Source organism: Urocitellus parryii, chromosome 4 (genome assembly GCF_045843805.1).
Source record: "Urocitellus parryii isolate mUroPar1 chromosome 4, mUroPar1.hap1, whole genome shotgun sequence".
Taxonomy (NCBI): Eukaryota; Metazoa; Chordata; class Mammalia; order Rodentia; family Sciuridae; genus Urocitellus; species Urocitellus parryii.
Window position 1 is genome coordinate 18,983,469 of NC_135534.1, and position 72,089 is coordinate 19,055,557.

At 36.2% G+C, this 72,089-nt stretch overlaps 3 protein-coding genes and 3 pseudogenes across 3 annotated transcripts; all 6 read right to left on the reverse strand.

Moving 5' to 3' along the window:
* Positions 1 to 8,347: 8,347 nt before the first annotated feature.
* Positions 8,348 to 9,332, reverse strand: LOC113175044 (olfactory receptor 4C15-like; annotated as a pseudogene).
* Positions 9,333 to 19,403: 10,071 nt separating this feature from the next.
* Positions 19,404 to 20,321, reverse strand: LOC113175045 (olfactory receptor 4C15-like; annotated as a pseudogene).
* A 6,216-nt stretch (positions 20,322 to 26,537) lies between these two features.
* On the reverse strand, positions 26,538 to 27,476 carry LOC113175074 (olfactory receptor 4C15-like). The gene has a single exon (XM_026379238.2). It carries the CDS (start codon positions 27,471 to 27,473, stop codon positions 26,538 to 26,540), a length of 936 nt encoding a protein of 311 aa, XP_026235023.2. The 5' UTR covers positions 27,474 to 27,476.
* A 10,136-nt stretch (positions 27,477 to 37,612) lies between these two features.
* On the reverse strand, positions 37,613 to 38,521 carry LOC113177514 (olfactory receptor 4C6-like). The gene has a single exon (XM_026382052.2). It carries the CDS (start codon positions 38,519 to 38,521, stop codon positions 37,613 to 37,615), a length of 909 nt encoding a protein of 302 aa, XP_026237837.2.
* Positions 38,522 to 61,986: 23,465 nt separating this feature from the next.
* On the reverse strand, positions 61,987 to 62,924 carry LOC113175046 (olfactory receptor 4C3D-like; annotated as a pseudogene).
* A 4,405-nt stretch (positions 62,925 to 67,329) lies between these two features.
* On the reverse strand, positions 67,330 to 68,247 carry LOC113175081 (olfactory receptor 4C46-like). Its single transcript, XM_026379245.2, has one exon. The coding sequence runs from the start codon at positions 68,245 to 68,247 to the stop codon at positions 67,330 to 67,332; it is 918 nt and encodes a 305-aa protein (XP_026235030.2).
* Between the last annotated feature and the right edge of the window lie 3,842 nt (positions 68,248 to 72,089).

Sequence of the window (72,089 nt, forward strand, 5' to 3'; positions counted from 1 at the left end):
TCCTGGATATCTAAGATATACATTATTTTTGGATAGCTGCTTCTTTCCTTTCTCCTCAGTGTAGTTGTGCTGATTTCCCTGAATGTCTCAACATTTATAATTAATGTCGGTGAGAAAATATCCATTCTCTCTGGTTTCCTTCTTAACAGATGCCTGAAACTCTTTTTCTGTTGTCTGAGTGATTTAGCTAATTTCAAGGGTGAGACCAACCTATGACAAATAGTCTTGAAGCAGTTCTGAAAATGAGCCACTTGGATTTTACTGAACAATTCTGCAACAAGAGCCCAATGCAATCTATGACATCAAGCACACTTAGCAAATTACATAGTTAAATCAGAAGCTTCCAAACGAGTCCCTTTTTCTCATTTTTAATGTCCTTCCCTGTGCCATTTGTTAGTCTGTGGTTATGGCAATAGTGAGTTTCATATTTTCTCTATCAGTATCTATGGTTGGCACAGTAGTACTTAAATTTATCATGCTCCTACATCTGTACTTTGATGCAGATTCATAATATTCACCTTATAATCTAAAGCATTAGGATGGAGGTATCACTAGAGGATAAATGAGAATGTATTTAGAAGGAACAAATAAAAGTTTATTGGAGAAGTAGTAGAAAAACATTCACTTGAAATCCTAAGTTATTCAGTTTTTACTCAAAGATCAAAAGCTGAGTATGAATTTAATTTCATAGGAGCTCAGAAAGCAAAGGAACAAAGAGGAGAAAAATAGGAGAAAGGTTTGAATTCTGTAACAACTGCTGTCTCTTGGGTTCTTTCAGATGTCCAGTGCTGTCTTCTCTCTCCACCTGCAGTGTTTCATCCCCTGCCGCATCCCTTCATCTTGGAAGAATCCCCACTAAACATGAGGGATTTGGGGGCCACAGATGTTATACAGCTAACTCAAGTGCACACAGTTATTAAGCAACAGGACAGTGCATGACATTAACCATGAGAACATGACCACAACACCTGCGCTTTGAAACACCTGCACATCACCAGTGAAAAACCTTTCTGAAAATTCAGAAGTGTGAATTAGAAATCTCACCCTGCATCAGTCCCTCAAACATTCTGGTAATGGCCAAAGAGTGATGCTCTTTTTTCCCAACTCTTCCGTCTACATTTCAGAGAGGAAGAACACCTCTGGCAGTCGAAGTGGAGAAGGTTCCCAGTGCTGCTAAAGTGCTGCCTTGAAACAAAGCAATATCTTAAAACAAAAGAAAAATGAAGTAAATTTTCTGCCTTGGCTTCTGACTGGAATTTAAAGAGACTCCCTGAGAGGCCATGAGCCTTCAGAATACCTTCTCAGTCTCCCAAGGGAATGAAATTTTCCCATTAGCCTGATTAACACAATTTTATGTGGCTTTTCACTTGCTCAAGCACTTACAAAATTTTTGTGCCCCTGCATGACAGGGTTTTTTTTCTTTCTTATTTTTTTTTAATTCTCTTGGGCTAATAAAAGCTGTTTTCATGTCCTATCTTACTCAGGAATAGAGTAGAGTGTATAAGAGGATGGGACATAGTATCTCTTTGCAGTATTCAGGCAAAGAGCTCTTATATTACTAAGTATAAGAGTTGAGTTCTGTGATAGGAAATCCTTTCTTCAGTCCATGAAGAAAATGCATACTGTTGATGGAGTAATGTAGCAAGGAGTGCTTATTAGAGAAAAGCATTTCACAAAGAATATAAAAGGTATACATTAATTCAAATTTTTTAAAGTTGATTTAGAGAATCCATAATTTTAAAACTAAAAACATGATTTCTGGAGATTAGAGGAATTTTTTCTCTTTGAATCTGGATGATGTTAAGGCAGATCTGTGTGGTGTAAGGGAATACAGCGTGGAGACTAATGCTCAAGGGAAAACTCAGAAGCAGCTCCTCAGGCCCTTTAGGAGGACCCACGACAAACCATTTGCTACTTTATACAGTTTTAATCATTGTGTCCTATTTTTATTTCTGTTCATTCCTCAAAGGAAAAAAATGTAGAATCAAAGTGATTTATGAAAAAAGAGTTAAGGCTCAGAAGCACCATTGTTAATCATTCATACAATTAATAAGCAAGTGTTATTTTCTTTTAATTGAAATTCTACATGTGAGTACTGATACGGAAGAATTTCCTGACATGGATCACACTCCTGGTCAGGGTTAAAATTTAAAAATGCCCATCAGTGATGAGATGCTACCTACACATCTGGACTTCCACATGCCACTTCCACTGTAGTCTTTTCCTGGCTTTGCTTAATCCTTTATTTCTTTCTGTTAGAAAAAAAAGAGTTGGATAAAAGGGAAATTATATCACAAAGATAGAGTAGTGCAGGTCATGAAATGAATACTATTTGCACAATTGTAAAAAAATAGGGTGATTATTTGTTTATTTTGACTCAGAAAAGAAACAGAGATAGAGGGAGGTACAGAGAATGTGAATAAAAGGAAGTGTGGGGTAGCAATTTGCTCTTCCATGATTTAGCCAATATTTCATTCTTCCCCATGCATTTTATGCTCATTGGCAATATATTTTATGAGTTAGATAATTCTGATATTCTTTTTTCTTTTTATGCTTTTGTTAGTACACTGTATTTAGATATACTAGTGGAGTTCATTCTGACATAGTCATAAATGCATATAATCTAGTTTGCTCAATTTCAATCACAGTACTGACCTTTTCCCTCCCTTCTTCCTTCCCCTTCATCCTCTTCTTCTATCCTACCGGTCTTCTTTCCATTTATTTATCATTTTTAAATTCCACCTTTAGCATAAAATTTGAAAATGATAAAAGATTTCTTCAGAAGAATTATTTGATTTGGGGAAAATCTCTTCTTAAGAATTCTTTATGACTTACTTTATAGCAGTTAAGTAAGCAGTAAACTAAGTTCTGACATTAAATAGACTCAGTCCCTCCATTTCTTCTGACAATTTTTTTCTTTAATTACCCAGGCCATTTTTCAGACACAAGCACACATCCAAACATATTTTAGGACTGCCTGATCACTTTTTGTGAAAAGATGCTTAGTCATTATGAGGGGGAGGAATGGGTGCTACCAACTCATTAGAAAATGATTGATGGTAAAATCATGGCCTCTCTTGTGATGTGTAGGGTCAGCCAAATGTTCTTATAGAAATGGTCTTTATATAATCAGCAGGATGTAAAGAATAACAAACAATTTGACTAAAGAGTGTATTTTTTAAATTCTTGAAACAGTGTCAGGTGTAGTGATTTGTAGATGAAGTGAGCAAACAGGAGGCATAAATCAGAGACTGTGAAGAATCTTCCTACTAAGTGGGCATGTCTCCATCATGTCCAGGAATCATCTCTTCTTTTTCTCTGCAGAATCTGTTTATGTTGAAATAATGACTCTGAAGCTCCTTTATTACCATTTTAAACTCAATTTTCATCACACTCAATCATCCTATCATTTATTGGGCTGCCTCCAGGGACTGTCTCCAGGGACTCTCTTACATATTCTTTTTTGATAATGATCACAGACAAAAATACAATGACCAGAGGATGGAAAAAGAGATGTGAACAATAACTCCTTTCTTGTTCATGGAAAATTGAGCATTTAGAATTTTTTAGTACAAGAATAAAACTACACATCTGGTCATATTGTTTCTTGAAATGTTTAGCCCTTTTTTCTGCAACATGGTATTTTAATCACTGCATGCCATAATGTGATATTTGGTGAATGTGTCCACAGCCCTGCAGCCACACATTGCAACTAAAGCAGGAAGAAAGATTATTCAGATAATTTAAAATCTTGAAAACTTTAATTCACATAATCAGGTTTCCAAATAGATGCTCAGACATATAAAAAAAATCATATTGAGAAGTGTGTTATCTCAATGACCAGAATGTACTCTGAAGCCACACTTCCTCCGGTCAAACCACACTCAACTGCCCACCAAAGATCTGACATTCAACCAGCCCCTTGACCTTCACCTGTGGAACATCAATGATTCTAAAACCTACCTTTAAGCAATTCTAGGAAAGCTAGACAATTCAATATGTGCAAAGTGTATAGAAGATGTGGCTGTGCACTGTGTGCAATTGGAGTAATTACCATCATTCTGACTATTAGTACTGAAATGGTGAAACAGTGTTTTCCTAGACATAATTTTTATTTCTCAAAAAGGGTAACTTCAATTATTCACTTACCAATAATACATCTACTATACTATTTTAAACCATGAAATTCTTCTCATGAGTGACATAATTTATAATGGTACCATAGATCATCCTAGTTTTTTCACAATGATTAGAAGATATGAATGACAGCTCCAAATACCTTTAGTAAATATAAAAAAATAAAATTAATTTTAAAAGATTGGCATGGGCAGAAAGAAAAATCATAATGTTTTCTTGAATAGAGAGAACAACATGAAAACTCTAATTAGGCAGACTCCATGATCATAGAAGGAAAATTTGGAAATAAGTTGTCTTCTTAGCTGTAGACCATTGAAAACAAGGTTAGGAAATTTTTATTTATGTTCATTAGTGAAGGATAAAATTCAGAAGCATAGAAATATGTTAGAGTCTTCATCAAGATATCTGAGAGCAAAAATGAGCCTGACTTATTTAATCAAAGTTTTCCTTCCTTTAAAACCTAAATTATACAAAATTGGACTTTGAGGTTACCTATAGCAAACAGCCTACCTCCTTCAGATGCCAGAGAACCACAAAGATATCCATCTTTCTGGTTCCGGCAGTTAGTAATTCAGTACAAAATAGAAGCAGACTCATGGTGGTCCCAAAATAAAGACTGGAATGTAAGGCATTCCAAACCTGATGCCTCAATGCCAATGTGTTTCTTATAGAAGACTCAAAAGAGCTTACTCTCAAGTTCTTCTCTTTAGAGTACATAAAAACTAAATATTTTCCCTCAGCTTTAAGAGAATAGTTTATATTACTAAACACAGAAATGTTTTGCACAGTGTTTGGTAATCATAAATTCTTTTAAAAATGTTCACACAACTTAGTGGCAGAAAAAAAAAAACTCTCAATCGGGGTGAGAAACCCATGTGATGTTATGGTGAAAAATCAATAGATCATAAAGACCAAATATTCAAGCCAACATATCTAAATTCCAATGTGATAATCACCAATCCTAGAATACTTTGAGTAGATTCTCAGAGGGCTTTATTGAGATGCTTATTTTATTTCTGTAAACAAAGAAAAAAATTCAGGTATTAACTATTCTCTCTTTTTCCAACCTCTCCTATTTTTTTTTTAACTTCATTCCTATCATTTGAAAAAGAAAAGTGAGCTGGCACAGTAATGCACACCTGTAATCCCAAGGACTTCGGAGGAAAAGGCAAGAGGATCACAAATTCAAAGCCAGCCTCAGCAAATTAACAAGGCCCTAAGAAACTTAGCAAGACCCTGTTTCAAAACAAAAAAGAAAAAAGAAAAGAGCTGAAGATAGGGCTGAGCGAACCTGCACCCCTGGGTTCAAACCCTGATACCAAACTAACTAAATAAGTGTGTGTGTGTGTTTGTGTGTGTGTGTGTGTGTGTGTTTGTATATATATACATATGCATTTGAAAATATGATGATTCATAAATATGATGAAATAATTACTACAGTTCTCAAATGAACTGGTTGAGATGCTTACTGTGACTTTCACAGTTCCCTGTACCATAAGCCTTTCCACTTTTTCTCCTAGAACTTGAGCTCATCCATGTTCCAAGCTAACAGTTGCTGTTCCTCCTGTGGACATAGCACCAATTTAAATACCAGCTTCTCAGAAAAGCCATTCCAGATTGCACCAAGTGGGTAACTTACTTGCTAATGTCATCAGTATTAAACTGTGTGCATATTTATTGAATCATACAATCTGTAAGATATCATTCTTTCATTTTTTACTTCAACATTACTCATCTAAACTATTTTACAATATACTAAAACCACATGCACAGGTCATGTGAAAGTGAGTGGTAGAGTTTTGTAGGGAGCAATCAGAGATCCAGGATGAGAACTTGCATTTTCAAACTCCCTGAAATGACTCTCTTAATACACCACCCCAATGTCATGCAAAGCCCACATTCTAAGCATCCAGGTGGGGCCAATATAAATCTAAGAAACCATAGAAAGATTAGAGAAGAAACCACTGGCCTTTTCATTCTGACTACACTATTGGATGCAACCGTCATGATCAGTCAAAAAGAATATCAGTTTATATGCATATTTGAAAAATAATGGTGAGAAAATATTTAAATGATTAGAGTACAAGGGGAGGAGTCAGAGCCAAAAGGAAAATGACATTTTTACTAAGAGCCACAGAAGAAAGATAATCTGGGAATCAGAAAGAATATTAACAACAGTGCAACAGTGAGCCATGATCCATAGTAGACAAAGCATAATTTAGGAGGTGAAACCTAAATAAAACAATGAATAAAGTCAAGAATGTATCTGACTTATGATTTCACAAAATGTCATTTCTGAATAATATTTTAAAATTAGGATCTTGTTCTGAATGTATTGTCTTCTCTCAGATATCTTGACACATTTTTCTTAATTCACACTTTTTACATAATCCTAATGTGTTTCTGAAAACTCTTTGAATAATTACAAAAACTATTATTACTAAAATTATAATTAGCATAACATTTTAATGGCCTAAAAGTTGAAAAGATTAAAATAAGTTTCACCATGCCAAAGTAATCAACATAGAAAACAAAATGGAAAACCAAAGCAACCATTGTTTGGGGGAGAATTTTGAATTACTGTTGTTCAATAAACTAGTGGGAATGAAAGGGTTGGGTAGATGTCTTTCAGTATTTGTTTATTCCCCTGCTGAATATTAGTGAATTTTCACCTTGTATATAACTACAAAATCCATGATGAAATAAATGTTGGGCATTAAAATAATTTTAAAATGCTTGAATTTCAGCATATGGTGGAACAGACATGAATTGGTGTTGGTCAGTGAAACTGGCCAGAATAGTGTTTTATTTTATAACTACATTTCAAATCTTGGCTTCACGGGTATATAAAGCAATGGAGCCAATCTAGCAGATCCATGATTCTTGAGCTAGTTCTTAGGGATAAATGAAGTAAAATATGAGGAACTTGGAAGGCAGAGGGCATAAAGAAGCTACTCCTACTCTGAAGACAGGCAGATGTGAAGAAAGGAAAAGGTGAAGAAGAAGCACACTTGCATGTCTGAGCCTTGTCACACTCTTAGTCTCCTGCAGGACACCCATATTGTCCAGGTGAGGTTTTAGACTAACAATGCAACACTTGAAGTACATTTTCAGGGGTGATCAATGAAATTACTAGTATCATTTGCATGTCTATTATGAGAAAGACTACTTATATGATCTTTTACTTTGAGGGTGGCATGAAAATTTAAGGAGAGGGGAAAAAAAAGAGAGGTTATTTACTGTTTTTACCCATAATACTAAACAGGCATGTCATGAGTGTTTTGTCCATTTTTTGTTTTTTGTTTTCGTTTTTGTTTTTCTGGAAAAAAATAAATAAATATTAAACTCAATAAATTTACTACCTCTTACACTTGACAACCTGAGACGAATAAACCATAGTAATAAAACCAAGTATTTTTAGAAATTGGAATGATCTCTTTATTGATAATTGCTCAAATGAATTATTTGCACTTGGGAACATGAACTCAGGAAATTGAAAATCACCAAGTAAACTGTAGTCAATCCTCTTTTGAAAATCTGCATTTACATCTGGTTCTTCTGGTTTCTATTCCTTCTGTGGGAATGTGGGGAAAATGTGCCCACTACACCTGTAGCTTTGACCTGATATACCTAGTAGTGCATTGTCTCAGAAATTAACTTTGATTGTAATGCTGACCTTCCTGTGGAATAGCTCCAACTTCTCTGCAGTAGCTGATTGGTATGAGGTGGTCACTTGACCCAAGGGACCACTACCATAGGCAGCAATGGAACAATAAGATGTTATCTCTCAAATTCAAGAAGTGTCTCAACTTTAGCATATGATGCTAATCCACATTTAAGATGAAGTGTGCCTTAAAAGAGCCTCTCTTTGATATTCTTAAATCCTGATGTTCTACATCAAAATCAATTACTTCAGTATCAGAGAATATTCTGATACTGAACATTCTATTCACTTCAAATGGTCTAATTTCTAATATTTTCTTCCACAAATATTTTTCTGTTATACAAAGCATAATATGAATGGAAATCATTTTTATAAATTAAATTCTTTCCAATTTTTATAAAATTTAAGAAAATATAAAATTGAACTATCTTTAATTTTCATATGACAGCTATTGAGTAGGCAACACTTACTCCTCCTCTCAGTATAATATCTTCTTAGAATTATGTAGTCTCTTTCCATATAAGAAATATGCCCAAATTTGTCTGACTAAATACTAACTTCTTTATACTCTACATCATACTTTTTGTACTGCAATATAAAATATTTATCAGAAACCACCAAGTCTCTTCCACAATTTCCTCATGGAACTTTTCATTTCCTTGTTTCTCAGAGTATAAACCAAAGGATTGAGCAAGGGAGTGAAGACAGTGTAAAACATTTCCACTTCTTTATCAAAAGAGAAGGTAGATGGAGGCCGTGCATATATAAATATGCATGGGACAAAGAACAAAACCACAACAGTAATGTGAGATCCACAGGTGGACAGAGCTTTCCTCCGCCCTTCAGCACTGTGTTTTCTCAGGGAGAACAAGATGATGCCATAGGAGACCAGCAACAAGGAGAAGTTGACGATGCAGATTAACCCACTGTTGGCGATCACCAGAAGGCCTAGGACATGAGTGTCAGTGCAGGCCAGCTCCAGTAATGGGTACAACTCACATATGAAATGATCGATGACATTAGAGCCACAAAAGGGAAGGTTGAATGTGAACAGAACCAGTGTGATGGCATGCAAGAAGCCACCTATCCAGGACACCCCGACCAGAATGCCACAGAGCCTCCAGTTCATGATGGCAGAGTAGTGCAAAGGCTTGCAAATGGCCACATAGCGGTCATAGGCCATGGCTGAGAGGATGATCACCTCTACCCCACCAAATAAGTGTTCAGTAAAAAGTTGAATCATGCATCCTTCAAATGTGATGACTTTCCTTTTACGAATGGAATCCACAACCATCTTTGGTGTGATGACAGAGGAGTAGCAGGCATCCAGGAAGGACAAGACTGCCAAGAAGAAGTACATGGGAGAGCCCAGCAGTGCAGGGCTACAGAGGATGGTCACTACAATCAACATATTACCTACAACAGTCGCAATGTAGACCAACAAAAACACAACAAATAATATTTTCTGAATAGTAGGATTTTGTGAAAGCCCCATGAAGAGAAATTCAGTTATGAAGCTTTGATTTTTCATGATCTTATGAAATGGTTAACATAAAACTGATGATGTGGTTCTGCAAGTAGAATAAAAATTGCATTAAACTATTTTTAATAGTAATAGCCACACCAACAAGCTGTTATTTACTTATGATTTATTTTTATACCAGTAATTGAACCTTGTGGTGTATAAGCACTAAGACACACTGCCAGCTCTTTTTTTTTTTTTAATTTTTTGAGACAAAATCTCACTAAGTGTCTTAGGGTCTTGTTAAGTTGCTAAGACCAGCTTTGAACTTGCAATCCTCCTGTCTTCACCTTCTTAGCCTCTGGGATTATAGGAGTATACCACCTGCAGACTACTTATAAGTATTTTAATATTATTGTGAGTACAGCTTATTGAGTTATTATCACTGAGAACAAAAATGTGACATTTGTTGAATGTAGTTATCAGAGGTCAGAAAAATTGAGGTGGGGATGAACTATAGAATACTTCAAAATGTCAGGCTTTTAATGAAGGGAAATGAAAGCATGCACATATGTTAAAGAAGAAGAATTTTTTTTTCAAGTGACATTGAAAATTTATCAGCGATTTCCTGGGCAAATAATTGGGAACTATTCTGAAATTAGAAAAAGACAGTTATTTATTAATCATGCTGGCCCTAGGCATGAAACAGTAGAGAACAGCATGCCAATTTTTAGTGTAGAAAGTCTTATCTACAAAAAAAAGTAGAAAAACATGCACTTTAAGAGGTACTAAAAATGAGGACTACTCCTGCTGTTTCTTTAAAAATCCAAGTTAAGTTTAATTGGCCTTTAAATGAATTAACTCATTCTTTTTTTTTTTTTTAAAAAAAGGAGAACTCATGGGAAATTTTCTAGCTCTAAAATATCCATGAAACAAATATAGATATATTGATATTGTTATTTATTATGATAACTCCTGAGGATTATCATGATCCCTGAGTGAATTTAAGGCCAGCTGTAGCTCAGAACTCATTGTCTAGAAGTCAGTCTGTGTTAGGTGTTATTATCTCATTCTACTAATTGGAAACTCAAGCTTAAAAACCTTATGTTCAAGTAAACAACAGATTCTTGAATGGGATGTCACACACAGCACCTCCGTCCTCATGTCCAAACCAAGTCCTTTCCCCTGGATCAACAGGAAATGGATGGGAATTTTTCTTTTCCAGCAAGGACTTCACTGCAGGCTGGTCTTTCTAGAATTTCTGTCCACTTATAAACTTGAACACTCTAATTCCTTGTTCATGTTAGAATGGGGCAACTTGGTGAAGGAAATCCAACAAGTGATGAGGAACAGCCATTCCCCTAGACGTGTAAATCAGCAACAACCACCTAGGTGAGGAAGAGAAGAGGTTAGCTATCGCCAAAGTCTAGAGGTTTCATTCTTCCTTTGCCAATGCTTACTACAACATGATCCATTCTCATCAGATATAACTCAAGATAAATGTTTCAAATTGATGAGGCTATCTCATCAGGCAGAGATGTTCATTTATCTCACCTCCCAGGATTATCATGAGGTCAAATTTGAAAGTGTGGAAATGTTGCTTATGATAACGGGCCTTTACCAGTTTGTAGTTACTTCTTTACGTACTTCTTACATAAAGAAGCCGGCAGCCTTGCCTGCAGAAAGCTCCTCCACAAATCCTCCAGGTAATTACCTGAATTCTTGACATCAGTCCACAAACACAACTTCAAAGAATGAATGAAAGTGTCCTCACCTGCAAGTCACTGAAATATATCAGTGAAATAGAATATGTGTGTGTCCATATACTCTATATGTATATATATACATATATATATTTCAAAAGATGAAGTATAATGAGTTTTATGCAAGAATAAAAACTCAACTGTGTTTATATCTCCCATTTAGAGTAAGCAGAAACAATTAAGTTTTTATAATGAACTAATATATATTGTGTAAATTAATACTTATTTGTTTGCTTTCGTTAATACCATTTTAATTGTGTTCTCAGGTCATTCCTGACCAACATCTGTACTTTCAACTTCATAGCCTCTCAAAAGAGAACAATTTAAATCAAAGTCTGAATGTACATTGGATCCATTGGAAACCACTTATTACACAATAAAGAATAGCAATGCCTAAACCAGGAGTGTTCATCTTACTCTAGGACCAAAGGAGGAAAGATAGAAAGGAGATGCCTAAGCACATCTGGGCCAGATTGTGTAAACCTTGGTTCAAATCCAGATCCTTCTGTTTGTTCTATGGCACAGATCAAGTTATGTAAAATCCTTAAAATTCTTTCAGGCTCAGGTTATATTTCTTCTATTTATGAGTTTTCTATTAATAGGTTTCTTATGAAAATCAGAGAAATGCATAAGCATAAAAATATGAGTGTTCATTAGTAGGAACAAATAAGATTTTGAAATGCACTGTACTTTTGAATGTCCCTAGTAGCCCCTGATTATGTTATGGTGGACTCAGACCCACCTGTATCCACGCCTCCTTCAGACTGCTTCACTGAGAAAGAAAACCAAATGGAGGAAGAAGTTGAAGAAAACAACATAAAATAAACTATGAAAGTCATCTGATGATTACAGACATCTTATCTCTCTACTTCTGTTTTCTGGGTAGTCTAAGAGCAATATTGCTGGGTAATCTAAAAGCATAATTGAGATGTTGTTTAAAGTAAACAAACCAACAATAGTGGCAAAATTAGTGAAATATGAATAAAATCTTGTTTTTATTTATAAAAATGTCTCTATGTTCATTTCATAAATTGACAAATGCATCCATAATAATGTAAGGTAACACTATTATGGCAAATTGTCTATTCTGATGGAATTTTACAGAAAATTTATGCAACTTTTTGGTTTATCTAAAATTACTCCAAATGAAAAGTTATTAGAAAGAATTTATCAATTTCTTCTATCAAATCACTACAATTCCACCCTCACTGTCTAACAGCAATGTGCCATTAAACAAAACCCTGTGCCTCCAACTACCTGACCACAGTGTCAAATACAGAGAAATTATGAACATGGGGTTCACAGTAGAAGTCAAAATGAATACAAGAAATACTGACATCACCATTTTTCAGCAGCACAAACATAGACAAAGTGAAGTAAAGGACTGAATAAATCACAAGAATATCAATTTTAATAAAAATGTTTAAAATGTAACCTTTTTGACAACAAATTGGCAAATACTTCCAGCTTCATATATGTGTTTGTATTCTTTCTCTTAATTATCCAAACCCTAAAAATATATAATGAAAGCAAAATGATATGGGCATGTTTTATAATGGAAAATGCTGCAGTAACATAAGAAACAAAAATACAGCTCAAATATTCAATGAGAAACGTCTCTGTTTACATCATACCATTGCACTAATATCACATTATGTACTGAATAAATCCGTAATTAATGATGTAAGGAAATAAAAGGTAAAACATTTTGCAACATGTTAAGGAAGAACTAAAAACATTATAATCACTCCCCTCAATTTGCATTGATAGTTTATAAATAGAATTTTACCACCTAGAAGATACAAAAATTATACTGATAGAGTCTTATTTTGCAATAAATGCTTGAGTACTAAAAATGAGAATACTTAGAATTGAACATAATTAACAAACACCACACAAGACTCTCCATCATAAGAACAGTTCAGAAAGAGGACTTGAGGTTTGAGGACAATTCATTTACAAAGGTATAAGCAACACACTTCCATAACAAGAAATCTTAAAATTAAATTTATAATGTGGTAAGGCTTACATTAATGCCCCTACCAGAGGTCCAGCATTCTCTGCCCTTTATACATTTATTGATATCAGACTTAAGTTCACATTGCTCTGTAGGCAGAAGTTTACTGTGTCTGCATTTGTCCTAGGACATTCTGTGGTCTTTCCCTTTCTCAGAAACCATATCCTCAAATATGATGGAGCTGCACCTGAGATTTCTGAGGGCCCCTCTCACATGACCTGTATGAACCATGGGCACTGCACATCTCCTGGGTAGTCACCTTGAGAAGTGTGATTCCCTTTGCACAACTATGCACACTGTCCACTATTTTCTTTCTATTCATTTTGATAGCAAAATATTTTTAGCACAATTCAGGAAGAAATAAAATTTCTTCCTTAACTGTGAATGACATTCAGACCCAAAAGAAAGATTAGTAGTACGATCGTCATTAAAGTACTATTTAGTAATTATATACAAAGCAATAAATTTTATATGCACCTACATGTACATATGTGGGCATATCAGTCACATTTGCATACATTGTTCTAAATGTTGTTATTGCAAAGTGAGAGAGAAAAATCCTGTTTGAAATTAGCCTCCCTGTTACTTCTTGAAATAAACGACAACTTTTTTTTTGGTTCTTTTAGTTATACTTAACAATTTGATTCATTTGAGATAAATATAAAAACATGAAATATAATTTGCTGTAATTTGGTCCCCAGTACCTTTCCTTCCCCTCCCTTTCTCCCTCTCCCATTCCTTTTTCTCTATTCTACTGATATTTCTGCTATTTACTTGTAGATAATTTTTATTGTATTTTTGATGCAGGTGTATTGTTAACAACAAAAGATAAATAGCCTAAGATTTTATATCTTTTTTCCCCTCAATTTTGCTCTAATGATTTTCTAAATTTTGAAACATATATATATGACATATAGATTAAAACACACACACATATGTGAGTGTGTGTGTGTGTGTGTGTGTGTGTGTGTGTATTTTCTGAGGTCATAAAGGTAGCCCAGTTTATATATATATATGAATGATATGCTTCTGGAATTTTAGAAAAATCTTTGTTTCCACTGTGCCCTTCCAGATAAACCCCTGAGACTTCTTTTCTGTTGTCTCAATGCTTTAGCTTACTTTAAGGTAGAGACAAAGACACAATAGTCAACACTAAAGCAGTTCAGAGCTTAGCCATATAGATTTTTCTGAACAATTCTGAATAAAACACCTAATGCTATTTATGACATCAAATGCACATAGGGACAATTCAGCAGATGAAGTTAAAATCTAGAGGCTGCATTCTGTGGCTTACTCACTCTTTTTTAGGCTCACTGTTTTTCCCTATACTTTATAACAGTGTGTTCTTGTAGAAATAGTGAATATTACATTCTTTATCAACAAATCTGTGACTGGTCCTGGGAGACTTAACATTTACCATATTAAAACATTAGTATTCTTTGTACAGCATCTGAAAAGACCACTTTTTATTCTAAACCATCACAATGGTGCAAACAAATAACCTGTGGTCATTTATATGTGGAAGCTAAATGAACAGATCTCACAGAAGTAGAGAGTAGAATCATGATTCCAAGTGGCTGGGAAAATTGGGGTGGGAGGACAAAGAATGCTTAATTGGTGCACTGGAGCTGTTGGATAGAAATCATAACTTCTACTTTAGGATAATCAGGGTTGAAACCAAAATGATTTTATATTTTGCTAAGTCAAATAAATGATAAATATTTGAGTGACAGGCAAAGTCAATTACTTTGATCTGATCAAATTCTTCCCATAAATATGTACAATCATCATGTGCCTTTAAAAGTAAATACCAAAATATTAATTAAAAGTTATGAAATAATCTACATATTTGAAGAGATCTTCCATATTCATTGGGTGCTGTACATCTCCTGGTGTGGTCACCTTGAGAAGTGTGCTTCCCTTTACCCAACTATGGACTCAGTGAAATAGAAATTCTCCCAACTACTCTCACAAAAAAAAAAAAAATATGTATTTGATGAGTTTCTAAGTGTTTGGATTTGCCTTGAAAATAAAAATCTGAAAATGGGTCTTATTTCGTTCATTAGAATTAATGTTATCATGCGCCAAATCTCTCCCACCAATAAAGATGCATTCTAAGAGCTGCTGCTCATTGGACATATGTTTTGTGTCAACAATCTACTGTCTGTTCCACATGTATTATTTTATTGACTTCCACATCCCTTAAACTTGCAAATATTATAATTCTTTTTCAACATGAAAATTCTGAGGTCAGAAAGGTCACTCAGTTATAACAAGGGCACAGTTGTTGAAAGACACCTTCTGTTCACAGAGCTCAGCACCCCCACACGACCCACCATTTTAAGCACTGCATCACAATTTGAAATCATCCATGAAAATTCAAAAAGTTAAACTATAAATCTCACCATGTGTCAGTTCCTTGAGATTTCTAGTAATGGCCTCTTTTGTTCTCTATGGAGAAATCTTTACTTGTGCTCCCAAAAATGTGACGTCTATATCCAATATTTGCTAAACACCTAAGACAGAGAGGAAGAACCTCTCTGACAGTCAAAGTCCCCAGTGATCCTCCAGGGCAGTCTCAAGAACAAAGAAAGAAAGAGGAGCAAAAGTTCCAGTTGGATTTCTATCTGGACTTTAAAGAGGTTTCCGTCATAGGTCATGCACTTGTAGAATTACTGTTTGATTCCCCTGAGGGAGAAATTATTCTTCAGCATGATGTGCCAAGACACAATTGTGTGTGGGTTTTCAATTGCTCAAGTATTTGCAAAGCTTATGTCCCAAGCAATTAGAGGTTTTGTTTTTCTCTTTTCGTGTCTTACAGCTCTTGGGTTTCTAACTGCACAAGCTTTCATTTCCCATGATACCCAGGAATAGAGAAGTGTGTATTTGGGCAAAGAATAGACTTTCCTTTGCAGAATTCAGACCAAATTCTTGTGTATATAGGAAATGTAAAAACAGAGTTCTGTGATAAACCATCCATCCACCAGTTCATATGGAAAACATATTTATTAAAGAAAAATAGGAGTACTTATTAAAGAAAAATATTTCACATAAAATAAGTGAAGAGGTAATGTAACAAAAATGTTACATTTTTGTCAGGAATTGATCTTAAAGAAACAATAATTTTAAAAACAAAAACAAATTTAAAGAGGAGATTGAAGGAACCTTTCTCTTTTCATTTGTTTGGAGGATATTATAGCAGACCTAATTAATGTCAAAGAATATAGGATTTAAAATGATGTTTGAGGAAAACTTCGACATAGCTACTAAAGCTCCCTCACAAGGACCCACATAAACAATTTTATATTTTTTCAGTATCTAAATATTGCATCATGTCTAATTTTATGTCTATTCACACTTCACAAAAAGTGCCAAATTTAAGTGATTCATGAGAATGGAAGAGATACTAATGGACTTTCACATTCACATTGGACTTAATTACTGAATTCCAAAATGTGATATTTGTTGACTATCCAAGTCCTGCAACCACAAAAGTGTAACACTGTAATCAGTAGGAGGAGAGAGTGGTCAGGCAATTTAAAACCTTGCAAACTTCAATTCAGATAATCAGGTTCTCAACTAGATTTTGAAACACACAGATATAACCAGACTGTGAAGTGTGTTATCTCAGTGATCAGCATCGAGTCTGAAGCCACACTGCCTCCTGTCAAACCACACCTACCCTATTACCCACCAGGGATCTGATATTCATCCAGTCCCTTGATCTTCCTCAGTAGAACATAAATGATTCTGAAACCAACCTTGAAGGAATAGTAGGATGGCTAGATAACTCATTATATGCAAAGCATGGAGAAGATGTGACTGTGATCAGTGTACAATTAGGGTAATTACATTCCTTATGATTGTCAGCTCTGGCTTTCCAAAAGGTGGAATTTCATTATTCAAAATATTGATTTAAACTGTTCACTTTCCTATAATACAGACTCTTGTACAACCGCATTAAACCACAGAGTTCCTTTGCTGAGTAACATATGTTATGTCAGTACCATAGACTGTCCTAGTTTTTTTTTTTTTCACAAAGATAAGAAGATAGGAATGACAGATCAAAATAACTTTAGTAAAGATAAAGAAACAAAATGTCTGAATATCTGAATGAAGAAAATACAGAACAAGATCCTAATTTTAAAAATTATTCAGAAATGAGATTTTGTGAAATCATAAGTCAGATAGTTTTTTACCTATTTCGCCATGTTGCAATGGTTTTCCTTCCCAAACTACTGTCTTACCATGGATCCGGCTCACTCTTATATTGTGGGTATTACCCTATCTGATTCCCAGATTATCTTTCTTTTGTGGCTCTAAGGAAAATTTCATTATTTTCCTTTTGGCTCTGACTCCTTCTCTAAACATTTAAATATTTTGTTCACTATTATTTTTAAATACACATATTCTCTTTGAGCCATCCTGAAGACTGAATCCATTTTTATTAGTCAACAAATTTCATGAACATGTACATTTTTCTCTCTTAATTGTATATGGTTTCTTGAATTTATGTTTGCTCTCCCTACATGGTTGGACTGTGGGGCTTAGTGTGGCATGTGAGATGTTGTATTAGAGAGTCATTTCATGACATTTGAAATCTCAGGTCTCATCCTGGATCTCTGACTTCTCTCTACAAAACACTTATCACCCAGTTTAGCCTTCTCTGGGCAGAGCAAGTATATTTTAAGTTGAGTCAACTTGTATATTTTCCCCACAGTTACTAAATGCAGGGAATAGAAAGATGGATATCTTCAGTGGGTGTCTGGCATCTGACAAGGTGTAGAATCTTCATTATGGATGATTTCTAAGTCCAATTGTATGTAACATAGGTAAAGAGAGAGAGAGAGAGAGAGAGAGAGAGAGAGAGAGAGAGAGAGAGAGAGAGGGAGAGAGAGAGAGATAAAATTCTATTAAATAAATCTGAGTAATGTTTGTTCTTTGGCTTTCATATATATGCATCTATTAAGATAATTGTGTGATTCTTCTGTTTATGTCTAGTGAAGTGGTGAATTACATTTATTGATTTCCATATGTTGAAACAACCTTCTATCCCTGGAATGAACCCTGTTTGAACATGGTATACTATCTTTTTACTATGTTTTTGTATACGGTTTGCCAGTATGTTATTCAGAATTTTGCATCGATGTTCATCAGGGATATTGATCTAAAGTTCTCTTCCCTTGAAGTGTCTTTGTATGGTTTTGGTATCAGGGTGATACTATCTTCATAGAATGAGTTTGGAAGTGGTCCCTCCTTTTTTCTGTTTCATGGAATAACTTGAGGCATATTGGTATAAGTTCTTCATTGATGGTCTGGTAGAACTCAACTAAGAATCTAGAGACTAGAGTGTCTTCCAAAGTAAAATAAATCAGACACAGAAAACCCAGGGTTGAGTGTTTTCTTAAATATGCAGAACCTAGTACAAAATAACAGAGAAAAAAATATAGAGAAAGAGAAAGGATAACAGTGAGGGATTCCATTAAAATAGAAGAAAGACCCAGGAATTAGATGAAGGGGACTGAGAGAAAGGGAGAAATGATGATATAAGGGAATAACAGAGGAATGAATCTTACGTAATTTTCTAATGTAGATGTATAAATATGCCACAGTGAATCTCACCACCATGTACATCCAAAAGACCCTAATTTGAAAACAAAAATAACTAAAAGTGAATGGCATAAAGATCAGTAGAATGAAAGGAACATGTGGAGGGCAGAGAGGAGAGAAAGGAGCAATACTGGAGAAAGAAATAGAGAAAATTATATTCTGTGCTTTTCTATTATGTCAAAAAGAATCTTCACATTATACATAAGTAAAACAAACCTATTGAACAAGAGAAAAGAAAAAAGTGACAAGGGGCAAAAAAGATTCCCTGTGTTCACTGGGGTCATAGTTCATCAGGAGAGTGCTTGACTAGAGTTCATGGGACCCTGGTTTGTTCAACAGCACTGCAAAAAGTAGTAATAATAATAAACAGTAATAATTTTTAATTTAGAATACACTCTGTTTGTTTCCTGAATATTTAACATTTTTGTCTATCCTCCACCTATTTTCTTGGAATTATACAATTAATGGCCAACAATCTAACAGGTAAATTTTCTATCTATTCTTTTATTGATTATTAGAGTCTATATGTGGAAAAAATTGAATTCTCCTTAATTTACCTATTGGGATATTTAATTACCAACTCAGAGTCGATATCTGCTGTGAAAGTAATAATATCTCTGACCCCATGGGGTATTGCCATTTTTATAGAATTGCTTTTTTACTTCATAGATAATAAGCTTCGCACAAAGTTTTGGTCTAATACCACATTGATTTCTTTATTTTTTACCCTTTTGGGTAAACTATAATGTTTTATTTTTCATTGGAAACCACCACTAGTCTCTTCCACACTTTGCTCATGGCACTTTTCACTTCCATATTCCTCAAAGTATAAATCAAAGGATTGAGCAAGGGAGTCGAGATGGTATAAAATATTGTCACCATTTTGTCAAAGGGGAAGGCAGAAGGAAGTCTTGCATATGTACATATGCAGGGGACAAATAACAAAAGTACAACAACAAAGTGAGATCCACAGGTAGACAGAGCTTTCCATTGCACCTCAGCACTGTCTGTTCTCAGGGAGAACAAGATGACGCCATAGGAGATCAGCAACAAGAAGAAGTTGATGATGCAGATTAACCCACTGTTGGCGATCACTAGAAGGCCTAGGACATGAGTGTCACTGCAGGCAGCTCCAGTAATGGGTGCAGGTCACACATGAAATGATCAATGACATTAGGCCCACAAAATGCTGGCTAGAATGTAATGAGAATCTGCATAATAGAATGCAAGAAGCCCCCTGTCCAGACCACCCCCATCAGAATGCCATAGAGCCTCCAGTTAATGATGGAAGATTAGCACAAGGGCTTGCATATGGCCACATAGCTGTATAGGCCATGGCTGTGAGGATAATCGTCTCTATCTTAGCAAAGAGTGCTCAGCAAATACTTGCTTCATGCATTCTTTATAAGAGATGGATTTCCTCTCATACAGGGAATCCACCATCAACTTTAGTGTGATAACAGAGGAGAAACAGGCCTTCGGGAAGGACAGGAATGCCAAGAAAAAGTACATGGGGGAGCCCAGCAGTGCAGGGCTGCAGAGGGTGGTCACTACAACCAGCATGTTTCCTACAATAGTTGCATGCTCATGACATCTCCCCTGCCTTAATTCATAAATGCAGATAGGGGTTATAATTTCAAGGCACTGGATCCTTGATAAGGACGTCATGATCTACTACTATGATATAAAGACTATTAGTAGAAAACTTCTCATTTCAATAACATACCATGTAGAGTGTTTCAACATGTTTTTAGGATGGGAGTCAATTAATTTACAAAGTATTCAACCAGCTAGAGAAGCAAAGCCCATGAGTGGCTGATAACCACCAGTTAAGCAGTTCAGAACTTCTTCACAGTTCTCCTGAACTATTCCTAGGCAGCAATCTGATGCTCTGTCTGGCATCCAGTGAACTCAAGGAAAATCAGGAGGACACAGTAAATCAGAATATTGTACTCTAAGACTTGGGTCACCCTTTCTTATGTTCAATGTCCTTCATTGTGGCACTGGTTAGTGTGTAATATAGAATACTAAATGCTATGTTCTCTACCAATAAGTACGAAAGTCAGCCTGCATATGCATTTACCATATTCCAACAATGGTATGCTTTATATAGCATCCAATTCCACTTCATAATCTAAAACATCAGGATGGGGAGAAGAATGTTAGAGGTTAAGTGATAAATGAGCATATATTTCAAAAGAATAAAAAATGCTCTTTGGAAGAAAGTTCAAAAGTACACATTTGTTCTATTTCTAATTTATTTATTTTAATTTGATATAGAATTCTAAATACAGGTCTAATTTGAGTAACTAGTACAAATATATAGTTTTGGACAGGCCTAGGCACTGCATTAAATTCGGTGTCCTGCCCACAACACCCACAGTTTTAATCACAACAATACAACTTGAAATCCACCATGCAAAACTGTGAATTATAAAACTCACTTATCAGTTCCTTAAAAATGTTAATGACAGCTGTCTTCTATTCTCCATAAAGTAATGCCCATTCAATGGTGGCCAAACTATGAATGTTGTTTCCAAATCTTCCTTGTACATCTAAGGGAGAGAGAAAAAATGCATCCTAAGCACTGGGAATTGGGATTGTTCCCATTGCATCACAAGTGCTGCCTTCAACAAGGTCAAAGGAACAAAGAAAATGAGGAAGGAATAGGTTCCTCCTTGATTTCCAACTGCAATTAAAGAGGATTCTCTGACAGGTCCTGAATCTATAGAATTGCTTCTCAGTTCCCCCCAGAGCTTGGAAATTTTCCAATAACATAATTTGCCAAGACATAATTTTGTGTGGTTTTTCACTTGCTCAAGTGTTTATAAACTTATTATATTCCCAATAATTAAATACTTGTTTCCCCTTTTCTTTTAACTTCTCCTAGGTTTCTATTTAAGGATGTGTTCATTTTCCCCATCATGTTAGAATTAGGACAATGTTGACGTGGGGCTGGAAGATAGTGTCTGCTTGCAGAAGTAGATCAAGATCCAGTGCACTTACCAAGTGTAAGAGCTGAGTTCTGCAATAAGGCAGCAGTGGTCCATAGGACAGCACATAGTATTATGAGACTGTGGCAGAAAAAAGCTCTTATTTTTAAAAATGTATGTATATTTAGGGAAAAATTTATATTAGTTAGAGTGTCATTTTTCATCTTATAAATTGATTTTAAGATTCTATGACTTTAAAAACACAATTTTTAGAGATTAATTTTTCTCTGTAAATATACTTGAATAGAAGTTATGAAAGGTCTATTTAATATAAGGAACCAGAGCACTGAGACTGAAACTGGAGGGGAAAACTGGGACATAAATGCTCAGCCCCCTGAGGAGTGTCCAAAGTCTTCTGATCCACATGGTCAGTTTAGTCACAGCAACAAACCCATTTCTCCTTTAGTTAGCTTTGTCACTGTGACCAAAGGACCTGAAAAAAAAATAATATAGAAGAAGAAAAGTTTATTTTGGCTCAGGGTTTCCAAGGTTCAGTCCCTGGTTGGTCTACTCCCTAGCACTGGGCCTAAGTTGAAACAGAGCAGCAGCATGGTGCAAGAGTGTGAAAGAGGAATTCAGCTCAGAACATCACAACCAGAAAACAGAAAGAGCCCTACTCACCAGAGACAAAGTGACCCCCAAAAGCATGCCCCCAGTGACTTACTTCTTTCAGTGACACACTGCCAGTCTAAAGAAATCACCTACTTAATCCACATCAGAGGATTAATTTGCTGATTGGGTGAAGACTCTCATAACCCAATCATTTCACCCCTAAACATTCTTGCATTGTCTCACACATGAGCCTGTGGGGGATACTTCATATCTAAATCAGAACATTGAATAAAACTACATTGAATAAAATTCAACTACATTGAATAAAACTCCTTAAAAATGATCTCTACACTTCCATTAAACAAAGAAAAGAAAGGGGGACTAATAATGTAGAAGAGGTTGAAAAACTAGGCATTAATTCAACTAAAGTTAATATTAAAATATAGAGAAAAAGTAAGTAACATAAGAGGAAGGAAAGAAAAAAGAACAAATTATAAGAGAAAGAAATAAAGGAGAGTAGGGAAGAGAATTGAAATAAGATAAAAGAGAGAAGATGGAAAATATTAATTAATGATTTTTTTGAAATATATAAATCACTTAAATGTGTGAAGAAACAATGAGGGGAAACAAAGCAAAACAACATAAACACTATACAATTAAAACAAAAGCACAAACAACAAAGGCTGAAACATCTCCTTGCCAAGATATTTAAGATGATGAGATCTCTTTGAGGATTTCTGGTCTGGAACCCACCAGGGTGGCAAATGTCCAAGCTACAATACTATATATTTTAAATGGATGTGGGTGTGGAGGTGGTGACCAAGTCAACCAGATCAGCACTGGGCTGGAAAATTATGTGTTTATTTTTTACCACATCTAGACCAGCATCTTGCTTCAAAAATTGGGACACATTCATCCTCCAGAGCCCATTCACAAAGCTCTCAGCCTGCCCAATTCTGGCACAACTGGGGTGATTCTAGCAGCTCAGTGAGCTCAGTAGCTCCCTCCTTTGCATGAGTGGCAGCTCTGTGAAACCTGCCCCTCTCTCCCCACCACATAATCATCAGTTCCCATGGAAAAGCACAATATGTCCAGATGATAGAGGATCTTGGCTCCATGGGTAGCCTAGGCTCTTCCAGCTGCCCACTGTGAGGTGGGCTTTGATGGCCTTTGCTCTCAGACATTTCAATGTACACATTACTCAGACAGATTGTGTTTTAGGCACCTTTTATATCACTGTGACCAAAATACTTGACAAGAACAACTTAGAGGAGGAAAAGTTCATTTGGAGCTGAGATTTTCAAAAGTCTCTGTCCTTAGATGGCCAATGGCATTGCTCTGGATCCAAGTGAGGCAGCACATCATATGGCAAGGTCCTAGCAGAGAAAGGCCATTTTCCTCATGGCAACAAGGAAGCAGAGAGCTGCAGAGAAGGACCACAGGGAAGATGTCGAGCCTTTCAGGGAACACCCACTGTGACCCAAATCCTCTGGGTCTATCCCACCTGCCCACAGTTACCACCTAGTCATTCAAACTAGGATGGACTGATTGTTTCAACTCTCACATTCCACTCATTTCTCATTGTTGCATTAATAACAGGAGCTTTGGGTATGGCCATCTCATATCCAAATCATAACACCTTCCTTCAGTGGCATTCAAACAGGACCATACTGTGCCACGAGGTGGATGCTGGCTGTGACATATAGCAGTATTTCCTGTAATCTCCAGGGAAAATGAAGATACAGAGACTTTGTTTGCCAAAGCCACAAGCTCAGGCATGACCCCACAGGATGGCTGCCCACAGCAGCTTTCCATTTGAAGTGCTGAAACTCAGAGCACTTCTCACACATCCACCTGCTATGCAACTCCCAAATCAGTTAAGTTCAGACTTACTTTCTGTTCTGCAAATATTTTTCTATGCCAATATTGTTCTCTGTGTCTCTTTCTCTTTCCATTTTTGTCACTAGGCTCCCCTGCCTGGCTTCAGGTCTGCCAGGACAGGATTGGTGTCAGTGAGACATTTCTCACTCTGTTCTAATAACCAGAATCTCTATCTCACTGTCCAGTACTAAAGCTCACTGCATCCCCTCAGTCACCCACCTGTCTGAGTAGCCCCTCTCCAGTTGTTTCAAGTTTGCATCATGGAGGAGCTGAGAGGGCTACCTTGTTCTACTCTGCCATCTTGACCTCCACCCAAAAGAACAGCATTGGATATGTGTGTTTAAAATATTATACTGAGGAAAGCAGAAAGGATAGAGAGAGGTGGGAGAAGTCAGAATCAAAAGGAAAAATGTCTTTTTGAGCAACAGCAAGAAATGAAGAATAGCAGGGGAAGAGATAAGGAAAAACCCACAGTCCAAAGATTGGAGAGATGCATGGTAGAAATAACCTAGAGCTGGGAGGGAGAACCATTGCAAGATTTGTAGTAGAATGGTATTTTTTATCTGATTTATGATGTAGCAAATAAAATTCCTCAATCAATTAAGTTATAAAACAGCTCTTCAATGACTTATCTCAGATATCCAACTGCACTAATTCCCACATTCTGTATTGAAATGGCATTTCTGACTAAATTAATTTCATGAGCCAACAGTCACTAACACGACAGTTACATCCAAAGATAAATACATTGAAATGAATGTCAACATGGCTAGGCAAAAATCAATATTGAAATAGAATGAAAAAGAACTAGTATAGCCAGTATTTGGCAAAATTCTGACAAGCAGACTTATAAGAATAAAAAAAAAATATTGGGTAGATGTCTTTTGATATTTGTGTAGTTCTTGACTGAATATTATATCTTCTTACCTAAGGATACAATAAGAGGTTGGGAGTTAAAATGATAAAAAGTGTTTGTACTCAAGTGCATGATGGATCAGATATGAATCTAAAGTGATCACTGCAATCTGTCCTGAATAATGTTTGAAATATTAGATTCATAGTTCCATAAGTTAATTGACCCAGTGCGTTTGCTCCTCATTTCTCAAGCTGGATCCTAGAGGTACATGAAGTTTTTGATGAAGAGAGCTGAGTGAAAGGAAAGGACATGCTATGAGAACAGACAGCTAATGGAGAAGAAAGAGAACAGTGAAGCACAGGGGCACTGGCATGCCTAAGCCTTTGTGACACACCTGGTCAGGTGCAGGCCCCAAACTTGGTCCCGATGGTGTTTTAGACCAAATTTCAATACCATGAGGACTTACCGAAAGAACAATTAAATCTTATCTGTATTGTGCCTCGTCTATTCTTAGGAAGATAACTATTATATGCACTCTTCCACTTTGGGCCTGGCCTGAATGATTAAGAAAATGAAAGAAAAATTCAGCAATTTTGCTCACAATACTCAGTGGGAAGAATGAAATGGTTTTTGTACATGCATTTATTCTAGAAGCCACATGGCAACCTTATATTAAACAACATTAACTATGGGAATGACAAATAAGATGTGTCTAAATTTGAAAGATCTCTTTATTGACAATGGTTCAAATAGAATTATTATCAATAGGCCACATAAACTCACGAAAATTTAAATTTCCAACTAAATTGAGATGTATTATTTTGAAACTTCCTCTTATTTTTTGGTACCTCGAGTTTATTCCTTCTTTAGGTCAACTTTTCAAGTCTGCAGCTGGTCTGCCTTTGCAGGTAATGAGGCATCTCAAGAGTTCCCTTTGGTAGTGCTAGAATAGGAGATACTCATGGCTGACCCCCCCCTCTCTGAAATCTGCCTCCTCTTCTCTTGAGGCTGATTGTTATCCAGGAGGACTTCCTAGTAGGCAGCACTGAGCCACACTCAGGCTTTATCTGTCCAGAAATTCATGAGGCTACATCAATTCTATAGAAATGGTAATGGACCCACCTTCAATGTGGAGTCATGCGAAGCAGAACTTCTGCAGCAGATATTCTGTTATTGCTCTTCTCTATCTTTTCCCTGAATTCAGGTTGTTTTTGACTCAGAATCACTGAGGTCACCATCCTGAATAAATCTTTTTTTTTTTTTCATGAAATAGTTTGAGCAAGCTTTGAATCTTCATGTCAAAGATGTGTATGATTTGCCTACCCAAGTTTCTGTAAAGCATAAAGTTAATGTCTAACATTCTGACAAGTGATCTTTCTCTCCATTCTTTCTTTTTATTATTACTTTCTAGGTAAGCATAAAAATCAACTGCCTTTAATGTACATACTGACTTACCAACTCAGAGTAGATGCCTGCTATAAAAATTAAAACATCATCTTTTGATGGCTCAAATATTTGATAAAAGTGTTTTACATCTTAATAGGTACTGAACATCCCATAAAGTTTGTGCAAGAACATTATACTATTTTTGAGTCTAATATCTTATTTTTCACCAGAAACTAATACCAATCTCTTCCACATTTTCTTTATAGCATTTTTCACTTCTCTATTTCTGAAAGTATAAATTAAAGGATTGAGCAAGGGGGTGAACATGGTATAAAACGTTTCTACCAGTTTGTCAAAGGGAAAGACAGAAGGAGGCCTGGCATTTATAAATATGCATGGGACAAAGAACAAAACCACAACAGTAATGTGAGATCCACAGGTGGACAGAGCTTTCCTCCGCCCCTCAGCACTGTGTTTTCTCAGGGAGAACAAGATGACACCATAGGAGACCAGCAATAAGCAGAAGATTATAATGCACATAAATCCACTAGTGCCAATCATCAAAAGGCCTAGGATGTGAGTGTCAGTGCAGGCCAGCTTCAGTAATGGGTGCAAGTCACAAATGAAATGATCAATGACATTAGGGCCACAAAAGGGCAGCTGGAAAGTGAACAGAACCACTGTAACGGCATGCAAGAAGCCCCCTGACCAGGCCACCCCCACCAGAATGCCACAGAGCCTCCAGTTCATGATGGAAGAGTAATGCAAGGGCTTGCAAATAGCCACATAGCGGTCATAGGCCATGGACATGAGGATAATCATCTCTACCCCACCAAAGAAATGTGCTGCAAAAAGTTGAATCATGCATCCATTATAAGAGATGGTTTTCTTCTCATACAGGGAGTCTGCAATCATTTTTGGTGTGATAGCAGAGGAGAAGCAGGCCTCCAGGAAGGACAGAAATGCTAAGAAGAAGTACATGGGGGAGCCCAGCAGTGCAGGGCTACAGAGGATGGTCACTACAATCAGCATGTTTCCTACAATAGTCGCAACGTAGACCAACAAAAACACAACAAATATTATTTTTTGAATACTAGGATTATGTGAAAGCCCCAGGAGGACAAATTCAGTTATGAAGCTTTGGTTTTGCATGATTTCCAAGAAAAGGACAAAGGTACAACAGTTTTCATTGAAGTTTGCAGTTATAATAAAGATTTGCTTCATATCAGTTTATCGTTTTAGAGTCACCAATTTTTTTTCCATGCACCCAAATACACTATTGTCTTTAAGGCTTCCTTTGTCATTGCAAACACAGATTTAGACATTTATTGAGGATAGGAGCTTTGGATCAGACAGAACTAAGGTGAAGATACAGTAGTCAGACGTTTGAATTGTTAGAGCTTCTATAAAGATGAATGGCAGAGAAGAATAAGAAGAGATTTTAATCTCAAAAGATGGCTTTGATGTCTTACTAGTGACTTCCTTCAGTGGATCATTGGGTCAGATTTTCACCTCATTCCCATGTGAGGAGATGAGGACTGTAGCTCTATTGTTCCTTTCTACCATTGTCATGGAACAAGGCAGGGTTGACTAATAAGCCATCTCTAATCTGGAGACCCTCATGCCTAGAAGAAAAAATGATACGGAATTTAAGCAGTCATTTTAAAGCATGGCTACCATAAAAATGTTCTTTAAGATCTAAACTGAATTTGGTCTTTTCATGATTCAATTTCTTTTTTACCAAAATGAGGGATCTATGAAAAAGTACCAAGTGACAGAAAATACATCACACCACTGCACCAAATGTTTAGGTTTTTCTCTTTTAATTACCTCATTTAGATATTAGAGAATTTCACTAAAATCATTATACCTACCTCCAAATGTTGTAATAGCAATTAAGTGAAATAGGTACAAGAGAGCAATTACACAGGACTCACTGCTCTGGGAACCTCTAGGGTTTTTATCATTATTTCTTTGTGTTTTAGTCAGCTTTTCCACTGCTGCAACTGAAAGATTTGACCAGCACAAGTAGAGAGGAGGAAAGGTTTATTTGTGAGCTCAGTTTGAGAGGTCTTAGTCCATAGAAGGGAGGCTCCATTTCTCAGGGCTCAAAGTGAGGCTGAACATCATGGCAAGAGTGTGTGGCAGAGGGAAGCAGCTCTCACAATCATGGTGATCAGGAAACAGAGAGAGTCCACTTTCCAGATACAAATATATACACCAAAGCCACTCCCCAATTTCCACCTCCTCCAGCCACACCCTACCCCTTCAGGTACCACTCAGTTAATCCCTATCAGGGGATTAAATCACTGATTGGGTTAAGACTCTCACAACCCAATCATTTCTTTCCTGAACGTTCTTGCATTGTCCCACACATGAGCTTTTCCTAAACCATGACACCTTGATAGGAAATTCATGCATCAGGAGATTAAGTTCAAGCAAACACCAGATTCTTGATCTGAGATGTTACACAGAATGTCTGTCTCCACAACCAAATCCTTTCCACTGGATCACTCTGGAAAGGAGTAGGGATTTCCCTTTTCTATCAAGGATTTCAGGCTAGGTTAACCTTTCTAGAGTTCCCACCCACCTGAATCATTAAAGCCTCTGATTCTTTGTTCATTAGTGAATGGGCATCTTAATGAAGGAAACAGGAAATGATGAGGAATCAGAAGATGATGGCCAATCACTTACATATGCAAATAGGAAACCACCCTCGTTCAGAGTCTTCAGACTATATTAATCATTTTCCCATAACTTATACTATGTGACTGCGGCTAATCAATGAAACTCCCCAATATATTCATATATAGCTTACACATTAATCTCCCAAATTCATGTTGACAGTCATTTGGAAACTAGAAGGTTTCTTATGATAATAAGCTTTTACTAAGTATAGTTATTATGTACTCCATGAAAAGCCAACTTCCTTTTCCACTGAAAGCATTTCCATGAGTCATCCTGACAATTACTCCAAAAGGTTACTTAAAATTCTTATAATTCTGTAAGTTTCACACTTCTGTGTGAATTTAGTTAGAATGTCAATCAATAGGACTCCTGCGAGGATCCAATTAGACCCCATAGGTAGAAACACTGATGCACTCAGAACACAAGGGAAGGTGATGTGTGGTGAGAACAAGCTGCCACAGCCCCTGACCCAGAGCAGAAATGATAACATGCTTATTCCTAATTCATGCTTCAGGGTAATAAGTGTATTACTCATCTTCAAATGTATAACATGTTTATTATTCTATATTTATGAAAATGAAAATGAAAAAATATATATTCTTTAGTGAGCAGCAGAGAAGAAATAGCCTATTGAACTGTATAACACATTTACTATATTTGGTAGACCTTGTGGCCCTCAGCCTCACATGCATTCATTCCTGTTTCAGATATACTCTTTGTGCAAAGGAACCAAGTGGAGCAGGAGGTTAAAAGGAAGACAGTCCCTATGTTAATCTAATAGATAAATAAATCTTGCCCTCTCACTTTCTTTTTTAAGGATGTTTTTAAAACAATGCAATTTTAATTTTTAAATTTTCATTAAATATAAAACACTTTTATTTTATCAAATAAAGGAATTTCCTAAATTTAGTGTCAGAGCATTGACAGTGGAGAACACAGTGGGCTAATGGCTTTGAGCAGAAGGCTTATCAATTTAATTTTTTTGAAAGGTAATTGTCTTAAAGGCAATGGTTTATGATGGATTGAATCCTAGAACAGAAATAAACACAGTAATAGAAACATTAGTCCAATATAATTTACTGTATAGTGAAGAGTAAGTTAGTATCCATTATTATTTCATATTCTTGATAAATATTTCTATGCTAATTTAATATGACAAAATTAGGGGAGAGTGAGTAGTACACAGGATATTTCTAAACCTTCTTAACATTTTCATTTACCTAAATTTATGCTAATAAAATGTCAATTTACATTTTTTTCATGTTTGCTATTGGAAAACTATCAAGCCCAGGGAAATCATCCAATAACCATGTGTCATTGAAGAAACCATCATGTTCCCACCTCCTGGAGTATAAAATAGAGAAACACTCATCAACTACCTAACCCAAAAGAGTCAATTGCTTATACATAATATGTTTTTCAAAATATAAATTGAAGGCATGACATAAAAAATTGGTATCAGCAGAATTTTTAAGCAATACTTATACATACAAAGTGAGATGAAATTGAATCTCTCTAAAAATTTATCTTTTTTAAATCTCACTATTTTAAATTAGTCCTTAAAATAGGAATAAAACTGGTTCTCTCATGTATTCTTTTGTAACACATATTAGTAAATATAGAATAATAAACATGTCAGTAATTTTCATATTAGCAACCTCAACCATAAACATTTATTCTGAAAGTGAAATGAGGAGAGGAAGGGAGATTTACGGTAGTAGATGGTACAGTGCCCTGTGTGATGGAGAAAAGGGAGACCTACCTAAAATATTCAGCAACAGAAAGATGTTTATGCAAATCAGATGGTTAAAAAATAATACCGTATGATGGGAACAAAAATGATTATAAAGCCAGGCATGATGGTGTACTCCCTTAACATCAGTAGCTCAGGAGGCTAAGGCAGGAGAGTTGCAAGTTCAAAGCCAGCCTCATCAAAAGCAAGGTGCTAAGCAATTCAGTGAGACCCTGTCTCTAAATAAAATAAAGAATAGGACTTGGGTTGTGGTTCAGTAGACAAGTGTCCCTGAGTTCAATCCTTGATACAAAACAAACAAACAAACAAAAAAACAAAAAAACAGGTGAAGAACTTTTACAGTATGTTAAATGAGAAAAACAAGAAAATAACTAGCTTATGCAATTAAGCAAGGCTATTAAATTAGATAAATTGATTATAATATATCTGAAAGGACAAAATGATAAAAAATAATTTAAAAACGTTTAAATTGTAATTATATCTTGTTATGGTTTTAACAATACTTAAAATTGATCATAAATTTAACACACAATACCAGAGTTCCAAACATCTAGTTCAGCCAAAGAAGGTGAAATTAAGGGAGATTGATTTGTATAGGAGGAAATTACTGGTTAACATAACAGAATTCATATCAAAAATTTTTAAATATTATTAACTTTTCATAAATGCTGTCCCATGGACAGAACCCTTCCTGTCCTATCTGCACTAACTTGATATCAATTTTGAACAGATTCTCCTACAAGTGCAGCTTGTTCTGTCCATACTTTTCCTGGAACATTCTGTGGTCTTTCCTTTTTTTATTGCTATACTATTGAATTTGCTGAAGCTGCACCTGAGATTTACTACCCACCCCGCTGAACTGTGTGGATCAGTGGATCATACTGGGCCATCTTCTGGAGGTGACCTTGGGAAGTTTGCCTCACTGTGTCCCACAACCCACATTGCCCACTATTCCCTTCACTACTCACATTGCCAACTATCTGTTTTCTACTCATTTTAGCAACAAACCTAACTCTATCACCAATTATTCTGAAAATAATAGAATTTATGTTTCAACCTAAAAGTACATATAAGATTCAAAACTAATAAAGGAGTTATTAGTAAAGTTGTCATTTTAAGTAGTGTTTTCCAAATATATTCAAGCTGTAAATTTCAGATGCAGTTACAAATACATATAAGTGCATATCAGTCACACTTGCTTCTATTTTACCCAGTAAATATTGTTATTGCAAATTAACAGACTGAATTAAAATCCTGCTTGTAATTACCTTTCATGTTAAATGACTTAACCTCTATATTCTTGATCCAGGATTATTATTCAACTATAAAAGTTTTATTGCTGGTCTATCTAGCTAAGCATATTCTTTTTTTTTTTTCTTTTTGGCCAGCTGAGACATGTTCTTTTCAGATTTTAGTGTCCTTTCTCAGTCATCATGATGTCCCTAAATATCTCATTATTTATACACTTAATATTTCTGGAATTTGTAAACATTTCTTTGTTTCTACCTTTGACCTTTCTTATGGGTGCATGCACCTTCTTATCTCAGTAATAGAGCTCATAAATTTAAAAAGAGACTCTCTTGTCAACTAGCACTGATGCGGTTTAGAAATTCAAGCACTTAGATTTCCCTGAACAATTCCGAGGAATGAAACTAAAGTGATTTTTCTTTTTTTCTTTTTTTTTTAGGTTTTAAAAAATGTTTACTGTTGGGCTGGGCTTGTGGCTTAGTGGTAAAGCACTTGCCTAGCATGTGTGAGGCACTGAGTTGGAGCCACACCACTACATAAAATTAAATAAATAAAATAAAGGTACTGTGTCCATCTACAACTAAAAACAAAATTTTAAAAGTTTACTGTTTTGCTTTCATTCAATTCACAATAAATACCAAAAATTTTAAAAGAAAAAGTAAGATTATTTGCTTTATCACAGACACATCAGGACCCTGAAACCATGTAGGAGTTGAGTTTTTGTAAATGCTTGGGAAATTCAGAATATATTGTTGCAGGAAAGTAAGAACTAACTTGCAATGCATTTGAATCAGAGCATATGCTGAGTTTAATGCGTTAATACATAATTTCTGCCTGTATTTGTTCAAAACTTTCTATGGCTGAGCAGTAAGTAAACAATACAGTTTGTGCTGACAAATAATACATTTCATTTTCCAGTAATATGTAAACAAAGATGAAAATATTGTCCTGCTTTTTCAAAGGTCAAAAACTCTATTTTAAAAACATCTCTTTAAGACTAATTCTAAGGTATTTGTACCATAGTTTAAGCCAAATTTTCTTTTTGTCATAGTTCTTTCTAGTGCTGTAGATTTATGACTTCTAACACCTTTAGGAAAAATTAAATGGGCACTATTAGAAGACTATACTCTCTCCTTCTTTCTGATTTTTTTTAAAAATATTTTTTATTTATACATGGACACAACATCTCTATTTTTATTTTTACATTAATATCCTTCCCTGTGCCTCTTGTGAGTTGGTAGTTATATAAATAATAAAGGTTATATTCTACATTAATAATTGTGAATGATTCATCTGTACTTGTATTTACCATGTTCCAGCTTCAGTATACTTTACTACAGAATCAGAAAATTTCACTTTTTGACCTTAAAACCTTCAGATGTCGAAAACATTAGAGGACAAATGATAAATAAAAATTTTTCAGAAACAAAGAAAATGCTGTAGGAAAACTAGGACACAAATATGAAGTTGTCTTTCTGAATTATTTATCATATTTGTCATTATACTTGAAGGAATATATTCTCCCTACCACCATATCCTGATAGAAAGAAATAATTGAATCATTTAAATAGCTGTTGTTATTATCAAGTGCTGTCTTATAGGATCTACATGTATTATTAATTCCCCTTCACTATCATTGAGCTTGGTAATATAATGTCTATTAAATATGAGAGTTTGACAGCCACAATGACTAAGTAATTAGTCCAAATATGCACAGTATTGATAAGCCCAGGCACTGCATTAAACTTGGTACTCTGACCACAACACACACACTTTAAAATATTACTTCACCATTTGAAATCTTTCTGAAAATGCAAAAATGTGAATTATAAAACTCACCACATATTGCTTTCTTGAAAATTCTAATAATGGTCACCACCTCCTTTCTATGGAGAAAATTTCATTTAGTGGTGTCCAGAATGTGAAGGTTTTTTCCTGTTCCTCCTTATATATGTAAGATGGGGCAGAAGAGCCACTCTAGCAGTCAAGCCGGAGAATGTTCTCAGTGGCCCACAACTGTGGTCTTGAACATGGTCTCAGGAAAAAGAGAAATGAAGAAGAAGGTATCCTCACTGATTTCCAACTGGAATTTAAACAGTTTTCCCAGAGAGCTCATGAACCTGTAAATTGCTTCTCAATTCTCCCTGGGGTTTGGGGCTTAGAAATTTTCCATTAGCATGATTTCCATGACAAAGATTGCATGGTTTTTCATTTGCTCAGGTGTTTTTAAAACTTTATGTCCAACACCATTTAAAAGACTCCCTTGCCCATTTTTAAATGCTCATGGGTTTCTTTGTGGAAATGAGTTTACTTTCCTTCCTGCTCAAGAATGGAACACTGTACACCTGGGGATGAAATGTAAGGTCTGATGGTAAAAGTAGGGCAAGATGCCAGTGTCTTATTAAATGCAAGAACTGAGACCTAGAACAAAGCAGCATCAATCCACAAGGACAATGTTTGTTGTACTGGGACCGGGGCAGCAGCATGCACTTGTTAAAGAGACACATATGGAAAGTTTTACATTAATCTAATTGGTTTTGTTTCCTCTCAGAAATTGATTTTGAGATTCTATGACTTTAAAACAAAAGCATAATTTCTGGAGATTAAAATAATTTTCTCTTTTCATTTTATTTTAAAAGAAGGTAGGATAGTTCTATTGGATGAAAAGAAACATAGCTTTTAAAACTGAAGCTTGAGGGGAAAATGGTACCTAGCTCCTCAGGTCCCTTTGAGTGGGACCACACTAAAACATTGGCTTCTTTGTAGTCTTTATATGAATATCCTTCCTTTAAGAATATCCTTCTTTCATTTTTGTTTCAACATCTTTCATTTATTTTGCCATATTTTATGACACAAGATGGTATCATTTCTCTTTATGTGTTTCAGCCTAAAATAGGAGATAGAGGCTAGTAGAGAGAAAAATTCCAGAACCAGAATCCAAGTTTTTGTACAACATGGAAATCTCTAACACTCTACCCCACACTGGCATGCAAAGTGTCACACTGTCAATTTCCAAGTGGAGCCAACCTAAACCCAAGAAACCACAGACAGACAATGAAGGGAACCACTGACCTGTTCAGTACTGCTACTGCCTACCTTAGATGCAAACTTCAGGATGAGTCAGCCTTGAATCTTCAATAACCAGATGCTCTGAGTCCTTCAAAGGTACCTCTAAAAGTGATTTCAAAGTGGTTGAATTTGGAATATATGTTTCAAGTTGATTCCGCATGATTTGCTGATGGACTGGATATTATATGTGAAACAGACAGATCAAATGTGCCATCAATTGACGGAAAATGTTATAGGTAGAATACACTTGGGGATAAAGGTAGGACCAGAAGGAGAGCCTTGGACTTGTTCATTGTGGGAAATTATCTCTTCCAGTGAGAATGCCATGGAAACAATTGGATTTCCACATCATAGCATCAAGAAATAAGTCTAGGAGGAAGATATTAATTTGAGAATCTTAGTCTTATTAAGATGGTATGTCAAAAAAACTTGGTTAAAAATTGCAAGTGGATTTATTTTATAGGTGAGAAGTGAGCAATGGCTGTTAAATTTGAGGACATAGGGGTCATTTGTTATTCTTCAGAAGAGACTTTCAGAAAGCCTTAGATAATGAAGCATGACAGACAAGGGCTTGTAGAAAAACAGAAAGAGAGAGATGAGAGACAAGCAATATAGAGATCTCTTGAGTTTTGCCGCAAGGGAGAGGACAAAAAAGCTGACTAAAACATTAACTCTTATTTGAGTTTTTAATTTGGTTTATAATTTCCTTCATTTCTAGGATTTCTGTTTGATTTTTTTTATAATCTCTATCTCCCAGTAGAGTTGTTCTTTTGCTTCTTGAATTTGTTTATGTAATTCGTTGTCGAAGTGATCTTCTCTGCATAACATTTTCTCTTCCCATGAGTATGTCTGAGGGTGGTTCTTCCAACATTCAGATTTCAGCTTAGAGATTCTTCTCAGAAATTTCCCTTGCCCACCTCCTCTGAGTTCCCCAGTCACCTTTCCACTATTCCATTACAATTATCTGAGCATATAACTTTCTATGATTTTTTATTTTCACTTTCATAAGTTGTCTGTTTTCTGCACTAGCATATAAGATCTGAGACATAAGGAACATGAGGTTTCTGATTCATTGTTGTATCCCAGCTCATAGTAAATTATCTGAACTTTATACAAACTCAGCAAATATCTTTCAATGCATCTTGAAGTTACAAATACAGTTGGGGATTAATAAAGCTACTTGTTTATTGCACATAACATATTTTATTTCAAAATAAAACTATTTGAGTTAAGTGCTGCTTTATTTGAAACCATAACTCATGCTGAAATTATTGTCTTCACATATATCATGAATATTTGTTTTAATAAGGAAACAATTTGGTAAATCATAATAGGACCTTAGTCTTCCCATATACCTCATCAAGGGAGGTGGCTTGAAACATCATAGGTGCATTTTAGTATTTTTCATATAATTTCAGAGAAAATGAACATCCATCGGATTTGGATATACACACCTTGAGGGTAAAAGCAAAATCAATTTCCCACAGTTAATAAAAATAGGTCTAGGAATATATAACTAAAAATAACCAATAAAATTAAAAAATATATAGAGTTGCTTTAGTCCCATAGAGAATGTATAACTTCAAGATAGACATTTGATTTTAAAGCACTTGACTTGGAAACTAGTGGCTAGAAGAATCTTGGCATGCTCATGGCCTCTGTATAAAAGCACTCTAACAAATAAAAAAATGTCCAAAGGGACAACTGGAAGTATGCCCAAAAAAACTGGGGGAATTCTAACCCCCTAAAGTACTTATAAGTATTTATATTCCTCACATATTTATGTTTATTTGAAAATATTTTAAACTCCTAAGTCTCTTTTGGAGTTGGAATCATCCAATAATATTTATTAAGCACATACTGGGTGACCAGGAGTGTTCTAACCCCTGGGGCTAAGCACAAAGAAACCCTGCATTGACAAGAGTTATGATTTGGGGAGGAAAAAACAGAATATGGACCTCGAGAAATATTTTCAGGTTCTAGTTATGATTGGAGATGTTGAGAGTACAACCTGGGTGGAGAAGTGGAGGACAGCTGAAAGGAAGCTCTGAGAAAAGTCATCAGGAAATACCTTTACTTTTCTTCTCAGGTAGGAGTTCATATGGAAATAGGAAAGGAAAAAAAAAAAGTCAGGGACCCAACCAAGCAAAGGCTTTGGAAAAGATAATCTCAAAAAGAAAATAAATTAATTAAAAACCCTAAACTTAGTAAGATTAGGGTTGTTCAAAATAGAATTTAATTTAAAATTGTGCCTAGTTGTTTGTGGGGAAGATGAGATAGTACAAAATGTACCAACCAGGTCCTGGAGGACCTGGTTGGACAGGACACTGTAGTATCTTGACATCTTCACTTGTTTTTTTAAGAAATGGATTCTACTGTCATGTGTAACCAAAAAGAACCAATAAACAAAATAAAACAAAGCATCTGTTTGCCTAGGCTGAACGGATTGGTGTTATGGGGACGCTAAGACTCCCCTGGCATTGTAAGGCAAATTTGTTCCTTGGTCTGTAATTCAGTGACTACCCAGGGTCCCTCATTTCACCCATAGTTTCCTCATGGCATGTTTCACCTCTGCATTCCTCAAGGTGTAGATCAAGGGATTTAACATGGGTTCAACAACGGTAAAGGACACAGCCATTGCCTTGTCTACTGGGTAAGTGACCACAGGCCTCACAAACAAGAAAATACATGGCACAAAGAATAACACCACCACAGTGAGGTGGGAGCTACACGTGGAGAGGGCTTTGCGTCTTCCTTCAGAGCTGTAAGACTTCAGGGAGCAGAGGATGACCACGTAGGAGGCCAGGAGGAGAAGGAAGATGGTCATACACATCACCCCACTGTTGAGGATGACCAAGAGACCCAAGATGTGGGTGTCCATGCAGGCCAGTTTCAACAATGGAAACAAGTCACACATAAAGTGGTCGATGATATTGGGGCCACAGAAAGGTATTTTATACATGAAAAGAAGCTGTATGGTTGCGTGCATGGACCCACCCAGCCAGGCCCCTCCTACCATCAGGCAGCACACTCGGGGACTCATGATGCTGGTGTAGTGCAGAGGCTTACAGATGGCCACGTAGCGGTCGCAGGCCATCACAGTGAGCAGGATGATCCCCACACCACCAAAGAAATGCTCTGCAAAGAGCTGGGTCAAGCAGCCTTTGAGGGAGATGGTGGTGCTCTCAGAGAGGGAGTCCACAATCAACTTGGGGGCAATGACGGAAGAGTAGGTGACATCCATGAGAGACAAGGAAGTAAGGAAAAAATACATGGGAGTCTTCAGACTCTGACTTGCACTTATGGTTACCACAATGAGGAGGTTTCCCAGTACTGTGACCACATACATGACTAGAAACAAACCAGAGAGTATTTTCTTCAGCTCTGGATTCTTTGTAATGCCCAAAAGGATGAATACAGTCACGTTGTTTTGAGTCTCCATTGAATGTGGGCTGAGGTCAGCATGTCCCTCTGCACTGGAAAGTCTGCAAAAGGAAAGCATTTTTAATTAGGAATCACTAAGTGCTTGGGACATTTTTGGCAAGTTTTCTCATTCTCTCTACTTTATCTGAGGTGCTCTAAAAGCAATACCATTTTAGAATTGAAATAATTGAAACATGAATCAGATCTAAACAAACCAACTCTTCCATTAATCAAATAAAGAAATACTTAAAATTAGTGTCAACATATTGGCAATGGAGAAAATAGTGTGCTCGTGGTTTATGATTTAAAACCTTTTAAAAGTAATTGTTTTAAATTCAGTGAGTTATGATGGATAGACTCCTAGAGCACAACAATCACAGTAGTAGAAAAATCACTTATATATATATTACATAAAGTTATTTAAGATTACTTAAAATTAAGAGTACTGTATCCTTGTTTATTTCATCATCTTGATAGATGTACCTTTCATAATATAAGAGGATAATATCAGGAGACACTGAGTGAGAGGTAGGTAGGAATTTTCTACACCCTCTGAGCAAGGTTTCTCTTGGTAGGTAGGAATTTTCTACACCCTCTGAGCAAGGTTTCTCTTGATCTGAATTTATTCCAAATAAGAATTCAATTAAAAAATTGTTCAGTTACTGCTACCAAATGGCTAGTGATTTCAACTTCATCATGTAATAGCCAAGTGTCCTTAAACCAACTACCCTGCTCCCATCTTCTCTACTGGACAACAGCAATAGTACCACTGGCCCAGCTCCCTGACCTGAAGGAATCAAGTGCATGGTCATTATGAACAGTTTTACTAAGAGTGCATCAAAAGGAAGGTAGAAAATATCAATGTTGGCCTTATTTTTAAGCTGTATCAACAAACATAAATGAGCTGGATATTGGATTGGCATAAGAATAAAATATGCATCTTAAAAATCAGGGTGTTTATTAGTTATGCCAACTAAAATTGCAATGAAACTGGCTCATTCATGTAATCCTTTTCAAAACATGTTAAAATACTTCCAGAATCATAATCTTGTGCTAGGAACCCCAATCTTAAAATTTATTCTAAAATTAAGTGACATGGAGAAGTTTTATTACAGAAGATAATGCAAGACGGGTGTGGTGGCACACACCTGTAATCCCAGTGGCTTGGGTGGCTGTAATCCCTGAGGCAGGAGGATCACAAGTTCAAAGCCAGCCTCAGCAACTATGAGGTGCTAAACAACTCAGTGAGATCCTGTCTCTAAATAAAGTACACAGTAGGACTGGGGATGTGGCTCAGTAGTCGAATGCCCCTGAGTTCAATCCCAAATACCAAAAAACAAACAAACAAACAAAAGGTAATGCATTATCATATGAAAGAGGGAATATCTAAAATACTCAATAAGAGTAAGCTGTTTTTTGCAAATCAGACTATTACACGTTAATTTCACATGATGCTATGAATAAAGAATAACATGAGGATTGAATAGGTAACATTTTGCAGTATGATGTCTGTGTGTGTGTGTGTGTGTGTGTATGTTAGTTATTGGGAATTGAACCCAGGAGCACTTTACTACTGAGCTACATCCTGTCCTATATATTTATTTGTTTGTTTGTTTGTTTCGAGACAGGGTCTTTCTAAATTGCCCAGGCTGGCCTTAATCTTGTAATCCTCCTGCCTCAATCTCCTAAATCACCGGGATTACAGGTGTGTGCCTTTGTGCTAGCACAGAACAAAATTTCTAATGACTTTTCCCATTTGTACAGATATTTCACATATAATTTTACAATCTGTAATAAAAAATATAAACATGATAGAGATTTTAAATTTATATTACAAATTGTTTATGGTTAGAAGAATATTTAACATCACACATAAATTTTAAAACACCGCACCAGATTCTTCATCTAAACAGTTCAGAAAGAAGATATGATATTTGAAGAAAATTTGTTTGCAAAAGATGAAACTAACATGCTAATGTTTAAAAGAATCTTATATTGAAATTTTCAACTATTATCAACTTTTTTTGTACATTTTTCATTAACAGCTATACCATGGCCCAGCCCTCCCCAACCTTTATGCATTTGTTTTGATATAAATTTTAAATATTCACATTCTATTATATTCTGTTCATTTTTCTCATTAAACTTTCATGAACTTTTTTTTTCTGAAAAGTCATGGCCTTGAATATGCTGGAGCTTCCTTAAATTGCTCAGGCCCCCTGTCAGCATGAACTGTGGACTCCGGGTCATCTCCTAGGGAGGTGACCTGGGGAAGTTTCCCTGCCTGTGCTGCACTGCCCACATTGTCCACTGTTTCCTACTTATTCATTTTAGTCAAAACCTATTCTACCACTCATCCTTCTGGAAATAACAGAATTTGTGTTTCAAGTTGAAGCACCTATAACATTCAAACCCAAAAGGAGGATTAGGAGTAACATCATTATTGTAAGTAGTTCTGTGTAACTCTATTCAACCAGTAACGTTCAGATGTATTTATATGTGTGTCATGTGTGTCTCAGTCACATTTTCTTTCCAACTCTAAATAAATGATTTCTAAATAAATATTATTACAAATTAAAAGAACAATTTAAAAATCTGACTCGTGATTAGCCTACCTGCAAGTTCATTCAATCCACCATATTTTTTGATTCAACATTATCATTTACCAATAAAAGTTTTATTTCTCATTTCTCTTTCTCCAAGCATATTCCTTTTCATGACTACCAGGAAAATATGTTCCTTTCACATTTCAGTATTTTTTGTCTTTCTTCAATGTAGCTCTATTCATTTTCCTAATGTCTCAATGTTTATACTTTTATTATTTCTGGATTTTGGAAAAAGAAATCCACCTTTCTGTTTCTACCTTTCTTTCCAATGAATGCACGAGCCTTCCTTTCTGTTATCTTACTGACTTAGCTCATTTTAAGGGAGAGACCAAGAAACAACAACTAGCATTAAAGTGGTTTAGAATTCTAGCCATTGCGATCTTTCCTGAACAATTCTCAGGCAGAAACCTAATGCTACTCATGACATAAAATGCACATAAAAAAAAAAGTTAAATAGACAGAGTTAAATCAGAAGACTCTACTCTGAAACTTCAGTACCTCTTTCTTACCTTAGTGTCCTTCCCCATTCCATCTACCAGTTTGTGGATGTAGAAATAATAAATAACACATTCTATATCAATAACTGTGGAAGGTATGGTAGAGAGCACTTGAATTCACCACACTCCCAAATCAGCACTCATTATACGGCCTCAGAGAATTCCATATTTTAGTCTGAAATATATGGATGGAAAAAACATTAGAAGAAAAAAGGATTAACAAAAATATATTTAAAAAGAAGAAAGAACATGCTGTTGGAAACCTAGGACAAATATGTGCACTTGAAACATTTCTAAGTCACTTGGATTTGACTTGAAGATGAAATCTAAATACACTTCTAATTTTATTAGTTTTGAAGGAATAGATTCTCCTAACCACACCATACCATCTGGACAAAGATTTGATTCTTCTAAAATAGTTGCTGTTGTGAGCTTTTGTTTTTTGTTGGGGAACTTTTGTGTATTAAGTGTTATTCTCTGGGCTCCTCCTGTATTGTTTAATTTGCATACACATTCTTTAAACTTGGAAATGAGGGGTCTTTGAGCCAGAAAAAAATAATAATCTAGCTCGAGTACACACAGTTTTTGACAGGCCCTGCACATTATTAAACACTGTACCTGGTCACAACACACACACACTTTTAAGCACTATATCATAATTTAAAATCCTCTCTGAAAATGCATATATCTGAATTAAGAATCTCACCACAATCAGTTCCTTGAGAGTTCCTGTGATGATAATTTCCCATGCTCTATGAAGAAAAGTCCCTTCAGTAATGGCAAAAATGAAAAGGTTGTTTACAACTCTTCATTCTGCTTCTAAGGGCTAGAGGAAGAGCAGTCAAAAGGGACAGAGTTGTCACTACTGTTTGATGCTAGCTTCAACATGTCTCAGGAATAAAATAAAGAAGCAAAGCTTCCTCCTTGATTTCCACTGGAATATAAAGAAGTTTCCCTGAGAGATCACAAACCTGTACAGATGCCTCTCAAAAGCCCACGGGACTTGGAACTTTTTCATCAGTATGACTTTCCATGACAAAATTTTGTGTAGTTTTTTTTTTTTTTTAAAGAGAGAGTGAGAGAGGAGAGAGAGAGAGAGAGAGAGAGAGAGAGAGAGAGAGAGAGAGAGAGAGAATTTTTTTTAATATTTATTTTTCAGTTCTTGGCGGACACAACATCTTTGTTGGTATGTGGTGCTGGGGATCGAACCCAGGCCGCACGCATGCCAGGCGAGCGCGCTACCGCTGAGCCACATCCCCAGCCCAAAATTTTGTGTAGTTTTATACTTGCTCAAGTGTTTGTAAATCTCTTATGTCTCAAATACTAGTTTTTTTCCTTTCTTTCTTTTTAAAATGTCTCTATTTTTATTTGAAGATTTTTTCATTTCCTGCCTTGTTCTAGAATAGAACACTGCAGACAATGAGACGGAGCAGTGTCCCTTTGTGTCATGCCTGTGCTCTTATTAAATTTAAGAACTGAAATTTTAAAAAAAGAGTTCTGAAAGGGGACAGCATCAATTCATAGGAAGATGAGCATTGCATTGGCACTGGGGTGATAAAGAGTGCTTACTAAAGAGAAATACATATGCATATGGAAAGATTTGTTATTTTTAATCACAAAATACTCTCCAAAGTTGATTTTGAGATTCTATCATTTTAAACCTTAAAACATAAATATTAGAGATTAATTTTGCACTTTTTATTTTTTACTTTTCTTTTGCTTCTATTGGTGTGTTATACTTGTACTTAATAATTGAGGTCATTTTGACATGATCTTGCATGAGTGAAATTTAATTTATTCCATTTCATTCCCAGTACTCGCCTTTCCCTTCCCTCCTCCTTCCCCACATTCCCCTTCTTTTACTCTATTGGTTTACCTTTCACTTATTTATATATTTTTAATTTCAGGGATTGGTATATGTAAGGGTGGGATTTACTGTGGTATTTCCATATATGGACATAATGTAATTTTGTGAAATTCATTCTCTAAATCCTTCCTTTTCCCTTCAGTCATTTCTCCCACTCAATCACCTTCTACTCCACTGATCTTCACTTTTTTATGTTATCCATCTCCCCCCACTTTTCCCCTCATGCTGCTCTAGTTTCCACATATGAGAGAAAACATCTGACCCTTGATTTTCAGAGTCAAGCTTATTTCTCTTAACATGATATTCTCCAGTTCCATCTATTTACCAACAAATGCCATAATTTCATTCTTCTTTTTGGTTGAGTAATATCAATTGTATATATAGCCCATTTTATTGATCCGATCATCTGTTGATGGTTACCTGGGTTGGTTCCATAATTCAGCTATTGTGAATTGTGCTGCTATAAACATTGATGTGGCTGTATTACTATTCTGTGTTTTTTGAAGAATCTCCGTACTGCTTTCCAGAGTAGTTGTACTAATTTGCAGTCCCACCAACAATATATGAATTAGTGTACTATTTTCCACCAGCATTTATTATTGTTTATATTCCTGATAATTGCCATTCTGATTGTTATGAGATGAAGAGATACTGAACATTTTTTTTTCATATATTATTTGGCCATTTGTGTTCTGTACCATTTATTCTTCTGTACCATTTATTGATTGGGTTGTGTTTGTGTGCGTGTGTGTGTTATATGTGTTAAGCAATTTTTTAAATTCTTTCTATAATCTTGATATTAATCTTCTATCACAGGAATAGCTGGCAAAGATATCCTCCCATTGTATAGGCTCTCTCTTTAGGCTATTTATCATTTCCTTTAGTGTGCAGAAGCTTTCTAATTTGTTGCCATCCCACAAACTGATTCTTGGTTTTATTTATTCACTTTTGGGGTCTGAGCCAATATGTTGGAGTACAGAGCCTTTTTTGTGATAGCAGAACAAAGTTTCTGGTCTAGTTCCTACTAGGTTTTTTATCTACTTAGATTTGACTTTTGTACAGGGTGATAGATAAGAATCTAGTTTCATTCTTCTACCCATGAATATCCAGTTTTCTGATGTCTATTGGTTAAAAAAGGTATATTTTCTCCAGCATAGATTTTTAGCACCTATTTCAAGTATGAGATGACTGTGTCTATGTGGGTTTGTCTCTGTGTCTTCTATTTTATTCCAGGGTCTTCGTCACATTTGTTTTGATGCAATATCACATTCTTTTTGTTATTATACCTCTATATTGTAACTTGAGATCAGGTATTGTGATGTCTCCAGTATTACTATTTTTTTTTTTTTTTTTTGGTACTGAGAACTGAACCTAGGAGCAATTAACCCTGAACTGCATCCCCAGGCATTTTTTATTCTATATTTATCACTAAGTTGTTAGAGCTTTGCTAAATTACTGAGGCTGGCTTTGAATTTGTGATCCTCCTTTCTCAGCCTCCCAAACTGCTGGGATTAGAAGTGTGAGCTGCTGTTCCCAGCTCCAGCACTGCCCTTTTTGCTCAAGATTGCTTTGGATATTCTGGGTCTTTTGTTCTTCCATAGAATTTTAGTACTTTTTTTTACTAGTATTTTTTTAGAAATTTTTTGAAAAAAGAAATTATTTAAAAGGAAGGTATTATAGGTCTGTGTAATGTTAGAGAACACACTATTTAGAAAGAAGCTTGAGGGAAAAAGTGGACTTACCTCCTAGAGCCCCTTCAGGAGGGTCCATAACAAACAATATGGTGATTCACACAGTCTGAAAACATTTTGTAGTGTACATATTTTATGTCTATTCATATGGAAAACAGAAACTCAGAATTGAAGTGATTTATAAGAAAAGCTAAAGCCCAGAAGCCCAATACTTCCAATTTTTATAGAATTAAAAGTGTTATTTTCTCTTATGTTAAGATTTTAAATGTGTGTCCTGACACAGAATAATTCCCTAATATGGATCACACACCAAGTCAGGGTGATGTTTTAAAAATATCACTCAGAAACGGGGCTTCAGTAACACATTATGGAACTCTGCATGGCTCAACCTCCCAAACTGCATAACATACTCCACTCTGTTCTATGCCCTGCTTGCTTAATGCTTTCTTTTCTGTTTCTGTGAGTGGAACAGAGTGGATCATAGTGAAATAAACTTGGAAATGGAGTAGGAAAGGTAATGTAAGAAACATATCTGCTCAGTTGTGAAAAAATAAGGTAGCTTTTAAAAATAGTTCATTTCAGAAAAGACAAATTAAAAGACCAAGGGAGCCACAGTCAAGGAGATATAACAAACTCAGGATGAGAGAATAATCGTTACTCTTCCAAAATTGACCCAAGATACCACACTTCTCTAGTGATTACATATTATTTTATCATAATTTAGTAAAGCACAACATTTATGGTAAGTTAGTAAGTTTCCAGAGAGAGATGGCTCAACATCTGAACAATTAGTCTGTTCTTTGGAATTCTTCATTACTCAGTCTATAGAAAACATTTTACAATCAAAGGTTTACTATATGTTCAGTATCTAGTACTCAGTACTCTGGTACTCATTGTTGTTCTCATATTGTTTTACTAACAAGCCTGCTATTTAAACCCAGCACATACCCATATAAGTTTTAGCATTATCTTATAAATTTCTCTGAAAACGTTTTGTTATTATGAAAGGAACAGTAGGGAGTCATCCATTAACTTGTCATAAATTTATTGTCTGTAAAAATCAGGCTTAAGCCAAGGGTGTTTGTGCAGAACCAGCCAAATGTATTCATTTGTTTTTAGGAATCCTTTTTACATTCAGTTCAACATAAAAATAAACCATTAGGTAAACATTGTAGTACAAAATTCCTGAGCCAGTGTCTCATGTTGTGATTTATTAATGAAGATTTAGAATTTTAAACACATTGGAGGTATGTGTGTACTTGTTTATTGACTAGCCAGAGCACAGGAGGATGCTTCCTGCTGTCCAGGCATCTCTCTCAGTATCATGTAATGGAATATTCTCTTATTGTTCTCTGCAGAGCTTGTTCATGTTAATACACTCCTTCTGTAGTTCCGTAGTACCACTTATTTCACTCTTATTTTAATTCAGTCCTCGTCACGCTGCATAATTTATTAGATGGTCCGTATTACTAGCTTGACTTCCAATGATTCTCTCAATTTCTTTTCATTGTTGTTGCTTTTTTTCAAAAAAACTATCCAGTTACCCTTACTCATTCTTATTTGTGCATATTAATCATAGAGAATAGGGAGGAATCTGTATACATAAAAAACTATTTGAAACATATAACTCCCCTAAACCTCTCCCTCCCTCTTTTGCTACTTCCCCCATCCTCTTCCTCTTCTCTACTGGTCTTCCTTCATTTTCAGGATTACAATTTTGTTTGTGTATTTGATTTTTTTTCTTTTATCTTCTACATTTGAGAAAAAAAAGTTGACAGATTTGTGACTCTGTTTTGCTTAAAATTACAGTCTCTATTTCCTTCTATTTTCCTGCAAATGACAAAATTTTGTCTTTCTTTAAGAATGAATAAAACTCCACTGTGTGTGTATGTGTGTGTGTGTGTGTGTGTGTGTGTATCACTTTTAGTTTTCTCATCCATTTGTGGGTGAACACATAGGCTGATTGTGTAAGTTGGTAATTGTGAATTGTGTTACAATAAAAGCAGATATGCACTTTTCTCTAAAACATGCTGATTTCTTTTTGATAAATACCAAGGAGTGATATAATCAGATCTTAAGGAATATCTATTTTTTTTTTTTTTTTACTTTTTGAGAAACCCATACTGATTTCCATAGTGGCTGCACTAATTTAAATTCCTGCCAGTAGTGTATTAGAGGTCTTTTTTTCCCCTACGTTATTGCTAGGATTTATTTTTTGTATTCTTTATGTTTGCCAATCTAACTGGAGTGACATGAAATCTCACTACACTTTTGATGTGCATGTGCACTTCCCTATTTAATAAACCTGTTCAACCTTTTTTCATATAGATATTGGTGATTTGTGCTTCTGTTCAAAATTGACTCTTTGGTTCATTTATCCATGTAGTGATTGGGTTACTTGTTTTTTAATGTTGAGTTTTTTGAATTCTTTATGTATTCTTGATATTAGTCTTTTGTCAGAGGTGAAAAGATTAGCAAAGATTTTCTCTCATTCTCTCAGCTATCTCTTCACTCTACTTTTTTCTTTGCTGTGCAGAAGTTTTTAAATTGAAAACATCCAACTTATTAATTCTGTCTTTTATTTCTTGAGCTATAAACTCTTGTTTAGGAAGTTTGTCTGAGCCTACATATTGAAGAATTTCCCTTATTTTTTTTTCTAACTGATGCAACGTTTCTGGTCTTTTCTTAGATGTTTGATGCCTTATGAGTTTAAATTTGTACAGGATGAGAGATATGGATATGCTTTCATTCTTCTACACGTGGTTATCCAGTTTTCCCAGGACAACTTATTCAAAAGGCTGTCTTCTCCAAGATATGTTTCTTGGCACTTTTGTGTATGATCAGATGACTGTATTAGTGTGGGTTTGTGTTGTGTCTTATATTCTATTCCATTGATCTACATGTATATTTTTATGCTAATATCATGCTGTTTTAATTACTAAGCCTGTAGAATAATTTGTAATTGGGTATTGTGATGCCTCCAGAATTGTTCCTTTGGCTCACAATTTCTTTTGGCTATTTGGGGTCTTTGTTCCTCCACATATATCTTAAGACTTTTTTTTCTAATTCTGTGAAGAATATCATTGGTATGTATTTTGATTGAAATTGCATTGAGTCTGACCTCTTTTAGAAATATGGGCATTTTAATATGAATTCTACCTAATTAAGAACCTGGGCAGTCTTTTCAATGAAGCCAGAATTAGACAGGCAGATAGGCGAGGGTCAGATCCAGAGAATGGAGTAATTGAAATGTTAATGCCTTCAGAGCCCTTCCTCTATCCTTATCAAGATAACCTGTCCCTGTTTCAACCTGTTGTCAAGGTAACCTGTCCCAGGGATTGTCACTATAGGAAGCTGTTAATTATACCCCTCTTTCCTGCCTGGATCACTCCTCCCTGGCCCCTCCAGCCTAGCTGTTTCCCCATTTTTGGCCATTCTACCAAGCATTTCCTGGGCCTAGTCAAGTACACAGGAAGGAGAAAGATAGGAGGAAAGAGAGTAAAAGAAATAAGGAAACCTAGACATAAAAAAAAAAATGCAAAACACCCTCCACTTCTTGGGATACCAGGATGTCAGCTATGGCCCACTTCTCCCTCCTGGGAAAAGTCGGTTCCCCCTTTTTAAATAAACCCTGCTTTCTATACTTGCCTTGGCGTGCTTCTCTAATGTTCAAACCTCAACATGTGAGGAAGCAGGACTCGTCAAGGTAACCAGTAACCAGTGGTATCACCATCCTCTCTAGTGTCTTCTTTCTTAGAGTTGTACAATTTTCACTACAGAGGTCTTTCACTTCTTTTCTTGGTTAGGTTTATATCTAGGTGTTTCTGTTGTTGTTGTCATTGTTGTTCTTTCTTTGTTAGCTATTTTGAATGATTTCTTTCTCAGCAGATTCCTTATTGCTGTATTTAAACCCTCTTGATTTTTGTATGCTAATTTTATATCCCCTTACTTTGTTGAATATGTCTGTCCACTCTAAAAGTTTTAGAAAGGATCATATCAAATGCAAATAGGAATAATTTGACATCTTCCCTTTCTATCTGTACCTATTTTATTTATTTCTGTATCATAATTTCTCTGGCTAAATTTTTAAATACTTGTTATTGAATAGGTGGTAAGAATAGGCATTCTTGTCTTGTACTTAATTTTAATGGAAATATTTTCAGTTTTTCATCATTCAGTATGATGTTGGCTTTGAGTCTGTCATCTATAGTCTTTAGGATGGTAAGTTCTTTCTATCCCCAGAGTTTTTAAAATGTTTTTATCATGAATGGGTGTTGAATTTTGTCATAGGTTATTTATGCATCTATGGAGATGATCCCATGATTTTTTTAACTTGGTCCTATTTATGTAGCATATTACGTCTATTAATTGTGTTGTGTCCATCAATGCTTTCGGTCTGCAGTTTTCTTACTTGAACTATCATTATCTGGTTCTGGCTTCAAGGTGATATAGGCCTCATAGAATAACTTTGAAAGCATTTTCTCCCTTTCAATTTCATGGAATAATTTGAGGAGCAATGGGATTAGTTCTTTTGTAAAGATCTGGTACAATTACACTGTGATTTTATCAGGCCCTGGGCTTTTGGTGGGTGGGGATAGTGAGGAGGCTTTTTATTACAGATTTTTCTTATGACTTGTGTTATGGTTTATATGTAAGGTGTCCCCCCCGAAAATCTCATGTGTGAGACAATGAAAAAAGGATTAAAGCAGAATTGATTGAGTTAGGAGAGTCTTAAGACAATCAGTGAATTAATCTCAGGATGAGACTAACTGAATGGTAAGTGAAGGTAGCTGGAGGAGATGGGTCTCTGGGGATGTGCTCTTGAGGTATATATAGTTTGTATTTGTAGAGTGGAATCTCCCTCTCTGTTTCCTAATCATCATGTGAGTTGCTTTCCTTCACCACATTATGATGTCCTCCCTCACCTTGAGTCCCAAGGAATGGAGCCAGCTGTCTATGGACTGAGACTTCTGAAACCATGAACCCCCAATAAACTTTTCCTCTTCTCAAATTGTTTTTCTTGGGTCTTTTAGTCAAAGCAGTGAAAAAGCTGAATAAAACAACTTGTTAATGGTTTGTTTAGGTTTTCTATTTCCCTTTGGTTCTGCTTTAGTAGGTCATGTGTGCCTAGAAATTTGCTCACTTCTAGATTTTACAATTGATTGGAATATGCATTTTCAAAGTATTCCCCAATGTTTCTCTGGATTTGTCTCTTCTTTTTAAATTATTCCCTTAACTAATATGTAATGACTTTTTTTTTGTCCCTTCTGATTACTTTTGACTTCAAGTCTGTTTTGTGTGATGGTAGAAAAGCTACTGCTGCTTGCTTTTAGATTCCATTTTTACATGCAATATCCTTTATTTACTTTTTTAGTTTATTCCTTAGATCTGTTAATTCATTGATCATTTTAACACTCAACTTCAACTTCTTGAATCCCTCATCTAACATTCACTACACTTCATTATCTCTGAATTTAGTTTTGGGGGAGTTTTGAGCTTTTGGAGGCATCCTATTGCCTTTTTTTTTCACTTTTTATCTTGTTTAAATGTTGAAATTTGCTCTTCTGTGGGAGAGAGAGAGAGAGAGAGAGAGAGAGAGAGAGAGAGAGAGAGAGAGAGAGAGATGCTGTTTCTTTTTGATGTTCCCTGGCTGGAGCTTGGGGTTCATGTTAACCTGAAAGCATCCACTCATGGTGTTCAAAGTGCTAAGTTCAATTCCCATCATCACTTTTAGAGGATAGGATAGCCAACAGGAACAGCTAAAACTCAAAAGCAAGCCATATGTTAACATACAATAAAAATGTATTAGAAGTGATTTTATACTACTCCATTAACCATGGGATAAGAAAAGTTGAATGAATATATTGAATTATCTTTTAAAATAAGGTAATATGAAAAACAAAACTAATGTTAAACTAATATGGAAGAAAAGGAAATTGAAAGGAGAACATAACAAAAAGAAAAAAATATTGGGGAAGGAAGTGGGGAAGAGAAAAACACATGAAAGCTATGGTAAAGAAAGAAGAAAAAATAGAATTTAACAAAAAAGTGAAACATTTAAATTTATTTAAAAGTATGAAAATAAGAGTTAAAATCAAAATACACATTTAAAAAATACTAAAAAGTTTTGTTTTTGCCAAGGTTTTTAACATGTATACTTTCAGGTCCTTCCAGACATGAACCAGATAGGTACCAGAGACATGACCAACGTCCAAGACTTGGTTACATACTCTCTGAAAGGCTCTTGGATGGAATGGAGTGTCAGGGAGACAGCATCCTAACACTATGTTCATCATTGAAGTGGTGGTTCTATATTTGATTTTTCTAGGATCAGGATCTTGCTTCAAAAACTGCAAAGTTCAGCCACTGTAGCCTTTGCATCTTGCCTTCCACCTCAGCTTCTCATCTGGTATGAACACAGGCAATTCTAGATGTTTGATTATGGTCCTGTGAGCCAGCAGACCACCTGGGGACTAGCTTTTCCAGCCTGCTGGCTGGATCCCTCTCTGGTGCAGGCAACAGTTTTGTCTGCTCTTGCATTTCCTTGGTGTACAATGGGAAGAACTAAGACCTGGGTTGATCATAAAGATTTCACCCATCGTCTTCTGGTGAAGATCCAGATAGCTCCAAAGGTTCCATGGTTGTCCTAGGATGCTGTGGGCCTCCACTTACTGCAGAGGAGCCAGTGCAACAATGTTTTCTGCCTAGTGGAACCCTCTCTGATGTGTGTGTTGGTGGTACTATGTGTGCACTTAGAATCCTTCAGTGTGTGAGGACTAGCTGGTGTACATGGATAGTGAATGAGACCTATCTCTGTTCCCCCTGCTAGGTGGTGTTTTGCAAACTTTAGACCTGCAGTGATCTCACTAGTATAGGCAGAAGTTTTGTATGCTCACAGGGGTTTTTTAGTGAGCAGGGAGAATTACTGGGGACTCAGAGTTCATCAAAAGATCAACACCCCTATTTCTGCACCAGAGAAGGAACAAGATGGCTTTGAAAATTCAGTGACTGGTCTAGAAACTTGTAGGCCCCCTTGTATTGTAGAGGGTTGGTGTCAGAGCATCGCCTAAACAGCAGAATGAACCTAGCTGGACATGGGAGGGGCACTCTGTGCATCTGGGAGTCCTCCGTGTATTAGGAGAAGCATTGTGCTCCTGGGCAACACTGTGGGCCTTTTTGCTCCATAACCTCTGTTAGGCCACAGACTTTTGCTGGCTTTAGACTTGCAGTGGTTTCACTCTATAAATTATTCAGATGTCTTGCTAACAGGTCATTCTTCCATAATTCTATTTGCTGTTATCTCCAGGGAGATAGAGATGCAGTGAATTATATTTTTCCTAAGGTGCAGACTTAGGGATCCCCAACAGGAATATTCCTTGCCACAGTTATTCACTTATAAATTAGGAAAAGTGGAGTATTTTCCACACAGCATTATGTAGTTCTGGTTTCAGCTGAATGCAGACTGACTTCACTTTCTGCCACTGTTTGTCATAAAATTCATCAAATGTGTCTTCTTTCTCTTTTGTGATCCCTCCCCTCTAACCTCCCTTGGCACTGGCTGGGGTGCCACTTAAGACCTGATTAAAAATTTCTCACTCTATTCCAGTGACCAGAGCCTCTGAGTCTCTCCAATATTGAATGTCAGTACATTCCCTCTGTCATCCACCACACGGAGTAGTTATTGCTCAGCTGTTTTGATTCCCACCTGCAGAGGAACTAAGACTTGCAACCTGCTTCTATGCTGCCATCTTCAACGTCCCCTCAAAGATATTTTCTTGATAATGATTACAGATATAAATCTAATGATAAGTTAATGCAAAAAATGTGAATTCCTTTTTAGTGAATATCTGTCCTTGTCTTCCCGTAAACTTGTAAGGTCATAATCAGATTCCCAGAATGCATTCTTCTATTTTTCTTCACTTTGTCCACATACCTTCCTTTCATTCACTACAACCAGCAGACAGAATAGAGAAAGACTAAACTGCTGAACAAGTAAAGTGTTCCAATTCATGTGAGTCATATCCCTCATTCCCATGACTGAAGAACACAGAACACATAATGCCATCACATCCAATGGAAACCAAAGAGCACATCAATTTAGGATGAGGAGAAGGGTGTAAGTCAGCATTGCAGAACAATGATCCTGAAAGGCCCTGAAGGTGGTAAGCATAACCCTCCCTAGGGAAGTGTCTGGTACTTGCCGTAGGGACTGTGGAAGGGCTGGGTGACTTCCCTCAGTGCCTATATATAGTACAGTACAAACTCAGGCCCAGTACACACAGGATAAAGAATGCCTGCCACAGTCCCACCTTTGTCCATGGTATTAGAAGTTCGAACTAGTCTGAATAGAAGCAGGGAAAAAACTTGTGAGGGCCCCTACACACATGACCAATGGCAAGAGAATAAGGGGGCATTTGTATCCCAGAACCTTGCACTTCTCCTACATGACCCCAATCTGTATATCAATACCACTTTAGCAACCAATGTAATGCACTCCTATCAAGAAATAATGAACTATCCTTGTATAATGGTTCTGGCCATTTGAACAGGGATAACTTCATAGGTACAGTAGCAAGGGCTTCTGAAAACATCTGGTAAACCACATGGGTACACTGTTGAAGGACACCTTGTACAGTTTAGATCTAGAATGTCACAAAAAGCTCACATATTGAACACTTGGTCCCTAATGCAGCAATGTCCACAGATGGGTGGGGCTTGAGGGAAGTGATTGGATTATGGATGCTCCAACCTCATTGGAGGATTAATCCTTTGATGGATTGATAATTTGAATGGACTACTGAGAGAAAGTGGAAAGTGTAGACAAGTAGGGCATGGTTGGAGGAAGTAGATCAGTAGGAACATGCCCTTGGTAAACATATCTTGTCCTTAGCCCCTTTCTTGCTCTCTCTCTCTCTCTCTCTCTCCTCTCTGTGCTTCCTTGCTACCATGAGTTGAGCAGTGTTTCTCCACCATGCCCTTCCACCATGAGGTTCTGCATTGCCTCAGTCCCAGAACAATGGAGCTGGTTGACCATGGATCAAAACCTCTGAAACCATGAGCCAAAGTAAATTTTCCTTCTTTGTTACTGCCAGGTGTTTTAGTCACAGTGATTAAAAGCTAATGCACACCCCAAAAGGGAAGTACCAGAATGCAGGCCAGACATTTGAGTGTTGGCTGAGATACCTCCTGAGAAACCACTGCTCAATTCTAGTGGCTTAACAAGAACTTTGAAAATTTCAACGAAGTTACTCCAAGATATGGAGTCAAGCCCCCCTGTCCTAGGTGTAAGGCAAAAACTTTCTAAGGTATTCTCTTCCAATCAATTAACGTTTATTAAGTTAGCAATGCAAAGGGCTGGGGGGGTGTGGTATTGTAGGCAGACAATAGAATGGTCTATGTAAAAGCCCTACCTCAAGAGCACAAACTCACAGTGGTGCACACCTATAATCCCAGCAACTTGGGAGGCTGAAGCAGGAGGATCACAACTCCAAAGCAAGCCTCAGCATCTTAGTGAGGCCCTAAGCATCTTGGGAATACCATCTCAAAATAAAAAAAAATAAAAGGGGCCAGGAAGGTGACTCAGTGGTAAAGTACCCCTGGGTTCAATTCCTAAGTACCAAAAAAAAAAAATAAATTTTTTAAAGGATAATCTTAACAGTTGGAAAACCCAGAATTTACCAGAGTTATCAGTGAAATTGTCAAGGAATCAGTTGTAAGAGAGGAGTTCAAAGAGAGAAAGGGTTAGCTCTATTTTGGCTGTCAGAACTTGAATAATTGTAAGGGCTTTTATCCTGAGTTTCATGAAGTGTGATGTAACTTGGCCTATGAGTTTGAAAGACAACTCTGCGTACTGTGTTGAGGTCAAATATAAGAGCAAGGAATCTGACATAAAAGTAGGCAGAGTAGGCCATAGTTCAGGTGAACGTTGCTGGTGGCTTGGAAGTAGATGATAGCTCTAAAAGTGATTAGAAGTGGTTGAATTGAGGATATGTGTTGCAATTTGAGTCCACAGGATTTCCTGATTGAGAGCATGTTACATGTACAGGTGCCATCGACTGACAGAAAATGTTGTAAGTCGAGGCCTGGGGATAAAGATAGGACCAGAAGGATAGCCTTGGACTTGTTCAGTGTAGGAAATTATCTGTTCCAGTGAGAACACCATGGACAAAATTAGATTTCCACATTATAGCATCAAGAAATAAGTCTAGGCCGGAGATACTAATTTAAGAATCTTAATGTTGTTAAAACAGTATGTCAACAAAAACTTGCTAATGGATTTTATTTTATAAGGCGAGAAATGAGCAATGGCTGTTAAATTTAATGACATAGGAGTAATTTGATATTCTTCAGAAGAGACTTAGAAAGCTTTAGATAATGAAGCATGAAGGAAAAGGGCTTGTAGAAAAATAGAGATGAGAGACAAGCAATATAGAGCTCTCATCAGGAGAGGACATGGGGAAGTAACTAATGAAGGAAGTAGGGGTCATGGGAAGATTATTTTGAGATGGATTTTTTGCTACCATAAATGATCTAGTGAAAAGGGGGATGTAAATTTAAAAAGAGCATGAAAGCAAGTTTTAGATCAGTGCCCTTGTGTAAGCAACAAGGAGAAACCTTAGTCCAGTGCACAGGTCAAGTGGCTTCACTGGCTTTGAAGTGGGACACAGATGATCCCTGTACAGTAGTAGTAGGTGGGTTCTGAGTGGACAGAGGCTGGCCCATCAATAGAAGCAGCTGTTGGGGTGTGGGGAGGTTCTTCTCTGATGGCTGAAGTTGTCTCAGAGAAATAGGAAGCAAATCCACCTGAGAGTAATGTTTTAGTCAGCTTTTGTTCTTATTGTTGTTGCTGTGAATAAAAACAACCAAGAGGAAAAAGTTTATCTGAGACTCATGGTTTCAGAGGTCTCAGTCTGTAGATGATGACTCCATATCTCTGGGCAGGTGAATGGGCGTGGTGGAGGCCAGCAGTTCAGGACGTGGCAACCAGCAAGCATATGGTTCCTCACTCCAGGGATAAAATATGCACCCTAAAGGTATGCCCCCAGGGACCTACTTACTCAAGCTACATCCTACCTGCCTACAGTTGCCACCAAGTTAATCCATGTGAATTGACTAATCCACTGATTAATCCAACCTTACAACTCTCATAATGGAATCCTTTCACTTCTAAACAGTCCTGCATTGTCACACTTATGAGCTTGGGGGGTATGTCTCATATCCAAAGCAGATCAGTTACCATTATGTTTGATGTGGGCCCTTTTCTAAAGATGGATGTTATTGTTCCAATTAAAGTCCCCTTCTATCCCTACTTTTCTATGCCTTTGTTTCATAGTGTTGAATTTTTCAAATTCTCATATATAGATGACCATGTGGTTTAACAGCTCTTATTGGTAAGAACCAGTTACTACAAAAAAAAAAAAAAATTAAGACTTGTTTCAGAAGTGAATGTGTAAGAAAAAGTAAACTGTTGAACTACTAAGGAATGTATGTACTGAGTAAAACTATTTACTATGAATTAATACGGGGGAATCTATAGAACATGGAAGACAAGAAAATTTTGGAATCTAAAAGTCCAGCAATATTTTCAGCATGAATTACCAGAACATGAATTACCATACAATTATCTTGTCATGTTAATAGAAAAATGTAGATTCTGGTCCTACTTTTTACACTTAAAAATTATCAAGCTGATTATAAATGTTTAAAATTAGGGATCAAATTTTGATTCTTTCACTTTAATTTTGCAACTAAACTAAGAAAATGCTATACATAATTTATTACATAGGACATTTATCATAATATCAAGATCATTTTCTTCTTCTGTGACAATGTAAAGAAATATAAAATGAGGGCTGGGTTGTGGCTCAGTGGTAGAGCACTTGCCCAGCATGTGTGAGGTACTGGGTTCAATCCTCAGTACCACATAAAAATAAATAAATAAAATAAAAAGTATAGAAAAATACAATAACAAAAAAAATTTAAAAGCTGGTAAAAAAAAAGAAATATAAAATGAATCTAGATATTTAAATCCAAAATATCACTATCATGGGCTGGGGATGTGGCTCAAGCGGTAGTAGCCAAGCGCGAGGCCCGGGTTCGATCCTCAGCACCACATACAAAGATGTTGTGTTCGCCGAAAACTAAAAAATAAATATTAAAAATTCTCTCTCTCGCTCTTTAAAAAAAATATCACTATCATGCAGTAAATATTATTTTCTACCCATGATACAGTAAGGGGTGAATGAAAGCTGTGTGCAAAGATTTTCATGCTGTTCCTGAATTCATCTATAAATCCATGTAAGATTTAATTTTTAATTGTAGTTTAATAGAGTATCTTTGATGTCACTTCTCAGTTTTAACTTAAGGATTAAAAACTAATAGCGTTATCTGATCAGGGCCTGGCATGATTTTCCTGTCTCATCTTGCACCGCAGTCCCATCCCAGCTACAGTGCACTGATCACCTGCCCATTCTTCACTTCAGACTTCTCTCTGCATAATATTTTCTCTTCCAAAGGGTATGTTTGAGGATGGTTCTTCTCATCATTCAGATTTCAGCTTTGAAATTCTCAGAAATTTCCCTTGCCCACCTCCTCAGAGTTCCCCAGTCACCTTTGCACTATTCCATTACAATTTTCTGAGCATGTAATTTTCTATGATTTTTTAAATTTTCATTTTCATAAGTTTCCAAGATCTGAGACATAAGTAACATGAATTTTCTTGTTCATTGTTGTAACCCAGCTCCTAGTAAAGTATCTGAACTTTATACAAACTTTGTAATATTGAAGTTACAAATATGGTTGTGGATTATAAGAGCTAGATGCTTATTGTTTTATTGATTTTTAAAAAATAAATAAATAACAGTGGAATGCATGCAATTTTATTACACATATATACCACAAGTTTTCATATCTCTGTTTGTAAATAAAGTATTTTGACACCCAATTCGTGTCTTCAAACATGTACTTTGGATAATGATGTCCATCACATTCCACCATCCTTGCTAATCTCCTGCCCCCTCTCTTTCCCTCCCACCCCTCTGATCTATCTAGAATTCATTTTTCCTTTCATGTTCCCCTCCCTACCCCACTATGAGTCAGCCTCCTTATATCAGAGAAAACATTCAGCATTTTTTGGGGGGTGATTGGGTAACTTCACTTGGCATTATCTTCTCCAACTGCTTCCATTTACCTGAAAATGCCATGATTTTATTCTCTTTTACTGCTGAGTAAAATTTCATTGTGCATATATGCCACATTTTTTTAATCCAGTCATTCACTGAAGGGCATCTAAGTTGGCTCCACAGTTTAGCTATTGTGAATTGTGCTGTTATAAACATTGATGTGGCTGTGTCCCTGTAGTATGCTGTTTTTAAGTCCTTTGGGTATACTCCAAGGAGAGGGATATAGCAAAACTACTGTAAGATATCATCTCACTTCAGTCAGAATGGCAGCTATTATGAAGACAAACAATAATAAGTGTTGGCGAGGATGTGGGGAAAAAGGTACACTCATATGTTGTTGGTGGGACTGTAAATTGGTGCAGCCCATATGGAAAGCAGTATGGAGATTCCTTGGAAATCTGGGAATGAATCCACCATTTGACCCAGAGCTAGGTGCTTATTGCATGTCATATTTTATTTCAAAATAAAATTATTTGATTTAAATTTTGCTTTATTTGAAAGCATAACTCATGCTAAAATTATTGTCTTCACATATATCAAGCAAATTTGTTTTAATAAGGAATTTTGCTAGAAACTTAGGCTTCTCATATACCTCATCAAGGGAGGTAGCTTGAAACATCATCAGTGTCTTCCTACTCTTTTTCATAGAAGAATCTTGGAGAAAATGAACATCCTTTGGATTTGGAAATATATATCTTGAAGGTAACAGAAAAATTGTTTTTCCAAAGTTAAAATAATAGGTTTAGGTATGCATAACTAAAAAGAACCAATAAATAGATAGATATTTTCTCCAATCCCATAGAGAATATTAACTACCTTTTTCTTTTTTTTCTTTTTCTTTTTCTTTTTTATTTTTTTAATTTTTTAATTTAATTTTATTTTTTTATTACTAGTACTGTTCCTTCTCCATCCCTTACTTTCCTTCTACCAGCTTCATCGCTGTCATCCTGATCTTTTAAACATGCACCTATGTAGATCATATTAGCAACAATTAAGTTATATTCTTGTCTCATATCTTTTTAAAATTTATTTTCTCATGAAGATGCTTAAGGATGGCTAATTTATTATCTCTTCATCATATTTCCAATAATATGCCACACTGGTACACACTGGCCCTTTAATGAAATTTAATGAAATCCATAATATGGAGTTCCTGCATGGGAAACTGCATTGGACTGTGAAGCCTAAGGACTGCTGGTGTCAGTTTCTGTCTGCAGAAATGACAGCATTATCTTCCAAGCATGGCTGCTATTATTCTGGCATCCTGGCTCAAATATCCTATTTACCATATTTCATCTGTATCATTTGCTTTCTTAGACATGCACTGTACCTTGGACTCTTTTAATTCAGTGTTGAATCACTGCCATCAAATCCTCCTTGTAATATTAATTTTGACAACTTGCCAAAAGAGATTAAAGTAAATCAAGCTGCAAATTGTTGATAGCTCAAGGATCTTCATCCTGAGATCAATTTGTGCACTAAAATAAAACAAACAGATGAAATGCTGACACGTTTAAAACAAAATCGTCACATGGTAGGTGGTTTCAATTATCTCCCCAACTTCAACTTGTTCTTAAAATTAATAGGAATATGTCTAATACTCAAGTAAAATTTCAAGACTATCTTCAAGGTTCAGTTTGGTATCTGATGATCCAAGTAAGTAGAAGACAAAAATTGTGCAAGTAAATTGTCTATAATCACATAGGGAGACAAAAGATGTAGCCCCTTTCAAGATGTGCTCACATGAACTTTCTTCTACAGAATTAGGAATCATAACAAATTAGAGGTCCAAAATAAGGCAGGACCTGCACAGAAAACAAACAAAGCAATCATTGGAAGGCAAGGGGAACATTTCAATAGGAATAGACTTTGTAATGATTTTTAAGAAAGATTATAAAAAGGTGCTGTAAGTATCCACACTTAAATAATCCACTGTAGTTATCAGAAAATTATATTTCCTCTAAAGAGGAAAAGTTGACAAAAAAGAAAAAAAGGTATTCAATAAAGCTACTTCCAAAATGATTGATGGCACTGTGCATACATGTTGCAGCATTTTGAGATTAATTTATAAACAATTTCCAACCCACTTTTTAGAAGAAACACCATCAATAAAATGTTGTCCTTTGGGTAATAGATGTGGAGTAAAGGAGTACTGAGTGCCAGTTTCAAGTGGTGCAGAATTCCAAAATGTGCATATTTGCTTCATTCCAAGTGCATCCTTCATGGCTGCTTCCCCTCAGACTGAGAGCTAATCACTGCACCCGCAATTTCCATCTGCTCTTGCAGTGATTGGTCTTTCCCCAGAAGCAGAGCCTCACCAGAACCAGGCCAAGCTGATGATCCACATGCGATAAAAGAGATCATAGTACTAACCACTCAGTTAATTTGCTCAAAACTAAATTCTCTTCAATACAGAATGGCCACTCTGTGACCATCTGTTCATGATGTTTTGTTTTGGTTTGGGTTTGGGTTTAAACTGAAGATTGAACCCAGGGGTGCTTAACCAATAAGACAGATCCCCAGTATTTTTTTATTTTTCTTTTTTTTTTTTAATTTTGAGACAGAGTTTCACTAAATTGCGTAGGGCCTCTCTAAGTTGTTGAGGCTGGCTTTGAATTCTGATACTCCTGCCTCAGCCTCCAGAGCCACTAGTATTACAGGCATGTGCTATTATACCTGGCTCACAATATAAATTTTTTAAAATAAATAACATTTGGTACATAGCAAGTACCAGATTTAAATGTTTCTATCACTTTCTCTGCTACTCCATCTTTTCACTCTACTATTGAAAATGGGTCACATCTATCTCTAGGATAACTGTCATTATTAAATGTTTTAAAGTACCTCAGCCAGAAAATATTCTTACTCATAACAGCATCTCAAAATGATACATTTTTGATGTAGACATATTCGTACTTACAGCCTGAATTTTTTAAAAATCTTAATAGTAAAAAATACTAATATACTGCATTCACAATATATTTCACAGATTACACATAGTTCTTTAAGATATTTGTCTATAAACGCTGGGGAGTCTTCCGAGAAAAACGTGACTCCATTTTAGTAAATAAGATCCTCAGAGCTGATTCCTTTACTAACATATTCTTTTGTGGGTGTCTCTTTTTTCATATATTCAAGTTGCCAAAAAATGCAAAATAAAGAAAAATCAATGATAGTTCTTTTACTCCCCAACTGTTAACCTCCGTATGTTCATCTAAAGGATTTCCTTTACCACAAAAGGATAAGCATTTTTTTTAAAGTTCTGAAACCAAGGTTCTTTAAGATAGAAAGCCAATTTCACCAAAAATACCATGTATGAAAAATTTTGTAAAGTCCCACTGAAACTGTGGAGGCACACACTCAAGAATCATCAAAACCAGAGATTTGCAGTTCTTTCCATTGCAGATCCAGAACCTCTGCATGTGAACATTGCAGCCTTGGTAAAATACATCGCACAGTACCAGAAGCACTTATTAAAAGGTCTAGCCACTATTAGAACCCAATAAATGTTAGGTTTTTGTTTTTGTTTTGTTTTTGGTTTTTGTCTGAGGGTTTTTGCTTTTTTGCCAATGTTCTGTAAAATGTGTTACTTCTCTCGCGTATGTGTGCGGCAGATACCATCCTCCATAGTTATGGACACCATCACTGTCTTGGCACTATGAACTGACCAGTTACTCTTATTTTCCACAAGTTCCTCATGGCACTTTTCACCTCTGCGTTTCTCACTGTGTAAATTATAGGGTTCAACATGGGAGTGAGGATGGCAAAGAACAGAGTCACCAACTTGTCCACAGGGTAGGTGGCCACAAGACGCATGTAGGTGAATATGCAAGGCACAAAGAAGAGGACGACATCGGTGAAGTGGCAGCCACATGTGGAGAGTGCTTTGTGCCATGCTTCAGAGCTGTGAGATTTCAGGAGCTCAGGATGAGGATGTAGGAGACGAGTAGCATGGAGAAAATGAGCAAGCACATGGCTCCACTGTTGGCTGCCACCACCATTCCAAGCAGGTAGGTGTCTCTGCAGGCCAGTTTCAATAATGGGAAGAGATCGCACATGAAGTGGTCAATGACATTGGGACCACAGAAGGGCAGGCTGATCATGAAGAGAATTTGCACAGTGGCATGCAGGATCCCTCCAATCCAGGCTACCACCACCAGGAGGCGGCAGAGTCCCTGCCTCATGATGGTCATGTAGTGCAAGGGCTTGCAGATGGCCACGTAGTGGTCATAGGCCATGACGATGAGGAGGATGATCTCTGAGCCTCCCAGGAAGTGCTCCACAGAAAGCTGAGTCAGACAGCCACCTCAAGTGATAGTTGTCCTCTGGTAGAGCAGGTCGATGATCATTTTGGGGGTGGTGACAGAGGTGTACGAGGCATCTATGAAGGACAGGTAAGTGAGGAAGAAGTACATAGGAGCCGAAAGCGTGGGGCTGAGGGAGATGGTGATGGCGACGAACAGGTTGGCCAGCACGGTAAAGAGAAAAATGAGCAAAAAGACGATGAAGAGGAGCCTCTGCAGGTGTGGATTTTGCGTGAGCCCCAAGAGAACAAATTCAGTCACATTACTGGGAGACATGAGGTGATCCTTTCAGGAAGTGGCACCTGCCTGGGGACGGAATTACCTGCAAAAAAGATAAAGAAAGATAGCAAATTAGCCATGAGAGGGTTGCAGGCTGAGGTTCACAGCACAGAGATGGGGCAGTCATGGCTACTGTGGAGCATGTCCCTGCCCACCCCTGCCCAGTGATGGTCTCAGTCATTCTTTTTCATTTTCCTCCATGATGCTCTCCTCTCCTCAGGTACCTAGTACTACCTGTCACCTATAAAGCCTCTGTGGCTGACAGTTATTGTGTAATTTACTGATAAAACACTGGGCTCTACACATGAGATCTCATTTCTCCTGTTTCCAATTCCATGTCAACTTGCTAAGTAATCCCAGCAGTGTCTGCCTTTGAGCCCCTACATCTGTGAATTCGCAAATTATAGCTCTGAGATGTAAATTGTAAGCTGTAAAGTGCTGAACACTAGTAAAGGCTATTCCCTCTTCCAAAATTTACAGTTTTACCTGTAAAAGGACTTGGCCAGGACATATCTACAGAGAATAAGCAGATAGGAAATATATAGAAATCACAGGAGATTCACCTTCTCTGACACCTACCATAGCAATATGCTGCTGTCTTTTTCCTTGGTGTATTCAGTACAGAGTCTGGCACAGTGTCTTCAGCATCTGGCACCTGTGAGGTGATGAATAAATGCAAGATGAATTCCCTCACTTCCTACATTTCCATGTATGAGGATAAACATGCTTCCCTGGTCATAAACCAAGAACACAAGTACCCTTGTCTTCCCAATCTGCTTCTCCACACCATCTACTTTATGAAAGACATAAACTTCTGAAACATAAACTTCAGTTCAATTTCTAGCATATTTAGGATATGTTATTAGGCAATTTGGCTTTCAAGATAATTATAATATTGTTTAATTAATAGTGCTTATTCTTCAAAATGATGTTCTACATATAATGTAATGTAGTCCCATTCATTAAATTTATACTTCCAATAGACTGGAATGAAAAAAGGCTTTTGAATAGATTTCAGTTCATTAAGATCTATTAAGCAAAAAGAAAACCTTATTTACAAAGTTCTTAAAATAGAAATTTAATGTGGAGAATAGAAAGACACTGTCAGATACAATAGATACGGTCCTATACGTAAACACACACGTATCAATAAAAATGCATATATTGTCCTTAATAACTGCAAGTAACTATTATACTTTCACTCCACAAATATTCACTGGACACTTATTATGTATATTAATGTATTTTATCTATACAAGTTGTCCAAACATTTCTGTCAAAAACCTTTAGTAATCCCTCCCTGGTGTCAGTATCTCATCCATTTATGAGCTGGATGGTCACTTCTACTTCTCAATGTTTCTGCAATGTATATCCTCATGTCTTTGTCTCCCCATAGCATCCATAGTGCATAACTCTTGGTTAAAGAATATTTCATCATGAATAGAATGGGGGAAAATCATCCCAATTTGAAGACACAAATTCCCCAATGAAATGAATAGAGAAAAACATAAATATAACCAAATTTATTCTGCAAACAAACAAACAAAATCCTCCCCAAAAAACCAAACAAACATTTATTTCCCTTTCAAAGTTAAGCAGATAAAGGGCTTTCTGTCTTAATTTTCAAAATCTTATAGTAAGTGAAGAGGTAGTAGAGCAGCTATTCCATTTGTGATAGTTGACAAAAAAAATTGAGTTTGAAACTATGTAAATAACTATAATGAATATGTATTTTGCTGAAGCATCATCTGTGAACATTTCTCACATTTCTCTTTCAGCTCTGGAATGAAAGCACAAAGTCAGACTGGAGAATGAGCATGCCGAACCAAATGGAAGATTAAACCCATTCATATTGACCCATCAACTGTTCATCCATCCTCTACTGAAAAGACTGATGTGTAGAGTGTTTTGGATTCCCCACTCCTGTCTAGCTGAGCTTCCCAGAGCACAGTCATGTGAATTGGATATAGGACAGAGTTCTGTCAGAAAAGTGTGATTGCAAAAGACAAGCCCAAGGAGTGAATGGGCAGAACACTGGAGGGACAGCAACACAGGTATTTCAAACACAAGGCAAACCAGAATAAAAAATGGGAGAAATTAAATATGGATTCAGATCTTAGTAAGAAGCCAAAATTTTAGCATGATGTTTGACAGGTTCATGACAACAAAAACCAGGAACCTGCCTAAGGAGAAGTCTTACAGACATATTCATGACTATTAATAAAGACAGAGGGATACTCCTCAAAGCAACTGAACACTCACACACAGGGCGCATATTGTCTTAGGTCAATCCCAAACCCCTTTCATCCAGGAGGACACTCCTATACTGTTAACAAAAAATGAAAAGTTTAGAAACATGGTCAAATATACTTATCTATTATATATAATCTCTCAAACCCTTTCCAGTTTAACTTCTCCTAGTGAAGTAAAACAAAACAATATTCAAGGTAATAAACATATTAACATGGGCATAATCACAGAACTTACACACCTTCTAAATGACCTAAGTAAACTGCCTATAGGAATAGGATGAGCTAATTAAGGTCATAGATGAGAAAATGGCTCAGTAAGAGAGAACCCAGGTTTCCTGATGCTGAAGCCTGTGTTCTTATTCTTAAGAATGTTTCTCCAATCATGATATACTTGCTAAATATTGTGACATCACAGAGTCCTCTGATTTCTTCAACAAAACATGCGGTAGCTGTGGAGTGGGAGAATCTACCAAAATCTATCAAAAGTGGCATACCTATAACAATGACATTCATATCTGTATTGTGGTAACAGGTTAAATTTTTTAAAAAACCCAAAAGTTATTCACAAAAAAAGAATGTGAGTTGAGTTGCTAAGCTGAAAGATGTATTCTTTGGTCAACTATGGAGATTTATTTCTAAATAATTATAAGACACCTCTGAAGTAGTTTTCAAAGGGGGTCCCAGTTCAAGGAACTGAATATAAAAACAACTTTTTAGCAGTAAAATAGTTTTGTGAATATATTTTATCATGTACTTTTGAAAAAAATTGAATTTCATTACCATTGATTTTTAATTTAACAAATTGACACTTCTAAGTTAAAAATATGTATGTTAAAATATTTTATATGTCAAAGCATAATTAAATATAGCCCAAGGGAATTCTGAACATGTAAAATACCACAGGATATATAGTGAGAGTATTTGAACTTGAGGTCAATTTATGTGTTGTATGATTTAGTTATTTAACTTTTCTCTGTACAGTAGAACAATAGGTTTCAGTTTTATAAGTTTTTTGCAACCATATGAGGACATTATAAAATTTTCACATAGGTTTACAAACAATTTATTTTTATAATTGCTGACATTATTTTCTCAATAGAACAAGAAATAAAATATAATTTTAAAATCAGATATACCAAGTGTGTGCCAAGGTTAGTTGTCTGGTGTCTTTGTTCTACACTGCATTCCATATTGCCTTAGATACCAATAAGTAGTATGGTTTTCTGAGTATCTATTGCTTATATAGTCAACACATTATGCAACTCTGCAATTATAACAAAAAAAATTTTAACTCACTACAAAATTAGAGAGGTTCTGATGTAAATACTGCCCTTTTCCTAATACACTTATAAATGTTTGAAAGGATATTGAATTTGGATCTAGAAGAATGCAGATCTGAACACAAGCTCTGTGTCTGATACTGAACACTTTATTGGACCTTCTTGAGCTGCATTTTTATTCATCTATAAAACAGGAATAATCAAAATAATACCTACCCTGCAAAAGTGCCTAGAAAGTAAATTGATAGTTATGAGAAAGTCTTTAAAGTACAATTAATAACTTTCACTTATTTATGCTATGGTTAAACACGTTCTGAAAATATTAAATGGTAAATTTCAGGAATGAATCATAAATTTTAAATAGCAAGCCCTTCTTAGTAATATGAAGAAATCTCACATCTCCCCATCCAGTCTGACCTGGGACATAAGTTATCCCTTTCCAGCACACCCACATTGTATGCACTACCCACCCGTTAGTCATTTAGTAGGTGTCTAGGTTACAAGAAGGACTGTTGTGAGAGGTACCAGTATGCTAGTGTTCAAATAGCCCTCCTTTTACTGAACAATGGTCCCAAACAAAAAAATATCATTACATTTTATTTTGTTATCTGTTGTTAAGCTGAGACTGAACTTATAATAAACTTATATAATAATTTATTACTTATAATAAAATATTATAATAAACTGAAGTTTATTATCAATATGTATGTATAGGAAAAAAATACAGTATATTTATAGGGTTTAGTAATACCCTTGGTTTCAGGCACCCACTTGGGGTCTTAGAATGTTTCCCCCATGGATGATAAGCTGGACTACTGTGATAAAATATAAAATTGCAAAGATCATGATAGGAAAAAAATATCCAGTTGATCATTTATTGTCTGAAATCGCCTTCCTGTTTAGTAACATTCTGATGGCATTTTTTACATCTGCATTCCTTGCTGTGTAGATAACGGGGTTTAACATGGGAGTTACAAGGGTATAAAATACAGTTACTGCTTTATCCATGGGAAACGTAGCTACTGGTTGCAGATACATAAAGATACAGGGCACAAAGAACAAGACAACAACTGTGATGTGGGAGCCACAGGTAGAGAGGGCCTTTTTCCTCCCCACAGAGCTGTGAGTCCTCAAGGAGCACAGGATGACCACGTAGGATACCAACAACATTACAAAACTGATCATGGAGGTTACCCCTCCATTGGCAGCAACCAAGAGACCAAGGAGGAAAGTGTCCGTGCAGGCAAGCTGTATCAGGGGGAAAATGTCACACATGAAATGATCCAGGGTGTTGGGGCCACAGAATGGGAGCCAGAGAATAACAAGTATCTGCCCCAGAGAGTGGAGAAAACCCGCCACCCAACACAGCCCCACCAGGAGGCAGCACATGTGGTGGCTCATCTGGGTCATGTAGTACAGAGGTCTACAGATGGCCACGTAGCGGTCATAGGCCATGACCACAAGAAGGACAATCTCTGAACCTCCTAGGAAATGTTCAAGAAAAAGCTGCAGCATGCAGCCATTGAATGAGATGGCTTTGTTCTCCAAAAACAAGTCAGCTAGAATTTTAGGAATTATGGAAGAGGAATAGCATGCATCTATCAAAGATAGGAAAGCCAAGAAGAAATACATGGGGGAGTGCAAGGTCTGGCTGCAGAGGACAGTAACCACAATGAGCAGGTTGCCTGTGACTGTGACGATGTAGGTGCTAAGTAGCACCAAAAATAGGGTCTTCTGCATCTGAGGATTCTGTGTCAGTCCCAGCAGGATAAATTCAGTCACATTCATTCTGTTTCTTTCTTTACACTGTTGATGATGAATTCCAAAGGTGTGAATTAACCTGTAAAAACAATATTCTTGATATCAAATGGATGAGCAATATATAGAGTTTTTAGGCAAGCCCCAAAACATTTTAAGAATATAAGCTATTTTCTTCCATGTATGCTGGAAGAGAAGAAACAAACCACCTTTTTTTCTGTTTTATAAAAAGAGCTTTTAATAAGCCTTTGCAGGTGTCTAATTCAGCTTCTTGTAACAAGGATTTTGAAAATCCCTTTACAGCAGCTTCTGACCGGTGGCCACTAGACTTTTGCTGAGGACATCTAGGCATAGGGAGCCTGCCTGATAATAAACCCAGTTCCCTCTCAGCCAGTAAGAAATATTAGAAAACTTTTACAAAATCTATTGTTCTAATTCTGCGAACTTGGTACACCAATTAATCCTCCCTTTCTACTTGGAAACTCTTAAATAAGCTACAGAGAAACAAGGCTGTTTTTAACTTGTTCACTTCTTATTGCAAAAATTTGGTTCAGTGCCTGACTCATAAAGATATTCAGTAAATAATTAAATGATGAGTTAAAAGACTCTTGTTTCTCTGTTTTTCTTTTTTCTTTTCTTTTCTTTTTTTCTTTCTTTCTTTCTTTTTTTTTTTTCCACCTGACTCCAGCCTGGAGGGCTCATGATCCTATACTTCTTTCATCCATCCTGATCTCCTCCCTTCTTCTCCACTCTGCATGGCTGTCTTCCACATCCAGTTTCAACCAGTGACCTTCCTTCTGGGCTATGTGCAGGGCTAGATGGAGGTTAAAGGCCAGAGAAGAAAGGGTAGCATACCAGGGGATCTTTTTGCCTGGCTCCCTCCTATGGCTTGGGTTACTTTACCTAAGATAGCAGCTCTTTCAGGCAGATGTTATGACAGCCAGCCCCGGTTTTGGATTCTCATTGCCACCTTCACCTCCCTCTCTCAGGTTTGGTTGTGGTAATGGTTACTTATTGTTACTATCTCCTTCCTTATCCCTTCTTGATTTCTTTTAACTCTGGGCATTTTACTTGATAAGTAATTTTGATTAAACTCTTCAGTCTTCCACTTTGAGCATCCTGTGCTTTTTCAGGACTACAATGGAATCAAATAGTTTGTGGGTTTTGCTTGCAAACAGTTAAATGAGAAAATTATTTTCCTTTCATGCACATGTGTTTTATTCAAGAGTCATTTATACTTCTTTTGTGCCAGAGCTGAAACATAAATTTACCATTTGTCAGGAAAGACTTTGAAGTGCAACATTCAGTTTTATGTTATGAAATGCAGCATAATTTATGTGCAATCCAGAGCACTCCCAGAGGGTTATAGAGTCTAGCCTACTATGGAGTTTTTGTTTTTCATTATATGAAGCTATTTTACAAATTCTTTAAGTTGTAGAGAAATGGTAATGATGCAAATAATTTTTGTTGAAATAATTTCTAAGGCTGTCTGATGGAAGTTCAAGTGATTTTCCTGAAGATTGTATATAAAGCATTTTCATTTATTTTTGAATTCATTACAAATCCCTGGTTAAACAATGTGTAATACATTGCATTTTGCTTTACACTAATTATAATAATTTACTAGTTTCATCAGTAATGAGCAAAATATGATCTTTGTCATTTTTTATATTTTATGAGATTTTGCTGCTTCTTAAATATTATTTTCTCTTTAGTTATTAAAATTACTTATGAAAGCTGGAAGAATTTTTTTAAATTCATATATTCTTATCATGTGTATTTCACTACAGATTTTTCTGCTTTACCATATTTTGGATTCATTTTCATTTGAAGTCAAATGGACACAAAATATGCTATTAAAGAACATTTTTATGAATCTCCCAATTCCATTCCCACCACAGAGAGGTATGTGTATGTAGAGGGGAAAGGCTGCCTATAGCAATATAATTTTTTAAATTTTTTATTTTTTTATTATTTCTTACATACATCACAATAGAGGAGTGCATTACATTCATATTTTTTGCATTGAAATTCTTAATACATTTTTATACCACAATTTATCAAATCTCTGTCTGTATATAAGGTATGCTGACACTAAATTCACATCTTCATACATGAATTTTTTATAATGATGACCCTCTCCTTCTACTATCCTTGCTATTCCCAGCAATATAGTTTTAAGTTCTGTTTAATGATTCCTTTTTAAGGTCATTTCCAAATACTTTTAATTATCAGCTATATATCTCATAGAAATATAGCATTGAAAAACATAAATGCACTCTAGCTTTATGTCCTGGTAGATAGAGACAAGAGGATGGCAAATGAAAAACAGAAATGATGTATTATGCCAGATTGTAACCTCTGCTATCAGAAAAAGAAAGCAGGGTAATTGAAGCATGGAGTCTGAGAAGAGGAAGCTTCCTTGAAAGGGAATACATAACCAGACTGGAAGGGAGTAAGGAATGAGCCAAGAAGGAATCCAAAAGACAGCTCCAGATGGCACCAAGGGAAAATCCCCAAGGAAGGATTAGGCTTAGTAATTTTGAGTAGGGGCCATGTGGCTGGGGCTGAGGGCAGATCTTGCAGGGCTTTGTAGGTTATTGGAAGGAGCATGACTTCCAGTGATAAGCACAGCAGTGGGTAGTTTGCACAGTGTGATCTGACTTAGATGTCCAAAGGACCCTTCTGTCCATTGAATGAAGAATGCTGGGCAACTAGCGAGGATGTCACTGTGATGATCCTGCTGAAAGATGACTGGGATTTGAACCAGGATGGTAGAGGTGGAAAGGGTTGTAATATGTAGGTATATCTAGTAGAGTTTGCTTGACATAGGGTATAAAAAGGGAAAAAACAAATCTACTCCAGTTACTGACCATATCACCCAAATAAAACATGGCCATTTATTGAGAATTTTCATGTGCAGAAGGCACAACTCTCAGAGCCAACATGGCATGAGGGCTTATCAAGTGCCTGAGACTTTTGATCCTTACATCAACATTGAGTCGGACATCATGTTATCCTGATTTAAGATGTGAAATGAGTCTTAGAGATAGGAATAAAGTTGTTCACTATTACTTAATAGGCTGCTGTCCAAACCTGACATTGAAATAAATAGCCAAAGCAACTCTCTGAAATGTGTTTAACCCCTCAACCCTTAACTTTTTTCTGTAAAGTGAAGCTAATGGAAGTAACTGTAATGACACAGAGACTAGCTCTCTAACTGGCACAAAGTAGATATGCAGTAGGCAGCTGCCAACATCAGCTATTTTAATTTGTATTGAAATTTTTAGAAGCATAAGATATCACAACTTACGGTGAAAATGGATGGTCTGTGGTCATGGTTTTAAAAATTACAGCATTATTTCTATGAGGTACATTGATATATGCTGCCCCAAAGCAATGGATTGTCTCAAACAATAACACACTTGTCTCATTTTTCTACATGGCTTTCAACCACCCAACATGAATCATTTTTTTCCTTCTTAATTAAAATGACTGTCTTTAAGCTATTAAACACACACACACACACACACACACACACACACACATATCCCCCCCCCACACACACAATCAGACTTATTAGTTAATTCTGACATTAGGCAGAGAGAAGCAGTATTTGCAAGACATGATTACACTTCTAACATGAGTGCTAAATATAATTTTATAGCATAAACATATTTACTTACAAAGGTTTATGTTCACTGATACTCTTCCCTTTAAATCCATTTTTTTTGGCTTTATTGCTCAGCAACCTCCCTCCACAAAAAAAAAAAAAAAAAAAAAAAAAAAAAAACCAACTATCTTTATTTGTTCACTATTCTCCTATCAATTTGAAATGTTTCTAGGGTTATTTTTTTGTTTTTGTTTTTGTT

Bases quoted from the DNA above. Each gene is read 5' to 3' on its own strand.
- LOC113175074 (XM_026379238.2), bottom strand. From the start codon at position 27,473: ATGCAAAACCAAAGCTTCATAACTGAATTTGTCCTCCTGGGGCTTTCA.
- LOC113175081 (XM_026379245.2), bottom strand. From the start codon at position 68,247: ATGAATGTGACTGAATTTATCCTGCTGGGACTGACACAGAATCCTCAG.
- LOC113177514 (XM_026382052.2), bottom strand. From the start codon at position 38,521: ATGGAGACTCAAAACAACGTGACTGTATTCATCCTTTTGGGCATTACA.